This window comes from Coregonus clupeaformis, chromosome 11 (assembly GCF_020615455.1).
Source record: "Coregonus clupeaformis isolate EN_2021a chromosome 11, ASM2061545v1, whole genome shotgun sequence".
Classification (NCBI taxonomy): domain Eukaryota; kingdom Metazoa; phylum Chordata; class Actinopteri; order Salmoniformes; family Salmonidae; genus Coregonus; species Coregonus clupeaformis.
The window spans coordinates 40,912,483-40,984,571 of NC_059202.1; the positions used below are offsets into that span (position 1 = coordinate 40,912,483).

A 72,089-nucleotide genomic window follows, 5' to 3' on the forward strand; every position below is an offset into this window, starting at 1 on the left:
ACAGTATTTTTCTCAACTCAAATGGAATAACCAGGGTTCTTAGCATCCAGGCTGCTACATTGGAAACTGTGAATCAATCCAAAAGTACACAAAGATGAAGGTGACCCTGGTGGCAGAGCCAGAGTTGGAAGGAGGTAGGCCTCCTGTAGCTCAGTTGGTAGAGCATGGCGCTTGCAACGGCAGGGTTGTGGGTTCGAATCCCATGGGGGGCCAGTATGAAACATTTATGCACTCACTAACAGTAAGTCGCTCTGGATAAGAGCGTCTGCTAAATGACTAAAATGTAAATGTATGAAAATTGTGGCATCGAAAATCCTTGGACAGACCTATGATATCAAACCTGACTGCGACTTTAAGGTGAGTGTCCATGCGATGTTACCTCTCGTTGCAGAGGGAATGTAATAAAAACGTAAGTTGAATCTGAATGATAAGGGTTTTGTGGCTTTTCAATCAATGGCTTGAAAAGTTACACAAAGAGAATCCTAAAATGTACTCCCTTTTGGCCTGAACTTCTCCAATATGTAATAATGATGCATAAAATGTATAACAAATAACCCTTTAGGAATGTGGGAAAGGGCTACTAAATATCGATAATGTGATATAATGTGGTGCGCTGAAGTGGTATACCACATAACAAGATGGCATGAAGCCTTAATCTGCTCAAGAAAATACTTTCTATCTGGTTTCTAATATGTGACTGTGCGTGGTAAACAGTTGTATTTCACCAGTGGTAATGCTGTAATTGACAATGGATAATGGAGTAAAGAGTTTATATCACTGTAAGAGTCAAGGCATGTAATTACACAGCTCATAACATTTTAACCTGTTTTTTATTGTTTACAAAACACTTTTGTTGTGGCGTGCTTTCATAGAAGTTGATTATTATTATTTAGCAAGTTATCAGACACTGCTAAATGACTGATGTTAATTTAACACGTATTACTTCATATCAATGAGAACTGATCATTTGTAACTGAATTCACGTTTACTGTAATTTTCGTTCTTTTTCTTTACTCCAAGGAGTTTAGCCTTTCTACCTTAGTTTTTGCTTTCAGGGAGGAAGGCTTTGCCTTTTTTCAAGTATTCTAATGTCTTCCAAAATAAATTAAATAAAGTGGTTTCCCCTACAATTAACACAGAACAACAATTACTTAATATGGAAAGTATTCAGACAAAACACAACTCATTTTTGTTATACAAACAACAGTACAGTATTTTATTATTTTATACAAACCTTATGTTGCAATGCCAGTCATTTCTATAGTTCAAAAAATTCATTTAGCAGAGGAGTTCTATTATTCCATAGTATTCTAATATTTGTTTCCTGGATATAGACAGTACACATATCCACTTACAAAATCTATTCCTCTACAATCTTCTAAAATATGTATTTTTGAGCTTCTGGAACATGGTCAACAACACTCATGATCATTGAAGAAATATTATAATTTTGTTTGTAGTGTTGTTTGTTTTGATGTTTAATTTCGTACCTATAGCTTTATTACAACTATCTATAGAAGTTGAAATCTTGACATTTTCTGTTAAAAAAACATAGGATGGCCTATAAACTATGAAGACTGACTTATATGTCAAGTTGCCTATTGAAAAGAATGTAACGTTTTTTTAAAAACCCTTAAAACAAAAAAAAACACATAACAAGATTGTTTTCATGAAAAGACATGAACATGAGTATAGACAGAGATTGTTGGGTTGTTGTTTTGAGAAGGAAAAGCGCTCAGTGGCAGACAGATGCCGCATCCCAAATGGCACCCTATTCCTTATATAGTGCAATACTTTTGACCAGGGCCCTCTGGTTAAAAGTAGTGCACTATATAAGGAATATGGTGCCATTTGGGACGTAGTCAGAGACACTGGCTGAGTGTTTGGCGAAGGAGGGAGACGATTGTGCTGCTGAAGTAAGCCAGAAGTCACACCTGCTGTGTCTCAGTCAATCCTCAAGCTTCCCTCTTTAGTTGTCACTCTGTCCTCTTCCCTATAAAAAAAAAGAAGAAGAAAAAGACAGGGGTTTGGATTCAATTGGGCTATTTCAGTCAAAGGGCGAATTGCATTGTGATATGGTGGCTATGAAATTCCTTTCAGCATATGAAGTGCTTTATTTTCTGCAGTATTGGGTTTGTGTTTTCATGTTGTTTTGGAGAACCTGCTTTTCCAGTTTAGTGACAAATGCATACCTGCTAAGAAGTATGCCATCTGTATTCAACATCCCCTTAACAAACAGAGTTTCAACCAGTTTTGCCCACTGGGTTTGTCCTATGGTGGTCTATTAAATGAAATCCGACCCACCTTTTCCTCCCTTCCCCTTGGGCTTGGAGGAGCAGGGCTTGGTCACCTCGAGGGTGGCCTTGCAGTCTAACTTGAACATGTCTTTCTTCAGGGTTCCTGACCGGCTCTTGGTGCCGGTGGTCGTGTCACACTCGCCCCAGTTGGTGAACCTGTACTTGCAGTCAGCTAGAAATACATAGCATCTATTTTATCAGAAAAATATCCATAAAAATCAAAAAGTATCAGTTAATCTAATTCCGTTATGATTAGGGACCAGAGTTTTTCCTGACCACGATGAGACCTGACCAGTGACCACGAAAAACTATAGGCCCTAGTTACTTAATGATGATGGTACAGAATGCAGATACATGTAGTATATTCACATATATGTGAATATATGTATGTACTGTATGTGTGTGTCAGGACCACATCCATTTCCAACATTTGCCCTCTTACCACCAAAGGCCTTCTTCCAGTTGCAAGGGATATTGCACTTGTGTTTGGTGGTGTGCTCGCCGCAAGTGGCCTCACGGAACCCATCTCCACAGTCACCAGCGTTGGGCACACATTTGCCAAAGTGCTTCTCAGCACACTCTGCTTTGCCCCCCTCTTTGGCTTTCTGACCTGTGGCACCAAAAATAAAAGAAAGAAATCATTGTATTGGTTTTGCCTGACATTTGCTGAAACACAACATAACAAAAACATGAGCTCCTTCAAAGGGATATATATCTTTTTTAATCTGACGTTTTGTACACAATGTAGTTTGATCACATTTCTCACTTTTTTTGTCACCATGTTTGTGTGCTGCTTCTGCTGTGACCATCAAGACCACAAGCAGCACAAGTGTCATTGAGAGCACACCTCGCATTCTGTGGAGAGAAAATGTAATATCATTATCAACATACTATTGGAAAGTATATTAGCCACTGGGCTGAAAGAGATTATCAAAACACATTATGGTTCCATCTATGTCCTATATATGTTTATGCTTTTGGGAGTTTTATTTGCGCAGAGGCTTTGGACCTTTAGCTGTTGGGAAGAGAACTCGGATGCACAGCCACTCCGTTTATTTTACATGGCCACCCCATTTTAACAGCATTTTTGTGAGCCATCGTCATAATGTACTGGCTTACATTGTACAATATTGGATGTGCTTAAGTTACATCTTAAATCTGTCACACATCTGCAATGTAGCCGTTGGCGTTGATCCTACTATGATTACATAATGTTACAGCAACATTAATTAATCTCTTCAAGCCAGAGTATGAACTTTTTTTTCTAATAGACAGAGACACCTAGGCTGTAGCTTGTGATTGGATGGTTGGGATGGTTAGTAACTTGTGAGTGATCATGGTTGAGTTCCTGCCCGACTAGATGCGCAGGCGTTGCATTGCCTCAACCAATGGTTGCGTGCCACCTCATCGACTGTTCAGTTGGGCATCAGATTACTAATGCCGCGTTCACGTGCTAGTCAGAACTAGGAAACTTGCTAACTGGTTGAACGCTGCACGTGTATAACTACAACCAGTTAGCAAGTCTGACATTTCCAAGTTTCCTAGTTCTGACGAGTACATGAACGCGGCATATATCCTATGATTTGGTTAGCTGATAGTTAAACACCTATCCAATCATTTTGAGATCTGGCAGGCGTCTGCAATGTAGTCGGGCAGAAACTCAACCCAAGCAGGTCCAACCAGGTATTCGTGTCCTACTAACTAGACTGTCCTTCCTTCCAAGGACAACACTTCTGTTTCTGGGTTCCTTCCCAGCATCATATCATGAAATCAAGAGCAATGCCCAGTGACACATTCCACACCTTTCCGGAAAGTTGTCTGCAGTCCTTTCTATTGTTCCAAAACACCAGCAAGTCATGATAGGCCGCATACCTTGTGTTACTTAGCTCACTAAACTTCTGAAAAAGTGCATTGGCCAGGCTTTGTGGAATTCAAGTCCAACTACATCGATTCGCCCAAGATCAATACTTTAAAAAAATGTAAATTATGAAATGCTAACTTTGTACCTATGTTTGCCCATCAAATACAACCACCAACAGTTTTCTCATTGCTGTTGCTCTAAGATGGCAACTCAGCGCAAATGCGCATGTGCCATTTGAATCTCAACAAGTAAACAGTCGGTGGTTGTATTTGATTAACGTTTATTGACACCAAACAAAGAAAGACACATAAACTACAGAGGTCAAACATAGGTACAAGGTCAGCGTTTAATAATTAATATTTTTTAAAGTATTGACCTTGGGTGAATCAATTTAGTCGGACCTGAATTCCAAAAAGCCTGGTCTCTGCTCCACTCCGTTGGTGGAGTTCATCAGAAACTTCCTTCACCATGGAGTGGAGTTTAGTCAGCTACAGTGCCTTCAGAAAGTATTCAGACTTACTCCACATTTTGTTGTGTTACAGCCTGAATTCAAAATTGATTAAATATATATATTTATATTATTATATATATATATATATTATATATATACCCATCTACACGCAATACCCCATAATGACAAAGTGAAAACATGTTTTTAGAAATGTTTGCAAATGTATTGAAAACAGAACTATCTCATTCTATACATGTTAGAATCACCTTTGGCAGCGATTACAGCTGTGAGTCTTTCTGGGTAAGTCTCTAAGAGCTTTGCACACCTGGACTGTACAATATTTGCACATTATTCTTTTAAAAATTCTTCAAGTTCTGTCAAGTTGGTTATTGATCATTGCTAGACAGCAATTTTTAAGTCTTGCCATAGATTTTCAAGCCGATTTAAGTCAAAACTGTAACTAGGGCACTCGAACATTCATTGTCGTCTTGGTAAGCAACTCCAGTGTATAGATTATTGTCCTGCTGAAAGGTGAATGTGTCTCCCAGTGTCTGTTGGAAAGCAGACTGAACCAAGTTTTCCTCTAGGATTTTGCCTGTGCTTAGCTCTATTCCGTTTATTTTTATCCTAAAAAAAACTCCCTAGTCCTTGCAGATGACAATCATACCCATAACATGATGCAGCCACCACCATGCTTGAAAATATGAAGTGGTACTCAGTGATGTGTTGTGTTGGATTTGCCCCAAACATAACGCTTTGTATTCAGGACATAAAGTTAATTTCTTTGCAAATTTCTTTTGCAGTTTTACTTTAGTGCCTTATTGCAAACAGGATGCATGTTTTGGAATATTTGTTATTCTTTACAGGCTTCCTTCTCTTCACTCTGTCATTTAGGTTAGTATTGTGAAGTAACTACAATGTTGTTGATCCATCCTCAGTTTTCTCCTATTACAGCCATTCAATTCTTTAACTGTTTTAAAGTCACCATTGGCCTCATGGTGAAATCCCTGAGCGGTTTCCTTCCTCTCCGACAACTGAGTTAGGAATATTTGTCTATCTTTATAGTGACTGGGTGTCTTGCGACGCCATCCGAAGTGTAATAACTAACTTCACCATGCTCAAAGGGATAATCAATGTCTTTGCTTTTTTTTTTTACCTATCTACCAATAGGTGCCCTTCTTTGCAAGGCATTGGAACACCTACCTGGTCTTTGTGGATGAATCTGTGTTTAAAATTCACTGATCGACTGAGGGACCTTACGTGTGGGGTACAGAGATGAGGTAGTCATTCAAATAAAATAAAATAAAATTGTATTGGTCACATACACGTGTTTAGCAGATGTTATTGCGGGTGTAGCAAAATGCTTGTGCTTCTAGCTCCGACAGTGCAGTAATATCTAACAAGTAATATCTAACAATTTCACAACATATACCCAATACACACAAATCTAAGTAAGGAATGGATTAAGAATATATACACTACCGTTCAAAATTTTTATGTCACTTAGAAATGTCCTTGTTTTCGAAAGAAAAGCAATTTGTTTGTCCATTAAAATAACATCAAATTGATCAGAAATACAGTGTTAACATTGTTAATGTTGTAAATGGCTATTGTAGCTGGAAACGGCTGATTTTTATGGAATATCTACATAGGCGTACAGAGGCCCAATATCAGCAACCATCAGTCCTGTGTTCCAATGGCAAGTTGTGTTTGCTAATCCAAGTTTATCATTTTAAAAGGCTAATTGATCATTAGAAAACCCTTTTGCAATTATGTTAGCACAGCTGAAAAATGTTGTGCTCATTAAAAAAGCAATAAAACTGGCCTTATTGAGACTAGTTGAGTATCTGGAGCATCAGCAATTGTGGGTTTGATTACAGGCTCAAAATGGCCAGAAACAAATAACTTTCTTCTGAAATTCGTCAGTCTATTCTTGTTCTGAGAAATGAAGGCTATTCCATGCGAGAAATTGCCAAGAAACTGAAGATCTCGTACAACGCTGTGTACTACTTCCTTCACAGAACAGCGCAAACTGGCTCTAACCAGAATAGAAAGAGGAGTGGGAGGCCCCAGTGCACAACTGAGCAAGAGGACAAATACATTAGTGTCTAGTTTGAGAAACAGGCACTTCACAGGTCCTCAACTGGCAGCTTCAGTAATAGTACCCGCAAAACACCAGTCTCAACGTCAACAGTGAAGAGGCGACTCCGGGATGCTGACCTTCTAGGCAGAGTTGCAATGAAAAAGCCATATCTCAGACTCCCCATCTTAATCTTTTATTTTTATTGGCCAGTCTGAGATATGGCTTTTTCTTTGCAACTCTGCCTAGAAGGTCAGCATCCCGGAGTCGCCTCTTCACTGTTGACGTTGAGACTGGTGTTTTAATAGTCACAGTGGGTACGACATCTCCTATACACTTCCTTATATACTCAGTTACGGTATCAGTGTATTCGTCAAAATTATTTTCGCAAGCTACCCGGAACAAATCCCAGTCCGTGTGATCAAAACAATCTTGAAGCGTGGATTCCGATTGGTCAGACCAGCGTTGAATAGTCCTTAGCACGGGTACTTCCTGTTTGAATTTCTGCCTATAGGAAGGGAGAAGCAAAATGGAGTCGTGGTCAAATTTGCCGAAAGGAGGGCGGGGAAGGGCCTTGTAAGCATTGTGGAAGTTTGAATAACAGTGGTCCAGAGTTTTAGCAGCGTGAGTACTACAGCCGATATGTTGATAGATCTTCGGCAGCCTAGTCCTCAAATTTGCTTTGTTAAAATCCCCAGCTACAATAAATGCAGCCTCAGGATATGTGGTTTCCAGTTTGCATAAAGTCCAGTGAAGTTCTTTGAGGGCCGTCGTGGTATCGGCTTGAAGGGGAATATAAACGGCCGTGGCTATAACGGAGGAAAATTATCTTGGGAGATAATACGGTCGGCATTTGATTGTGAGGTATTCTAGGTCGGGTGAACAAAAGGACTTGAGTTCCTCTATGCTACTACAATTACACCATAAGTTGTTAATCATGAAACACACACCTCCGCCCTTCTGCTTCCCGGAGAGATATTTATTCCTATCTGCGCGATGAACTGAGAAGCCTTCTGGCTGGACCGATACCGACAGAGTATCCTGAGAGAGCCATGTTTCCGTGAAACAAAGTATGTTGCAGGCCCTGATGTCTTTCTGGAAAGAAATCCTTGCCCTGAGCTCATCAACTTTGTTATCCAAAGACTGAACATTAGTGAGTAATATACTTGGAAGCGGTGGGTGGTGTACGCGCCTCCTAAGTAGAAACAGCAGGCCGCCTGGAGTACCTCTCCTCTGCCGGCGATGTTTTGGGTCGGCCTCTGGAATCAGTTAAATTGCTCTGGGGAGAGCGAACAAAGGATCTGCTTCGGAGAAGTCATATTCCTGGTCGTAATGCTGGTAGTTCTGATGAGTTACCGCCGCTCTGATATCCAATAGTTATTCCCGGCTGTATGTAATGACACAAAATATTTCCTGAGCAAATAAAGTAAAAAATAATACCGCAAAGTTTCCTAAGAGCTAGTCGCGAGGCCGCCATCTCTGTCGGCACCATCTTAAACTCATGTTAAACACTATTATTGTACACAGAGTGAGTCCATGCAACTTATGTGACTTGTTAAGCAAATGTATACTCCTGAATTTATTTAGGCTTGCCATAAAGGGATGAAATACTAATTGACTCAAAACATTTCAGCTTTTCAATTTTAATTATTATTATTTTATTTTTTTATACAATAAACAAAAATATAAATGCAACATGGAAAGTGTTGATCCCATGTTTCATGAGCTGAAATAAAAGATCCCCGAAATGTTCCATATGCACAAAAAGCGTATTTCTCTCAAATGTTTTGCACTAATTTGTTTACGTCCCTGTTAGTGAGCATTTCGCCTTTGCCAAGATAATCTATTCACCTGACAGGTGTTGCATATCAAGAAGCTGATTAAACAGCATGATCATTACACAGGTACACCTTGTGCTGAGGACAATAAAAGGCCACTCTAAAATGTGCAGTTTTGTCACACAACACAATGCCACAGATGTTTCAAGTGTTGAAGGAGCATGCAATTGGCATGCTGACTGCAGGAATGTCCACCAGAGCTGTTGCCAGATAATTTAATTATAATAATTTAATATTAATTTCTTTACCATAAGCCGCCTCCAACATCATTTTAGAAAAATTGGCAGTACGTCCAACCGGCATCACAACCGCAGACCACGTGTAACCAAGCCAGCCCAGGACCTCAACATCTGGCTTCTTCACCTGAGGGATCGTCTGTACCTGGCAGATGGCAGACAGAGTCTATGGCGTTTGTGTGGGCGAGCGGTTTGCTGATGTCAACGACGTTGTGAACAGAGTGCCCCATGGTGACGGTGATGTTATGGTATGGGCAGGCATAAGCCACAGACAATGAACACAATTGCATTTTATCGATGGCAATTTGAATGCACAGAGATACTGTGACGAAATCCTGAGGCCCATTCTCGTGCCGTTCATCCGCCACCATCACCTCATGTTTCAGCATGATAATGCACAGCCCCATGTTGCAAGGATCTGTACACAAATCCTGGAAGCTGAAAATGTCCCAGTTTTTCCAAGGCCTGCATATTCACCAGACATGTCACCCATTGAGCATGTTTGGGATGCTCTGGATCGACGTGTACGACAGCGTGTTCCATTTCCCGCCAATATCCAGCAACTTCGCATAGCCATTGAAGAGGAGTGGGACAACATTCCACAGGCCACAATCAACAGCCTGATCAACTATTCGAAGGAGATGTGTCACGCTGCATGAGGCAAATGGTGGTCACACAAGATACTGACTGGTTTTCTGGTCCACACCCCTACCTTTTTTTTCAAGGGATCTGTGACCTACAGATGCATATCTGTATTCTCAGTCATGTGAAATCCATAGATCGGGGCCTAATGAATTTATTTCAATTGACTGACTTCCTTATATGAACTGTAACTCAGTAAAATCTTTGAAATTGTTGCATGTTTATATTTTTGTTCAGTGTAATTCCACTTTGACGTTACATTTACATTATGGGGTATTGTGTGTAGGCCAGTGACACAAAATCTCAATTTACTATATTCTAAATTCAGGCTGTAACACAACAAAAATGTGGAAAAAGTCAAGGGTGTGAATAATTTCTGAAGGCACTGTATGTGTTGCTCTGAGTTACTGCACCTCAATGCGGTACACTGTACTTATTATAACATACTTTGTTCTGTTCTCAGTCAGTTTATAGACAACTTTACTTAGAAGTTACTATGCAGTTAACTAACTTAATCTTAGTTGGTGGATCATTTTAGCCTATGAACATAGCCTACTAATATCTGTATCTTTGTTTCCATGATTACATGGAAAACCACGCTACTACAGCTATACACCACATACAGATACTTTCCTGTTGACAGTTTTGCATGATGAAAGTAGGCTAATGGATTCTTACATTGCTCTTATCCGATCATAATATTTTGTCTGGTTAACCTTTGTCTCACTGAATCAACTAATGCCTTCAAGCCTTCTGCCATTACTTGATGAGCGCTCAATCAACAAGCACGGCAGTGTATCCCCTTAATATGTGGGCCACAGGCATCCCCCTTTGAATACATTAAATGTGTCAATAACCCATACATCTCTCCCTGTCTCTCTCCTCCCCCTCCCTCCATTACTGGGCTGGGAAATTACAGTCTTCTTTGAGAGTTCAGTTTCAAGAGAAAGGCCTCCATTAAATGAGTCCGTTCTTTCACACGTCAGCCGGCCGAGCAAATCCCGTTCGTCTCCCGGCCCTAAATGTGGAGGGCTTCTCCGGGCTTTTGTGTGAACAGAACAGGCTCTCAGCAGGCTCCCTCTCCCTCTCTCTCGCTGTGCTCCAGCCATGCAGAGAGAGAGGCCAAGCGCTTGCTGAAAAGCCTTTAGAGTCCGCTCAAAGGAATACTGATTCATTGGGCCAAAACAAAAGGCCTTCTTGCCTGTTTTCATTTCTCTCAAAAGCCCTAACACAGATCCCATGCCACATCTTAGGAGCAAGGCCTCTCCACTGTCCAGCTGAATGTAAACCTATTTGCATAAGAAGACAATCAAGTCTTAAGATGAAGAAAAGAAGCGTGATGCTCCCTTTGGCAGATGCGAGGGCAGTACATTTTGAGAACTTCCTCATGAACCGGAGAGTTCACTCTCCCAAAAGGCAAACTTCATGAAAATCATTTAAATATGATCTTGAACGCAGATCTGTTGTGGATCTCTAGAACAAAATGATCATATCAACCAAACACTGTGTAAACAATGTGAATCAAGTTTTTACTAAGACATGACCTTGTTATAACCATGGAACCAATATGCGTAGACATACTGAACAAATAGACAACATGAGCTGATGATTCTCCCTCTTTCACAACTATTCACAATTACTTCACAACAACTGTCTCACAACTACGTACAAGACAAACAAAGCCTTACCTAAAAGTTTGGGAAAATACAATCTTTAAAAGTTGTTGTGTCACGGGAGGGAGCTACAAAAGAGTGATAGGGGTGCATTCCATTCCTCCAATCACTCTTCCTCAGTTCAACCATGACATAGTTATATAGTTGGATTACCTAACCATGCGATGCCCTATATCCTAAAACTAGACAATAGTGTGTGGAAAATCTCTGGCAGGGTTGACATCCTGCAAGTGCATGAAGAGTGTTGCTTTAATTGGGAGTAAAATAAACCCCCAAGGCAAACAATTAGCTAGCCATGGTAACTTCCTACAGGGTCAGATAAATCCCAACATTTTGATGGTTTTGAAAGGAGAACAAACACATTTAGAAACCACACTGTCGGATGATTGTCCCATAATTATTAGAAGCCACTTTTTCTATCATCAAAACTCAATTAATTGGATCACTTCCACTATCAAAAGCTTAATCTATTTTCCCCATATTTGAATTGAACAATTATATCTCATTGAACAATTACATCTGATTCTATGGTTTAGGTGGTAATACCTGTAGGCATAAACAAGTAACACCATAGGATACCCTTTCTAACACCCGATAGAGTTGGGCTACATCATAACACAAGGATGCTCCTGTAGGAATGTGAAAACCAAGTTAAAAAAATGTCCCTCCCATTGTAAGAAGTCTTAAAGCGGTATATACATTTTTTTGAGAATATAGAGTAAAAAACCCAGTCTGTACCGATATGCTACTTGATAGTACGTAAAACAAATTTGAGATTTGGTTTTTGCATAATGTGTAATACCCAGGCTACCAAGGCATGCACTTGTTCTGAACATCGACAGCAAATCAGTGAACAAAGAAAAAATGTAAATTACATATGGATATGCTATATTATTCTTAATAATTAATGCCTTAAACTGACAAAAAAATGCGGCATAAGAAAACAGTGCGTCAACTTACTTCATTCTCACAAGTAGGCAACTTCACAGTCAGTCAAGTCACTATACCGGTTGTGTAGTCGTTTGCTTTCCCGCACCCAGACTACAGCTTGCGTTTACTGTGTCGTCCTACTTTTTTTTCTCGAAACTAGTTTGAGCTGGTCACATATGAACAATGTTTAAATCTGCCACTCGGTGACATCACTTACCCATGTGGCATCACTTTAATCCATATAATGGTAGGCAAAACAAGCCCATCTCATTTGCACAATATACAGTGGTCATGATTTCTGAGAACTGCCTGCTTCATTAATTATTGTTCATTCAAACGTGTTTTACAGTGTTTATCACTTACAACTTTTTGTGACAGACCTTTTATTATTGTTAAATACACCTGTTGTCATCAAGTAACACTGTAGACTCCCAAATAGATTAATATTGCATTTAATATATCATTAAATGTAAATATTATGTCAGTGTTATGTTACAATCCAAAATGGTGAACCACATGTCTGTTATAAGAATGTAGAGAGGTATGGGGGAATCCTGCAGAATGGCAGGTGAATTGCAAGCCAAAGAGCTTTGTAGAATATACAGTTTCACTTTTCACTACTAGGACCAGTAATTCGCATCTTGATTCTCAGGTTTTCCATCCCAGTAATTAGCTTCACTTCATCCATCAATGATTCACTGCTTCCTTATTGCACAACAGACCCACAATGCACTCATATTTACCCATGGTCATAAACATCTCTCCTTTATCCCTCTCATCCCTTCTTTCCCAATGAAGTCCACATGACTTCTGTTATAGGGTGAGGAACACCTGTTTAGTCAGGGAATGATTCAGTTGGATAAATAATACCTGTATAAATGCTGTAAGGTTTTGTGTAAGGTTTGTCACTGGGTTATAGATCACCATTTGGCTCTTGTGTACACAGTAGCAACCTCTGTTTCTTTCATTAACAACATGTTTTGTTGAAGTAATGTATTTTCATAATGTGAATTCTTTAGTGCTTTTAAGTTGATTGGGGTGTCTGTATTGTTATATTAATATATCATTATACATTGAACAAAAATATAAATGCAACATATTGGTCACAAGTTTCATGAGCTGAAATAAAATGTTCCAGAAATTTTCCATACACACAAAAAGCATTTTTCTCTCAAGTTTTGTGCAAAAATGTGTTTACATCCCTGTTAGTAAGCATGTCTCCTTTGTCAAGATAATCCATCCACCTGACAGTTGTGGCATATCAAGAAGCTGATTAAAGAGCATGATCATGACACAGGTGAACCTTGTGCTGGGGACAATAAAAGACCACTCTAAAATTTGCAGTTTTTACACACAACACAATGCCACAGATGTCTAAAGTTTTGAGGGAGTGTGCAATTGACATGCTGACTGCAGGAATGTCCACCAGAGCTGTTTCCAGATAATTTAATGTTAATTTCTCTACCATAAGCCGACTCCAACGTCATTTGACAGAATTTGGCAGTACATCCAACTGGCTTTACAACCGCGGACCACGTATATGGCATCGTGTGGGCGAGCGGTTTGCTGATGTCAACGTTGTTTAAAGGCATCTGTGACCAACAGATGCATATCTGTATTCCCAGTCATGTGAAATCCGTAGATTAGGGCCTAATGAATTTATTTCAATTGTCTGATTTCCTCAAATGAACTGTAACTCAGTAAAATCTTTGAAAGTGTTGCGTGTTGCATTTATATTTTTGTTCAGTATAATTATGTTACATGGTTTAATCTAGACAAACCTGTCAATACACTTTAATAAAAACACAGTGACCCTTCCGCTATATAGCTTGAAAAAACATTCACATGCTTTTTTATGTATATTAAACATATATTAAAGCTGAAAAAAGCAGAAGCTTATACATTTCTCTCATGGCTTTGTTGACTGTTGCTTCTCAGGGCAGAGTTGAATGCCACCACCACCCAAGGTTGTCGGTTCCCTCCTCATGCTGAAATGGATCAGTCATGCGTGGGGGACATTGTTGGTCTGTTGCTATTGGAGCCTGCAGCTGGGAAGCTGGGAAAAGTCACATGAAGGCCAACTTGTGGAAGGAAGTCTTCCCCTGCTGAGTCCTATAAAGTTGTCCTCCCTTTTCCAACCCAAGAAAAAAACAGCCATCAAGTAAGGAACCAACCAATGAAATAATCTGTGAACGTTTTCTGATCCCAGGAATGTTCCCCCCAATCAATCCCAGGGCTGATCTGAGATGAGGTACCCCCTGTCCATGTAATCTTATTCATTATGATCAAAAAGGGAGACGCCCAGATGCCCTTCATTCTATTTACCCCAGAAAAGAAGAAGAGCCAATTGAACAAAGATCCCCATGCTTCAACTAACTTAAACATATCAAGTAACTGTAAATATATTTTTTAAAGTAAAGTAGTGACAGTCAAAAACTGCAACAATCATTGTTTAAAGGTTTATAAAAAATAAAAAAAACTGTAGTAAACAGGCTTGAAGAGCAAATATACAGCACAATACAACTATATTTAAAAATATATATATTTCATACAGGTCTGTCCATTACTCTGGTCGCTGTTCATAAGTACAAACATTATCTTTTGAAAGGGACTGCACATCGGACAGCAGCAGTAGTCATTCTGACATTTTCAATGGCTTGATGCTAATTCTCCAACCCTGAATTGCACAGCAACTCAAAACAAAGCATTGATAACACACCCAAATAAGTTTTATAACCCCGTAAAAGCAACACATAAATAGGCAGGTCTACAAAGATTTCTAAGTATTGATAAAAAGCGATCTATATTTCACAATAATCAAGCCATATTTCTGATAATACTTGTAAAAGTTGTAAAGTGATAAGTAAACTGATGTTTTAAGATACTTGACTGAGCAGTCAGGTTACACATACAATAGTTTAAATAAGTTTCATCGAGACAAAGGAATGCGAGACAAATTACTGAATAAGGCTAATAAAGTGAAATGATTAATGCTCATGTTAACTGGCTAATATATGAAAGATACAGTACAGTAGTAAAGAATTGACTTAAGTAGTAATGGTGTGCAATAAAAAAATATTTGGGAATCTGTTCACTGTTATGTGTTGAATTCTTACTAGACTTTTGTAGCATGTAAAACACATTTTAATCTAGCAAGTGTATCTTGTTCGCTGAAGTAAAGGGAGAAATACATTGTGAAGCATAGTTATTGCCAAACGTGGTGCTATTGCCATGTCTTTCAAAGCAAAGATTCCCTAAAGAACCAGAAATGTAAGAAGTATCAGAGTTAATAAATGACAATAAATGTAACAACAGAAACAGGTATGTAGAATTGAACACAAGTATCATGGTCTATAACATATAATGTACTTGCTTTGGCGGATATAGGGTTAACTTTCTGACGTCCTCATAACACACTCTTAATGTCCTCGTAATACACACTTAAGTCCACTCATCATCCAAAACACAAGACGGAGGCAGTTTTACATGGGCTAAAGATGCTTCCAATAAGTAAATAAGGATGTTTCACCTATTTACAGAAAAACTATACATCACAAAGTACACATTTGTAAAAATACATCAGATTTACATTTTATGTAACAAACATGGACAGAGAACAGAAAAATATCTCAAAGCTGTGGTATATAAATATCTAAGGACTGTACAAGGTAATGCAGCGAGAGCAAATTCAAGCCACAGAGAAATATAAAGTATTTCTTTAGCAATAAGAGTGGTAGTGCAAATACGGCTTTTAATAATGAGTTACTAGGATGCCAGTTTTTTTCATATTTGATCATAAGCAAAAATGCAGTTATTTCTAAATATAGTATAGCATTTCATAGATATAGTTGAAGTCGGAAGTTTACATACACCTTAGCCAAATACATTTAAACTCAGTTTTTCACAATTCCTGACATTTAATCCTAGTAAAGATTCCCTGTCTTAGGTCAGTTAGGATCACCACTTTATTTTAAGAATGTGAAATGTCAGAATAATAGTAGAGAGAAATGATTTTTTCAGCTTTTATTTCTTTCATCACATTCCCAGTGGGTCAGAAGTTTAAATACACTCAATTCCTGACTGATGTCTTGAGATGTTGCTTCAATATATCCACATAATTTTCCTTCCTCATGATGCCATCTATTTTGTGAAGCGCACCAGTCCCTCCTGCAGCAAAGCACCCCCACAGCATGATGCTGCCACCCCCTTGCTTCACGGTTGGGATGGTGTTCTTCGGCTTGCAAGCACCCCCTTTTTCCTCCAAACATAACAATGGTCATTATGGCCAAACAGTTATATTTTTGTTTCATCAGACCGGAGGACGTTTCTCCAAAAAGTACTATCTTTGTCCCCATGTGCAGTTGCAAACCGTAGTCTGGCTTTTTTATGGTGGTTTTGGAGCAGTGGCTTCTTCCTTGCTGAGCGGCCTTTCAGGTTATGTCAATATAGGACTCGTTTTACTGTGGATATAGATACTTTTGTACATGTTTCCTCCAGCATCTTCACAAGGTCCTTTGTTGTTGTTCTGGGATTGATTTGCACTTTTCGCACCAAAGTACGTTCATCCCTAGGAGACAGAACGCGTCTCCTTCCTGAGTGGTATGACGGCTGCGTGGTCCCATGCTGTTTATACGTGCGTACTATTGTTTGTACAGATGAACGTGGTACCTTCAGGCGTTTGGAAATTGCTCCCAAGGATGAACCATACTTGTGGAGGTCTACAATTTTTTTCTGAGGTCTTGGCTGATTTCTTTTGATTTTCCCATGATGTCAAGCAAAGAGGCACTGAGTTTGAAGGTAGTTCTTGAAATACATCCACAGGTACACCTCCAATTGACTCAAATGATGCCAATTAGCCTATCAGAAGCTTCTAAAGCCATGATATCATTTTCTGGAATTTTCCAAGCTGTTTAAAGGCACAGTCAACTTAGTGTATGTAAACTTCTGACCCACATGAATTGTGATACAGTGAATTATAAGGGAAATAATCTGTCTGTAAACAATTCTTGGAAAAATTACTTGTGTCATGCACAAAGTCCGACTTGCCAAAACAATAGTTTGTTAACAAGAAATGTGTGGAGTGGTTGAAAAACGAGTTTTAATGACGCCAACCTAAGTGTATGTAAACTTGCGACTTCAACTGTATACATTGGTTTATTAGTGGTAGACATAAGCTTTAAGTAAAATATCCAATGGCAGATCATTAGAGTAAACAAGAACATCCAGAGGTTTTAGATTTTCAAAAGGAAAGCCTTCATTCAATACGGCAAAGCATCTATCCTATCTAGTGTTGCAAAGGGAGGGTATATTACTGGAAACATTCGAAGTTTACCAGTAAACTACCAACATTTTAGTAACTTTCAAGGAATATATGGAATTTATCAGATGACATCTAGTGGCCTTATTGGGTACTTCAGAATATCACAGATGTCTGTAATTATCTCTGGCCTTCTGTATGGCCTTATCACATGTAAAATATATAACAAAAACAAATAAGATGATTTAAAACAAAAAAAATACAACGACAAAGCTGTAAAACATTATCCTAAATATTAACCATTCACTTAGTGTATACCATTGGTGTTTAATATGAGGGTTCCAGCATTAAATATCCTTTATTTATTTGTCTTTGTCGTAAATGTTTTCGGGCCAAACTGATGGTAGTTGTGAAAAAAGTCAATAGTTGGAAGAGTTGCAGAGTTAATTGAAAATAATGCCATTGTTGATTATATGCTTTTTTCATTCATTAGGCTATTTTCTATCCACTAGAAACTCATGGACAATATGGACCCAGATATAAAAATGAATACTATATATGGAATACGTTTTTTTAAAGTTATTCAAATATATACTGAACGAATATATAAACGCAACATGTAAAGTGTTGGTCCCATTTTTCATGAGCTGAAATAAAAGATTCCAGACATTTTCCATAAGCACAAAAAGCTTATTTCTCTCACATTTTGTGCACAAATGTGTTTACATCCCTGTAAGTGAGCATTTCTCCTTTGCCAAGATAATCCATCCACCTGACAGGTGTGTCATATCAAGATTAAACAGCATGATCATTACACAGGTGCAGCTTGTGCTGCGAACAATAAAAAGGCTACTCTAAAATGTGCAGTTTTGTCACACAACACAATGCCACAGATGTCTCAAGTTTTGAGGGAGCGTGCAATTGGCATGCTGACTGCAGGAATGTCCAACAGAGCTGTTGCCAGATAATTTAATGTTCATTTCTCTACCATAAGCCACCTCCAACGTCATTTTAGAGAATTTGGCAGTACATCCAACCGGCTTCACAAACACAGACCACGAGTAACCACGTCAGCCCAAGACCTTCACATCCGGCTTTTTCAACTGCGGGATCGTCTATGGACTGGGAGGGGGGCTGCTGAGGAGTATTGTAACAAAGCCCTTTTGTGAGGAAAAACGGATTCTGATTGGCTGGGCCTGGCTCCACAGTGGGTGGACCTGGCTCCCAAGTGGGTGGGCCTATGCCCTCCCAGGCCCACCCATGGCTGTGCCCCTGCCCAGTCATGGGAAATCCATAGATCAGGACCAAATTTATTTATTTAAATTGACTGATTTCCTTCTATGATTACCTTCTATTTCCTTCTTGAAATTGTTGCATGTTGCGTTTATATTTTTGATCAGTATAAATGACCAAAGTTACCATAGATTATCTGTTAATTACCCAAATTAACGAAGATTCCGGTAACTTTGGTAAATGACTGGTAGCTTTGCAACCCTAATGCTTTCTCAAGCCCACACTTACACAAACAGTATCCCTGGTTAATTCTATAGAGTCTAAGGGGGGGTTATACAGTGCCTTGCAAAAGTATTCATCCCCCTTTGCATTTTTCCTATTTTGTTGCATTGCAACCTGTCATTTAAATGGATTTTTATTTGGATTTCATGTAATGGACATACACAAAATAATCCAAATTGGTGAAGTGAAATGAAAAAAATTACTTGTTTAAAAAAATTCAAAAAAATAAATTACGGAAAAGTGGTGCGTGCATATGTATTCACCCCCTTTGCTATGAAGCCCATAAATAAGATCTGGTGCAACCAATTACCTTCAGAAGTCACATAATTAGATAAATAAAGTCCACCTGTGTGCAATCTAAGTGTCACATGATCTGTCACATGATCTCAGTATATATACACCTGTTCTGAAAGGCCCCAGAGTCTGCAACACCACTAAGCAAGGCGCACCATCAAGCAAGCGGCACCATGAAGACCAAGGAGCTCTCCAAACAGGTCAGGGACAAAGTGGTCCTCTGTAGCTCAATTGGTAGAGCATGGCGCTTGTAACGCCAGGGTAGTGGGTTTGATCCCCGGGACCACCCATACGTAAAAATTTATGCACACATGACTGTAAGTCACTTTGGATAAAAGCGTCTGCTAAATGGCATATTATAATATATTATTATAAGTACAGATCAGGGTTGGGTTATAAATAAAATATCCGGAACTTTGAACATCCCACGGGCACCATTAAATCCATTATTAAAAAATTGAAAGAATATGGCACCACAACAAACCTGCCAAGAGAGGGCCGCCCACCAAAACTCACGGACCAGGCAAGGACGGCATTAATCAGAGAGGCAACAAAGAGACCAAAGATAACCCTGAAGGAGCTGCAAAGCTCCACAGCAGAGATTGGAGTATCTGTCCATAGGACCACTTTAAGCCGTACACTCCACAGAGCTGGGCTTTACGGAAGAGTGGCCAGAAAAAAGCCATTGCTTAAAGAAAAAAATAAGCAAACACGTTTGGTGCTCGCCAAAAGGCATGTAGGAAACTCCCCAAACATATGGAAGAAGGTACTCTGGTCAGATGAGACAAAAATTGAGCTTTTTGGCCATCAAGGAAAACGCTATGTCTGGCGCAAACCCAACACCTCTCATCACCCCGAGAACACCATCCCAATGAAGCATTGTGGTGGCAGCATCATGCTGTGGGGATGTTTTTCATCGGCAGGGACTGGGAAACTGGTCAGAATTGAAGGAATGATGGATGGCGCTAAATACAGGGAAATTCTTGAGGGAAACCTGTTTCAGTCTTCCAGAGATTTGAGACTGGGACGGAGGTTCACCTTCCAGCAGGACAATGACCCTAAGCATACTGCTAAAGCAACACTCTAATGGTTTAAGGGGAAGCATTTTAATGTCTTGGAATGGCCTAGTCAAAGCCCAGACCTCAATCCAATTGTGAATCTGTGGTATGACTTAAAGATTGCTGTACACCAGCGGAACCCATCCAACTTGAAGGAGCTGGAGCGGGACCACCCATACGTAGAAATGTATGCACACATGACTGTAAGTTGCTTTGGATAAAAGCGTCTGCTAAATGGCATATTATATTATTATCATTTAGCTATTTGATTTAGAACTTTAAGACTGTTTATACCCTTTAGGTATAAAAAATTTAATATAAATGATTTGATAAAATATAGAATTTGGCCTTTACTACCAAATCCCATAGAAACCTATTGAATAACACATTCATAAAATGGCAAAAAAAACAGTCAAAAAATAAATCATAAGGAATATAGTTTTGAAGTATCTGTCCTATATCTAGGAGATATAAGAAAGCTCAGGAAATATTTAACCCCTTTTTTTGGGTAGGCACATATTTTTTTCTTTACCGGTACCGGTTACCTTCAGACAAGTCCCGTGACACTTGTGGAGTACACCATCGTGTTCGTGAGAGTCTCATCTTTCCATAGAGTGATCATATTAGTTTTTGTAGGTCAAACCGTTCGGATGCTACGATTTTTGGGATGTCTCATGGTCTTACAAACACCATTGTAGCTCGGCCACCTTCCACCGCAGATGCAGAAGGTCACCATAGGCGGATGCGGAGGATTAAGATGCAGCCCCAAAAATATCTCTAGCTTAAACAGCTGGATTTTGATGTTTAAAAAAAAAAAATATGTTACTTAGGTTGAGGGACCGGTGTGTCAATAAACTCTAGGGCGTTAAAACCAACCTTTTTCAATGACACACACTTTACACATTATCTATAGATACCTTGCCATTGCATATGGAGAAAGATACAAGGTTCATGAAGCCACATTCAGATACAGTTACTCCAGCCCTGAAAACCCCCCAAAAAGCTGTTATTTTTTTCATTTGCCCTTTTGTTTACATTTGCTTGCTGTGTAACGGACTTGGACCCATTCACAATAGAAGAAAAGCGGTTTACATACATGCACTCTTGACACATAGCACTCAACACTCCAGTCAAACTGAAGCATCACTAGCAAAAGGAAGAAAGGAAGACCTGCCTCCACTGGCTCACCCGTACACTTCGACCCATACTAGGAGTGTAGCCCATAGGAATAGTCATTTTATAGTAATTATATTTCTATGGTGTAGCCCGCCTGGTCTATTAGAGGGAAGACACCTCTCCTCCCCCGAACCCAGTACAGAGCTTTCTATTGTTAGGTTTGGCAAACAGAGAGGGAGAGAGAGAGAGAGCGTGGTGCGGTTGCGGTAAATAGCGGGATCATCATACAGCAGTCTCCTGGTCCTCTCACTGGATCATCTGGTAGTGCTGGCAGTTCTCCAAGTACTCAGCCAGCTCCTGGTCATTGGCCTTCTCCGCACGCCGCTTCGGCGTCTCACCCTGAGGAAGGGAGGGCGGGGGAGGGGGATGAGGGGGTGGAGAGAGAGTGGGGATTAGAGAGGACGGGGGAAGGGTGAAGAGAGAGAAAAGGAGGGGTGAGAGGGGTTGAGAGAAAGAAGGGGGGATGAGAGCGAGAGAGAGAGAAAGGGAGATGGGGGTTAAACAGATAAATGTATGTGTGTGTGTGTGTGTGTGTGTGTGTAACTGTGCTTTTTGGTAGATTCTGATGATAATGCAAAAAAAACACACTGAAATAAAATCTAGTTTTTATATTGGCAAGCAAACAGGAAAATATTCTCATATGATAGGCTTTTTCCTGTTGCCAGTGAGTTCACCATGGTGACTGTGTAGTGTACTAAGACCATTGTGGATCTATGGGACCAGCCAGGAATCCTGCAGGGCTACAATTCGCACTGACAGAGAAGAACATTAATCACAATTACAAAGTATAGACAGCAATATGCCCCTAAAATAGGCCTTTCCTGGACTATAGCTAGGCTTTATTATTAACCATCAGCCTGGTTTTGATAACCATCAGCCTGATTAATTGAGCCCTTTACCTGAAGGTCAAGTAAAAAAGGCCCCTTTACTGAACTTGAGCTAGGTAATTATGATAACCATCAGCCTGATTATGATAACCATCAGCCTGATTATGATAACCATCAGCCTGATTCAATTTAATTTACCTGAAGGTCAGTCTTCATGAGGGAAGCCCCGGCCTCCACCAGGTAGTGGCAGATGGTCCTCTGACGCGTGAACGCAGCTTTATGGAGAGCCGTCTCCCCTCTGTGTCATACATAGACACACACACGCACACACATACAGAGACAAAAAGACACACACACATACGTGCAGACACAGACGTGCGCACACACAAACAACATTTGTCAATCAGGTTGTGTTGTACCTGGGAGCTCTAGGTTTGACCCAGTTGACAGACTTTATCCAGGAACTGAGTATTTCATATAAATGAGGTGTATTTTAATTTGTATTATTTGAGGGCAGAGCTATGCTTTAATAGTAATCAGTAGAGAGTTGAACTGGTTGCATGATGTTCTGTGTCAAAAGATTTCATATAGAAAATCAATAAAAGGAAGTTGACAATATGACTCACGTCTCTTTTTCTGTGACATCCAGGAGAGTGGTAGGTGCTGTGTGTAAAGAAATTGACAGGATTCAGATATTGCATCCAGTATCCATGTGCACACAAGCGCCCCTACAGTATTTTACACATATCTATCATTCATGTTAGATGTGTTAGAATGCTTCTTTATGTTTGATCCACAACAGTGAGGGAAAATATTTACATGTTCATTGGGTTTATACACTGAGAATAACAAACATTAGGAACACCTTCCTAATATTGAGATGCAATCCCCCACCCCCACCCCCCTTTTTTTGCCCTCAGAACAGTCTCAATTCGTCGAGGCATGGACTCTACAAGGTGTCGAAAGCATTCTACAGGGATGCTGGCCCATGTTGACTACAAAGCTTCCCACAGTTGTGTCAAATTGTCCGGATGTGCTTTGGGTGGTGGACCATTCTTGATACACACAGGAAACTGTTGAGTGTGAAAAACCCAGCAGCGTTGCAGTTCTTGACACAAACCGGTACTACCATACCCTGTTGAAAGGTACTCCAATTTTTTGTCTTGCCCATTCACTCTCTGAATGGCACACATACACAATCCATGTCTCAATTGTCTCAAGGCTTAAAAATCCTTCTTTAACCTGTCTCCTCCCCTTCATTCACACTGATTGAAGTGGATTTAACAAGTGACATCTTTCACCTGGATTCACCTGGTCAGTCTATGTCATGGAAAGAGCAGGTGTTCTTAATGTTTTGTATACTCAGTGTATGTGATACTGCAGAGCGCTTCCATTATCGAGAAGTTAAAAATAAACAGTGTCATATCAGTACTTGAAATCACTTTCTAATTCTTAAAGTTATGGGAGTCAACTGCAGTGTTTGATGGGTTAGTCTCTTACCGTTGTCTATGATGTACTTGGCAATCTCCTTGCAGCCCACCTCCACTGCATAATGGAGTAAGGTGCAGCCCAAAGTATCCTGCGTGAAATTATCTGCCCCCTGTTTGTGGAGCTCTATGAGCTGTGAGGAAAAATTATGGTTAATGCTTCAACTTTACAGTTCTTCAACTTCACTGTTCTTCATCTTTACAGTGATTGAACTTTATAGTGCGTTAACTTGCTTTAACTTTATTGGTGATTTAACTTGTACACTCATACTTGCCTACTATCTTACACTTCTTAAAGTGAAGACATTAAATCAATGTAAGAAGACTTAAAGGAGGATGCATGGTAGGAATGAATGCTGTGTAACTAAACATGTTATTGAGTTACCCTTTTGAAATATTCTGTCTTCACACACTCAATTAACTCAGTTACTGTAAAAGCAGAGTTAGGCATCTTTACTTTTCACAATTTACTTGAGGCTTTTCATTACATTTTTTGAACAGTGGACCTTAAACAACGTGAGGCTGAAACTTTGCTCTGCGTAAATTCAATATTGTTCAAAATGGACAACTGCGGTTGTACCTGTTCTCAGATTACTGAGAACAAATCTGGGGATGTTTACCTGTTTCCGCATCACATGACAGAGCACTTCCAGAACTGTGAGGAAATGGCAAAAGACAGCTTTTACACAAAGCTAAATTACATTAGACTGAGGTTATGATCATCATCATCATCATCATCATCACCATGACAAGATGATGATCACAACAAGTAAAAGCATGGCAAGACAGTAAGTGTAACACAGACAGCATACCTAAGCATGGGTCTGAAATCAGCAATAGTTGTGTGGGACCGATGAACATTCACAATTTTAGCCCCTCTCATTCAAAGATAAAGACAGGGGGGTCGTTCCACCTCAAAAAGCACAACAAAGAGGATTTCGACACCCATCATCTCAGATTGTTCTGAAATCGTTTCTGTTGTTAGAAACAGATTGGGGCGCTAGTGAGCAAGCCATGGAGTAGGTGATGTTTTTCCGAGCTCCTGCTGAAATTGCATTTATTTAATACTTTCTTTGCGCTTTGACCCAAAAAGAGCTAGGAAACACAGCCTTTGAATGACGTGCTTTACGTTGTTCAACTTTTATTTTTGTTTTAATGCGTAAATGGCGCATAACCTGCAAAAGTTTAAGTTCAGCGGAGTTGAACTGGAGATACTGGAGAGACCTATAGAACCTTCTGCCTTTATTGCATTATTGGGAGTGGCACCACAGGAGGCCCCTCTAAACAGTTCAATAGGCAACATGCTGGCATTTACTACTCTTCTAGCTAGACGTCTTATACTATTTAAGTGGAAGGATCGGTTTCCTCCTAATTTTAACCATTGGATAAAGGAAGTTATGCAACATCTCAAGCTAGAGAAAATACACTACTCCGTTAGGGGATCTGCAATTACATTTTATAATATCTGCCAACCTTTCCTATCCTTTGTAGAAGACATGGACCCAGCTAATTTCACAACTCCATAAACCAACCTAAATTAGAATTTGTAGTGATGGGTTCTAAACTTGAAATATCCTTATTCATGTAACTGAGGGAGAGAGGGGATGTTGCGTTTACATTCTGTCAGAACATGTTATTGTTAGACATCATGTATTCTATGGAGAGGAGAAGGGCTACAGTCTGGTTTCAGTTGTTGGGTTGTAATTTGAAATACTTGATACACCAGAAGTTAATGGTTATATGTAGTAGGAATGTATATGGTGGGGTCAGATAAGGGTGGATAGCTGTGGATTAGTGAGGAATGGGGGCCGAGGTCAGGTCAGGTCACATGAAGGGGAAGGAACAATTTATTACCCACATCAGTTAACTTCCTGCCTAGCAACAAATATGTAATGTTTAGAGAAAAGGAGGAGACTCCACCTAAAATGGGGTATATATACAGTTGAAGTCGGAAGTTTACATACACTTATGTTGGACTCATTAAAACTCGTTTTTCAACCAATCCACAAATTTCTTGTTAACAAACTATAGTTTTGGCAAGTCGGTTAGGACATCTACTTTGTGCATGACACAAGTAATTTTTCCAACAATTGTTTACAGACAGATTATTTCACTTATAATTCACTTAATCACAATTCCAGTTGGTCAAAAGTTTACATACACTAAGTTGACTGTGCCTTTAAACAGCTTGGAAAATTCCAGAAAATGATGTCATGGCTTTAGAAGCTTCTGATAGGCTAATTGACATAATTTGAGTCAATTGGAGGTGTACCTGTGGATGTATTTCAAGGCCTACCTTCAAACTCAGTGCCTCTTTGCTTGACATCATGAGAAAATCAAAAGAAATCAGCCAAGACCTCAGAAAAAAAAGGCAAACCTCCACAAGTCTGGTTCATCCTTGGGAGCAATTTCCAAACGCCTGAAGGTACCACATTCATCTGTACAAACAATAGTACGCAAGTATAAACACCATGGGACCACGCATCCGTCATACCGCTCAAAAGGAGACGTGTTCTGTCTCCTAGAGATGAACGTACTTTGGTGCGAAAAGTGCAAATCAATCCCAGAACAACAGCAAAGGACCTTGTGAAGATGCTGGAGGAAACAGGTACAAAAGTATCTATATCCACAGTAAAACAAGTCATATATCGACATAACCTCAAAGGCCACTCAGCAAGGAAGAAGCCACTACTCCAAAACCACCATAAAAAAGCCAGACTACGGTTTGCAACTGCACATGGGGACAAAGATTGTACTTTTTGGAGAAATGTCCTCTGATCAGATGAAACAAAAATATAACTGTTTGGCCATAATGACCATCGTTACGTTTGGAGGAAAAAGGGGGTGCTTGCAAGCCGAAGAACACCATCCCAACCGTGAAGCACGGGGGTGGCAGCATCATGCTTTGGGGGTGTTTTGCTGCAGGAGGGACTGGTGCACTTCACAAAATAGATAGCATCATGAGGAAGGAAAAGTATGTGGTTATATTGAAGCAACATCTCAAGACATCAGTCAGGAAGTTAAAGCTTGGTCGCAAATGGGTCTTCCAAATGGACAATAACCCCAAGCATACTTCCAAAGTTGTGGCAAAATGGCTTAAGGACAACAAAGTCAAGGTATTGGAGTGGTCATCACAAAGCCCTGACTTCAATTCTATAGAACATTTGTGGGCAGAACTGAAAAAGCGTGTGCGAGCAAGGAGACCTACAAACCTGACAAAGTTACACCAGCTCTGTCAGGAGGAATGGGCCAAAATTCACCCAACTTATTGTGGGAAGCTTGTGGAAGGCTACCCGAAACGTTTGACCCAAGTTAAACAATTTAAAGGCAATGCTACCAAATATGAATTGAGTGTATGTAAACTTCTGACCCACTGGGAATGTGATGAAAAAAATGAAAAGCTGAAATAAATCATTCTCTACTATTATTCTAACATTTCACATTCTTAAAATAAAGTGGTGATCCTAACTGACCTAAAACAGGGAATTTTTACAAGGATTAAATGTCAGGAATTGTGAAAAACTGAGTTGAAATGTATTTGGCTAAGGTGTATGTAAACTTCCGACTTCAACTGTGCATATATACACACACACACACACACATATCTATATACACATACATACATATATATACACATACATACATATACAGTGAGAAAAAAAAGTATTTGATCCCCTGCTGATTTTGTACATTTGCCTACTGACAAAGAAATGATCCGTCTAGAATTTTAATGGTAGGTTTATTTGAACAGTGAGAGACAGAATAACAACAACAAAAATCCAGAAAAACGCATGTCAAAAATGTTAAGACAGTGAAGACAGTGACCTAAGACAGTGAATTGTTACTAGGATTAAATGTCAGGAATTGTGAAAAACTGAGTTTAAATGTATTTGGCTAAGGTGTATGTAAACTTCCGACTTCAACTGTACTTGTGCTGGTGGGAACATGTCTTTGTCTTTTCAGCTGTTTGACCCATTGGGTGATTAAACTTGGTTTGAGCTATACTAGTCGTCCGTTAGTTTTTTACTCTGCTGAATCTAACAGTATCATTATTTTTACTATTTTTTAACTTTTTGTTTTATAATATCTTTGTATTTTTTTTAACTATTTGATTATCTTAGTCATTGTATATCATGCCTGCTTTAAGTCTGGTTTTGGGGTGGGACTCCATTAGAGCATTGGGGGGTTGGGGTGGGTTTGATTTGATTTGGTAGAGGATCCGTGTGTGTTCTGCGCTCTACCTGTTCTGTCTGTTATCTGTATAATCATAAAAAATGACAAATAAAAAAACCTTTGAGAAAAAAAAAAAAAGAAACAGCTAAGATTAGCATTCCAGCAACATTATTTTGTTGAAATATAATTAGATCTCTGAAAAATTTAGCTAATTGATTGCACCCATATTGGCCTTTTTAATTTATAGGATTCATATAATATTCAATAAATATAGTACCTAACATCTGATTTGGACCAACTTTTTTCTAACAATGTTAGACATGAGGAATCCAAAGAAATTGTCAAAAGCCACCCACGGACCCCCACACCCCACGCCAATCCCACCCCAACAACGAGTATATGGGAATTAACATAAACCCAACAACTATATGGGAAATAAACCCAAGAACTTCAATGACTCATTTCTCTGAACAGAGGAAAAAAACATCCACAAATTCACTGAGAATACATTACATAGGTGAAGAAACAATCCTTAAAGCCGCAGCTCGGAGTATTGCATTTCAACAAAATATTGTTTCCGGAATGCTTATCTTAGCTGTTTCTAACTACAGAAACGATTTCAGAACAATCTGAGATGGTGGGTGTCATGGCTTGCTGAAATGACATGGAACGACCCATGACAAAGCATGGACGACACATCTTAAATATTAAGGGGTTTGTGAGAAAGTGTTTAGATATATTGTGGGGTTTCACTCACCACCTTCCGGAGACACTTGAAACCCCACCTCTTTAAGGAATACCTGGGATAGGATAAAGTAATCCTTCTACCCCCCCTTACCCCCAATTTTTTTTTAAATAAAAAATAAAAAAATACATATTGTAAAGTGGTTATCCCACTGGCTATAAGGTGAATGCACCAATTTGTAAGTCGCTCTGGATAAGAGCGTCTGCTAAATGACGTAAATGTAAATATATAAAATGCATTATTACTATTATTATTAAACAATAATATGGTGAGTGAGCTCAAATTAGCCACACCAATGCTGAATCAAGTTCTTTAGAAGTTTTTTCATACATGTGTAGAAATAACTTTTCTTCCATACTGAACCGGAGCGAGGTGGCATGGCTTTGTGACACTTAGCTATGTCAAATAGCAAGCCATAATGCTATACTGATAGCTGACCATGAAGATGAGAACACTGATCCACTATCATTAAAACAAACACTCACATACAGGTATGCTGTGGAGTAGCTATAATTATAACTACCCAATGGGCAACATTTTGAGATCTGATGTTCTATCAAGGTTGTTTTAAGGTCATTGGGTTATCGCTCCTGGCCATTGCTCATGACCAATATGCTACGATGCCACAAAATTAGAATGTAGACACTGAATGAACAGTCATCAAAAAGACACCACAGTTCACCAAGACCAATGTTAATTAGTCTGATAAATAACACTGGTGCAACCATAGAACAACATTAAATGGTCTGATGAATTGGTGAAACCATATTACAACTGAAAATGCTCACAAAGACGTATAGGAGTCAGGCTAAAGTCAGGGTCTGACCTGCACAGGCCGGTCTTGGAGGAGGTGTAGATGAGGTGCTCCTTGAAGTTATAACAGTTTATAACAGAGTTTATAAAAGAGTCATGACATTGTGTCATAACAACATGCCTCATTAAAACCCTAGACAGTGGGTGCTATAGATGGTGGCCTTGCATATTTATAAGCTTTCCCATAATGTCCAAATGTTTTTCCTAGTCAAGTCACGTGGTCAAGAAAAAACAATCTGTTGTAATTGAATGACACAATAACAAGTACATACCTGAGCACCATCTATTCTGTAGAATCGATCAGCAGTTGTGCCTGAAAATAAAGTTAACACCTTTCTGAATCTAAATGTCCCTGCCCAATACTGATATTACATACCTGGACAGAAACCTAATTTCAATTGTTTCCACAATGAGGAAGTTCGTTCTCTTACAAAATATGTTCTTTGTTCAGGTAGCAATACTTACAGTCAAGGAAGCACATTTTTGGGGGAAAGCTTTTGTGATGATAGCCTCTTTGATTTCACAGCATCACTTTCCTGTAAGAGAATAGGAGAACAGCTTAATTATGTCATCTCATTCCTACTTATTGGCCAACTATCATCTTTATCGCTCAGAAACAGGTACTTCAGTTTTTTCAGAGGAGCGTATGTAATGTGTATTATCCCTTTCAAACCAAGATGAAAACCCGGCAACAAAGCCTGTACTTTCATTTCCGCCAACCGACCTAGTCATGATCATTGCAATGTGTTTAAAAGTTCTGCAAACCCCTCAGTATAAATGTTCCCTTTTATCTTACGGTCTTTGGCATGCATTCAATCATGAACATTCTATTGTTGTTATAAGACCTCAAACTTGGCAGTCTGCATAGCCGTAATGATGAAGCGGCATTTGCACGCACTACACTGACAGGCATGTATCAAATTGTTGCTTACTGAAACTCCCGAAGTGATCCAATCGTTATAATACATTTGAAGCAATGCCCGCGTGCGGTCAACTAGATTATAATTTCACTACCGTTTTGATTGAGACAGCGCCATCGCGCTGCTTTGAGACAAGCGTGGGAACTCGTCTTGATAAATTAGTCAATGTCAGATTTTTTCCCCCACTAAATCTCTGTTTGGATATTTGGTTGCAATTAGGCTGGGGAAATGTTAGTTAAGTTGAGGTGATTGCTGCTCATGTTCATCCTTAGTCTAGTTGGCTCTATTCGCACTAATCATAACATTTTGCTAGAATGTAGTTTACAAGTGCATTATTTTTGCTATTCACTTGCTTAGTAGGCTACTCCCGACCAAAATTCTGTGACTTGTCTGATAATCAATCAATGTGATTTTGTTTCACTGAACCTCTGTCTGTATATTTGGTTACTTGGTCTCTGGCTGGGCAAATAAGTAGGTGGAGGTGATAGCTCATCTATTCATTTGCTCATCTATCACTGATCAGAAAAATGTAGCTTGTAATAATGTAGCCTAAATCAAGTGTAGGCCTATTATGTTGCTCGATTGTATATAGGCAACTACAAAAGCCCGCTGAGGTTGTGAAATTTGAACACGGTTCCACGTGTTCCTGTGACACTCAAGATGTGTGGGAAAAATGTTATTTCTATTTTGTTTTGTTATATTCCATTACATTGCTACTATAAAATATACACTGAGTATACCAAACATTAGGAACACCTTCCTAATATTGAGTTGCACCCCCCCCCTTTTGCCCTCAGAACAGACTCAATTCGTCAGGCATGGACTCTACAAGGTGTCGAAAGTGTTCCACAGGGATGCTGGCCCATGTTGACTCCAATGCTTCTCACAGTTGTGTCAAGTTGGCTGGATGTCCTTTGGGTGGTGGACCATTCTTGATACACACGGGAAACTGTTGAGCGTAAAAACCCCAGCAGCGTTGCAGTTCTTGACACAAACCGGTGGACCTGGCACCTACTACCATACCCCGTTCAAAGGCACTTAAGTATTTTGTCTTGCCCATTGTCCCTCTGAATGGCACATGTACACAATCCATGTCTCAATTGTCTCAAAGCTTAAGAATCCTTCTTTAACCTGTCTCCTCCCCTTCATCTACATTGATTGAAGTGGATTTAACAGGTGACATCAATAAGGGATCATAGCTTTCACCTGAATTCACCTGGTCAGTCAGTCTATGTCATGGAAATGTTTTGTATACTCAGTGTATGTGTGTTGGCTGTGATCATGGTGTCTTGTCTGTTTAATTAACAAAATATTGATTTAACTTGCATGCCGCAGCCATGTAGCCTATAGGCTGTACAGACCAGTAACATAATTAAACTCAAAATATGCTAATCTATTATTTTGAAAATACATGCTATTAGTCTTATAATGTTTCTTAGGACCTGCCTAAACTAATTGATAATGGATTTCTTGATGATGGTGTATATTCAATGGATTTATTCAAATAGACGCCCACCAACATCTGCACACCCAACATCTGCACACCCAACATCTGCACACCCCCACTGTGCACTCGTCACCGGCATGCTGGCATGCGCACGGAAGGTATAAAAGGCTTATGCCAGCAAGAATGTGGTAAAAATGGGCCTGTTTGAAAGGGGTCATACAAACATTGGACTTTTTTTTTTTTACATCCTACGTGAAAGGAGTAACTGGGAGAATCTCAATTGCATACTCCTCACGTCCTCTCTCCTCGCCTCCTTCTCAAAACCCATTGGAGGAGAAGGTCAGAGGGGAGGGACCTCCAGCTTTCTCATCCAATGGGTTTTGGGAAGGAGACGAGGAGAGAAGATGCGAGGAGTATGCAATTGAGATCTTCCCTATGTGTCTCATCTGAGCTCCACTAGCAGGCACAGCAGACAACATGAAGTCTATGGTCAGATTATTAAAAAGACACTCATCATACTCTCTTTCTCTCACGCTCTCACTCGTTCCTTTTTTCTTGATTTCACATATTCTGACACTCATTCATGCTTTCGCCCACACGCATTTTCACTCTCTATCTATTTCACTCTCTATTGCACTACCTATAAAAGGGACTTGGCTAATCTGTATTCCCACTCCTCCCTACAGTTGCGGGCACCAACATTTTAGGTTGCGTCAACGTATTGGATGAACAATTGCCGCAATGTGTGTGCAACAGGGTTTTAAAAACGTTTTAGTGCCCATAACTGTACATATCTCCTACATGCGCCTCCTGTACCTACCTCCTGTAGACTGTCCTGTAGACTCTCTATGTGTGAACGGCAGTTCTCCAGATCGCTGTCTCCTGGGACCGTGATGATGCCCAGTGGGATAGCTGAGACAGAGAAAAGACATTCAGTTACAGGTGTTTGCTAATGGGCTGGAGCAAAAGCCTGCATTTATGGATCTGCTATACCCCTGCCATAGTAGTCTCCCTAGTAAAGGAATGGTAGAGGTGTGGTGTGTAGAATATGTATGTTTTTACTTACAGGCCTCTTTGAGCTTGTCCTTGTTGTAGTACAGGCCCTCATAAGTGTGCATGCTGATCCTGTTCACTCTGATCTGCAGCTTCTCAGGAACTGGCTGCTGACTTAGACGACACAGACAGAAACATGATTTTTGTACATATTGTATAGGTTATTGTTGGCCACGAGTGAGTTACTAGAAATCCATATGGAATCATATGGGTAGCCTTAACTCTAGCCTCGACTACAGTCATTCTAGGTTCCTCATCAAGCCAATTGCCGAACGGGAATACAGTGTTGAGGTCTGGTATCACAAGGTTTAGGGCTACTAACTCATTGAGCTGGGGCATGGAGATCCTCCTCTTGGTCTTTTGCACCATCTTGGCCTGGTTCCTCAGGTTGATGTGGATGACGGAGGGGGCTAGCTTACAGGGCTCGCCGTCCACCTGCATGGGGATTGACTTGTACGTGGTCAGGGTCACTTCCTTACACTGGTTCAACCTTTCGCCGTGACCACCCGCTTGCAGAGTGGGATGAACAGGAAGACAGGACATTGAACTGAATTGAATACATTTTATTGATCCCCAGAGGGAAATTGAGAGATACTGATGAGAGTTGAATGACGATGTTGTAATGAAAATAACATTCAGACAACGCATCACAATCCAAGCCTGAATATTAGTTGAAAGAGTCCAATGGTGCTTAAAATAACAAAATAGATATACACATAGACTACAACGTGCATGTTAGGTACATATGGTAATGAATGTGTTCCATGAGATGTAGAGGACATCAGAGGAGGTTGAGAGCTCACCAGAGAGGTCATGGTGAATCCGATGACCTCGATGCAGCCGTCGTCGTGTCTCTGTGGCTCAAAGTCAAGGTGCTCACTGGGGTGACCCCATGGCTTGGTGCCGGCACAGTAACTGCAGTACACAGTCAAATACTTGATAATAAGTATAATGCAGGTTTAATGCTTTATAACTTGTTGCAAACATGTATGAGCCTTTATGATGTCTTTTAATAAGGCTTATAATATGGTATGTCTCTATGAAGGAAATGTTCTACCGTCTCAAAATGGCTGGTCATGCCATAGAGATTTACTAGAGAGCTCATCACCTGTCTTTCCAATGGCCTCTTCTGTGACAGCATGGGCAGAGCCATTGAGGGCCATCTCCATTTTAAAGTAGTCCATTCTTTTACTTCTATGAGTGTATCGGCATAAATAAACTGAAAAGGTGCATACCACCACCTACTGTGCTGGAGTGTGTATAGTCTGAATAGGTATAACGTTTATGTTGGTGATTTAATGCCACCTGCAGCAGTTATGGAATGTTTGCTTAGGAGTAGAATTCATTGGCTTACCTCTTCTGCTGACCTGGATGTAATTATGGGATCCTTCTTTAACCCATAGCAAGTCCCATGCGCTGTCCATGCTAAAAGGCTTTGGGCCAAGTGTGCCGTCTATTCAACTCTATGAGTCAGGCTCTTTATAAGATGAATATAACACATTATAGGGTGGTCATACATGCTCATGACAAGACTTACAATGCTGTATAACTGCATCATAATGCACATCTACAACACAGAGGAACAGGGGGGATACTGGTGCATTTATATCGTTCTGTGTGTCCATTATATTGACTTAATGTCTATAAATGAGAGTTTATCAGTGGCGGTCAGTGCCGTTTAAGATGAGGGAGGATTTTTTTTTAAATCATCAGCATGGCCTTATTTCTATTACAGCATATTGGATGACTGTCATTCATATTCCATTCACCCAGTTCAATGTAACAGCGATAGGTTTAGACTACTACATGATACTTGAATTTTCCCTGTACCATCATGAGGTTGCTACAACCTAGCCTATTTGAGGTGACAGACAGTGACACATGGACAGACAGTGACACATTCAATACATCTGCATCTAGCTGATATAGGGTGTAATCATTAGTCCAACAGTTGCAAGCGAGTGTTTCTATTAGACAAATTCAGGTATGTTTATCCACGTTTTTTTCCGTTTAAGAAACGTTTTTCAACAGAATCGGAAGAATGAATAAACCACTGATCACGCGTAAACACAGTTCACTTTCGTTGCAGCCATGTTGTATTCCATCTCACATCTATGCGCTCTCCTCCTCTCACCTTTTCCCTTCACTTGTGGACTTCATCACATCAGTTGTATGTGACCAGGCAAAAAAAACTTTCCAAGCCAAACCATATCATAACCGCTACACACAGCCTATATCCTTGTCACCATATTAGCTAAAGTAACGTCATAGTCAACATAGCTAATAGAACTAACGAGTAAGTAAACCCGCTACAATCATGCAGTAACGTTACAGTCAGTAAGCAGTTCAGCACTTACACTGGCGGGCCCCGGTGGCAATAAATTAGTATAACCAAAAGCTTACCTTGACTTGGAATAGTTCCAGTGTAGTATTGGATAGTCATAGCCAGGTAGCTAACATAGCATCCCTCTGTTTGAGCAGGGTGTTTGAGTAGACTAAACTTTGCTAGCTAAGTAAGTGAAACTGAAAGTTTACAAAAAAATGACGAAATCTCTCTCTCTCTATCTCTCTCTTGCTTCTCCTTCATTTTGGAAGAATTGTATTTCTGTTCAACTATTGTCTTTCTCTCTCTTTGAGTCAACTACTCACCACATTGTATGCACTGCAGTGCTAGCTAGCTGTAGTTTATGCTTTCAGTACTAGATTAATTATCTGATCCTTTGTTTGGGTGGACAACATGTCAGTTCATGCTGCAAGAGCTCTGATAGGTTGGAAGACGTCATCTGGAAGTTGTCATAATTACTGTGTAAGTCTATGGAAGGGGGTGAGAACCATGAGCCTCCTAGGTTTTGTATTGAAGTCAATGTACCCAGAGGAGGACGGAAGCTAGCTGTCCTCCTGCTACACCATGGTGCTACCCTACAGAGTGCTGTTGAGGCTGCTGTAGACATTCATTGCAAAATAGTGTGTTTTAATCAATAATTTGGTGACATGATTATATTTAGTATAGTTTTATCTAAGAAATAAAACTTTAATTTTTTTTTACAATTTTTATTTTTTATGAAATTCACTGAGGAGGATGGTCCTCCCCTTCCTCCTCTGAGGAACCTCCACTGGAGTGTATATACTGGTGGAGCGTCCCATCAGCGTCAAAAGATTCTAAATGCTTAACACCTGGGAATGTTGAAGAACATTGCTAGACACTGCAACTTCAGGTCCTGGACTTTGGAGGTAACGTCTGTGCCGTCACACTGATGCAAAGGGGTTTCAGAGAAACAGAGTACAGACCATAGAATTCAATATATAACTCTAGAATGGACATTGGGATCCTAGCAACATCCCTAAAAATCAACCATGTTGGTCAGGAAAACTTTAATTTTAGAAACTGATCAAATATGGTTTCAACACTAAGTCATGGGAACCATTCAGATTCTTTCTCGTTGTGCTCAGAGTCTTGGTCCAATTAAGGTCTAGAACAGGTTTAGAAGTCCACTCACCACAACTCTGATGTGTTTGGCCAGGTCTTTGGAGCTACCACTCAGGCAGTCAGAGAAGGCGTGTGCAGACGGCAAACAGTTTGAAACAAAGTGAAACTTTGTGAATGCTTGTTTTCCATTTCAAAATGTTTCGAAACATTTTGCCCTAATGAACATGACCCAGATATACAGTAAACCAGATCAGACACAGAGCAAACAATCCATAGTGAGAGAGGATCAAAGTGAGATATTTAATCGAAGCACTCACCCCTGCATAGAACATCTTATTCCGCAAACGGCTGTTGAATTTCTCCGGGTTGGCCTCTAAGAGAGAGAGAAGTATTGCTTTAGGCTGCAGTAACAATTATTATAGTGAAGTCATTTCAGCTAGTGAAAGTCATTTCAGCTAGCGAAAGTAATTTCAGCTAGCGAAATATGAAAATGTTTGACAAACCTCTGGACTCAGTGTGACGTGAGCGTCGAAGCCGAGGCTGAAGTAGTTGTTGAAGACATCAATGGGGAGCTAACAGACAAAGCAGACACATGAAAGATATAGATAGCCACCAGAAATAATGTATATAGATATACAGTGAGGGAAAAAAGTATTTGATCCCCTGCTGATTTTGTATTTTGTATTTCAGTCCTTTACGGCGTAGTGTGTTACCAATTGTTTTCTTGGTGACTATGGTCCCAGCTGCCTTGAGATCATTGACAAGATCCTCCCGTGTAGTTCTGGGCTGATTCCTCACCGTTCTCATGATCATTGCAACTCCACGAGGTGAGATCTTGCATGGAGCCCCAGGCCGAGGGAGATTGACAGTTCTTCCATTTGCGAATAATCGCACCAACTGTTGTCACCTTCTCACCAAGCTGCTTGGCGATGGTCTTGTAGCCCATTCCAGCCTTGTGTAGGTTTACAATCTTGTCCCTGACATCCTTGGAGAGCTCTTTGGTCTTGGCCATGGTGGAGAGTTTGGAATCTGATTGATTGATTGCTTCTGTGGACAGGTGTCTTTTATACAGGTAACAAGCTGAGATTAGGAGCACTCCCTTTAAGAGTGTGCTCCTAATCTCAGCTCATTACCTGTATAAAAGACACCTGGGAGCCAGAAATCTTTCTGATTGAGAGGGGGTCAAATACTTATTTCCCCTATTAAAATGCAAATCAATTTATAACATTTTTGACATGCATTTTTCTGGATTTTGTTGTTGTTATTCTGTCTCTCACTGTTCAAATAAACCTACCATAAAAATTATAGACTGATCATTTATTTGTCAGTGGGCAAACGTACAAAATCAGCAGGGGATCAAATACTTTTTTCCCTCACTGTAAGGGCTGATGCAAATACCGTAGATACAGTATGTCCACGAAAAAGTCCCTATCCCATATTATATAAATGTGAATATATCAAAAACTGCATCAATGAATCGCAAAAAAAGAATGTATGTGGTCAATCTTTATGTTGTTATCTTCATTTAATAAAACATTGATAAATACAAAAGTTATTGTCATATCACACATGGATAGTGACAGAATGATCACTCCAAACTTAATCTCGGTTAACCCAGAACTAAAGTCTCATGTAATTGGTCAGCTGCTTGATTGAGTTCTGGGTCCATACGTGTTAAGAGAAGGGATTAAGATATGCTAGAACGAGGAGCTCCACCCTCTCTCTTCGCATGTTACAGGCCGAATGTCCCCTCCCCTTCTGCAATTCGAAAGATGCTAACACCTGCAAAATCGTGATTTGTCCAAATAACAAGTGACGAAAAACCCAAACACCGGAACTACTGCTGGTCGTTATCCCATGCACCCCATTCCTTTCCGACAGATTCTACGGTGCCAGTTATGTTTATGTAGATCTGTCCACGAGCGATTACTCTAAACTAAATATGAACTTTAGTGAAGTTCTAATGAACTTTACTATGAACACAGGACTGGTGGTGTCAGTAGTGTCACCTTGCATGTCTGGTGCTCATCCTTCTCCTCTTGACCGGCCTCTGGGTTGGGCTCCATCAGCAGGTTCCAGCGGTCCATCTGCATCACGTTCCCATCCTCCACGTGAGACAGGATCTTAGACACACGCTCATCAGTGTAGCCCTGGGAGATGAAGAGAGAGGAATTTCATAGAGATATTCAAAACAAAAAACAGATTCCATCATAATTAGTATTCTATGTGGAAATGAAATTATCAAAACAATATTGAAAAATATAACATTTAAAGATATAATACTGTTGTAACTCACATTAATGTGATGATTCTACCTAGTCTGAGGGACATGACATCCCTCTCTACTGACCACCGTATAACATTTCTAAGCGAAATGTTTTGTTCATGACATGGTTCTCCAGCCAGCCAGTCACTCACCCCTCTCCAGTTGAGGGTCCTGGCCAGGTCGTTTCCCGTCCCCAGGGGCAGGACCGCCATGGCAGGCGCTGGGTTCAACTGGAGCTGGTCTAGAACAGACAGGATCCAACCCACCTGCAGAACCAGGGTAGTGTACGTTAGGCACCAAACTGATTGTTTTACTGAAACTGTGAAGTAATCCTCTCCATACAGTCCTTATATGTCCATCAATATGTTTCAGGAATACAAAATATGTTAAGCATATTACTTATGATATCACTACTGTGAATGTACGTGCTGATGTAGACTAAAGCATGCTTTCTTTCAACTGTCCCATAGCTGCTCACCGTTCCATCCCCTCCACATGTCGAAATCCGCAGATTGGGCACTTTGGAATACATTTCTAACCTTAAAAAATAAACACAAACCAGGCACACCAATTAAAAACTCAATCACTACTTATGTTGTTATACCATTCAAAACATGATCAAAGGTTTGTGATTGTGAAGGCAGCATCAGTGTGTGGTCTCTTACCCTTACTTGGGCCCTCCCTGGGTGAGGTCAAACACTTGTCGGGGGTTGAGGTACCACATGAACGACTGGATGATCTTGGCTCCCTGGGTTTTATTTATGAATGCACTGTCTTCCCCATGAAGTGACTGAACACATTTCACTTTTAAGAAGGCGTGTAAGTAGATGAAAGTGGGCGGCAGGTGGCTTAGTGGTTAAGAGCGTTGTGCCAGTAACTGAAAGGTCGCTGGTTCTAATCCCTGAGCCGACTAGGTGAAAAATCTGTCGATGTGCCCTTGAGCAAGGCACTTAACCCTAATTGCTTCTGTAAGTCGCTCTGGATAAGAGCGTCTGCTAAATGACAAAAATGTAAAAATGTAAATACATCATTTATTCAACAGGGAAGATCACATTGAGATTTACATCTCTTTTACAACTGAGCCCATAGACAAGAACAGCAGCCGCAATTAATGAACATCATCAGTAATTCATTCGTACACTAAGGGACACAGACAGTGTTTACTCCCACTTCAGCATAAATCTCTCATTGACATCAATGCATGTTTGAGTTGTGTGCACAAATCTAAAGGATTCAACCCCATACACACGGGTTTCAAGGGTGCTGTGGACATTGAGCAAACTCACCTGATTGCCTCCACTCTTAGGGTTGACAAACACCAGCAGAGGTTTCATGAGTTGAGAGGGGACAGGCTTCACTATGAAGGGCTTCCTGGAGCAGAAAAACACTTGAGACAACAAGATGGCATCCTGTGTCTTCTCAACGTTTTCATCATCATATGCGACAACATAAGAGGACATGATCATAATCACAAGATTGCTTTATGTTAACATGATTTTCCTTACCTCTACTACCTTCTTACTGGGCTTGATGCACATTTCTTCTTTTTACTTGATTTTAATTATGTCTGAGGAGACAAAAACAAATACATCCTTTGAATCAACATATCTGTGTTTGTTGCCTCTGTAGCACCTCTAGTGCTCACTGCTCACCAACAGCTGTCCTGTGTGTGTGTGTGTGTGTGTGTGTGTGTGTGTGTGTGTGTGTGTGTGTGTGTGTGTGTTGAACATTACGACATTACAGTACCTGTGGTTTGCGGACCTGTATGATCCAGGTGGGCGGCACTATGACAGTGGCGTGAGCTCTGAAAACTTCTGTTGGAAACCCTGTGGAGGAATAAGTAACATACGTTTCAAAGCTGCGTCAAGACAGCTCTTAATGGTTTGCAGTACTTCAGTATCTGTAGTGTCTATGTGAATCTAATGTTGTTGAATAATTTTAACTGACCTTCCCACACTGTCGACACTTCCCAGTCTGGCTCCTCCTGTGGACCCAATGGTGACGCACAACATTGGGCTGAAATCAGGAAACGTTGTTGAGTCAACAACGCATTATAAATCATAATGCACACCAGAGAAGACTTCTGTGTCAATGCACACCAGAGAAGACTTCTGTGTCACTCAAAACTGCTTAGAAATGATTGAAACTAAAATGTACTAAAGTAGACTAAATCGGTCCGAAATACAGTCAACAAACAAATAACTTGGGAGAGAAACAAAGATAGCGTGGTGCAGGTAGCATAAATACTGACCTCTGAAATGTTTCGAGATCCCGGTTCCCTAAACGATACCTTACATCTCAAATTAACCTGTGGAGTGAAAATACAACAACATTGGTCAATGACCCATTGACCCCCTCCAAAAAAGTGAAAACTCCAGACATGAACATTCGTGGTTATCTTGTAGAAGTATAATCTAATAATTGATGAAGTTCACGCAGTCACTTACCCTTTCTAGCTGCTCGGTACACATGGTGTGGACTGATATTCTGCAGCCAGCACATTTCTTCCTCGCCACTGACTTTTGCTAGAATCACAGAGAGAACATTTGTCTTTATTTAGCCAATATTAATAATAAACAATTAAATAACAACTATTTTATTTAAAATGTACCCAAAATAATACTTGAATAATGTACTACTGTAACAGTCTCAATAATAACAGTACCAGTGTCTTTGCGATGCAGTACTGCTCTCCAACGTAACAGACGTCTCCTGAGAGACTGGTTTCAAACCAGATATGGTCCCCAAACTGGGCATTACCCTGGGAGGACAGAGAAGAGAATATGGAGGTAATCTATCCACATTATAGAGGTTGGAGAGAGTCACTAGTTTTTGCTTCTGTATGTTTGCTTAGGCAACTATCCCCATTTCACCTCTTTTTGTCTCCCGATTTAGGTCTAAAACCTGTGTGAACACATTGAAAAAGTTCTAGCAACTAAGCAAAGAATCTTGTTTTAGAGGTTCTATGAGGACAATGTAACAAGAAAAAGCCTCAACTGTGGATATAGCCTCAATATCTGAAATCTCTGCTGTGGCGGCCTTGAATGGGACCTTTCTAAACCGTTATACGCTGTAGGCCAGAGTTTCCCAACCCTGGTCATCGAGTACCCCCAATAGTACACATTTTTATTGTAACCCTGGACAAGCACACCTGATTCAACTTGTCAACTAATCATCAAGCCCTCAATGAGTTGAATGAGGTGTGTTTGTCAAGGGCTACAACGAAACTGTGTAATGTTGGGGGTACTCGAGGACCAGGGTTGGGAAACACTGCTGTAGGCTATACTCACACTCCAGTCTATGGTGCTGCAGTTCTCTCGAAGCGGGTCGATTTTGCCTTGGGCTGAGGCGCTGGGCAGTGCTGCCAAGTGCTGGAGGCCTGACTTAGCAATGGCTTTCCTGAAACAAAACAAGAGAGAAATAACCAGGCCTTTTAAAAATATCAACAGGACAGTACAACACCCAAGGCTGCGCTCCCAAACCAAAACTGCAGCAGAGAAATGTGTTATGTATTTTGCTTGAGGTTTTGCTATTACACCATACTGTACATTGAATGGACTTCATCAATTGACCCTCTGTAGCTCAATTGGTAGAGCATGCCGCTTGTAATGCCAGGTTAGTGGGTTCGATCCCCGGGACCACCCATATGTAAAAATGTATGCTCACGTGACTGTAAGTCGCTTTGGATAAAAGCGTCTGCTAAATGGCATATTATTATTAGAAATCCAATCGAGTATTGATCAACATCATGTCTGTATATATTTGATCAAACCACTGAAACACAGCGCACGCCTGTGTGATTACAATACTTTGAAAAACTAGATGATTACTTATTGGATTACTTGTCAATTCAGAAAGGAGGGTTGCGTAAAAATACATTATGACAACTTTCTGTTTTCTCAATGACATTCAATTCAGCATTGAAAAAACGTGTGTGTATGTATGCCGCTTCGTGTGTGTTCAGGAGCAGCAGAGACACACCAGATTTACTTCCTCAGCTATCATACAAACATTTTCAAACAACACTAGTGATAGTCAGTCCTTAAGTCACTATCGAGACCTTTGTCTCAGGCCTCCCTGCCTTTGAGACTGTTAGAGAGTTAGCCATGCTAACTGGGAGATCAATGCTGTAGCAGCGTGTTACTCAGCTCCAACCAGCTAGCGGTCTTTGTTAGCGGTGTCGCTAATGAGGTAGCTCTATGGAGGTGGTCTCTATTTTTTTTTATTTATTTTTTTCCCCCACCTTTATTTAACCAGGTAAACCAGTTGAGAACAAGTTCTCATTTACAACTGCGACCTGGCCAAGATAAAGCAAAGCAGTGCGATAAAAACAACAACACAGAGTTACATATGGGGTAAAACAAAACAAAGTCAAAAAATACAACAGAAATACATATATATACAGTGTGTGCAAATTTAGCAAGTTATGGAGGTAAGGCAATAAAATAGGCTATAGTGCAAAATAATTACAATTAGTATTAACACTGGAATGATAGATGTGCAAGAGATTATGTGCAAATAGAGATACTGGGGTACAAATGAGCAAAATAAATAACAATATAGGGATGAGGTAGTTGGGCGGGCTAATTTCAGATGGGCTGTGTACAGGTGCAGTGATCGGTAAGGTGCTCTGACAACTGATGCTTAAAGTTAGTGAGGGAGATAAGTGTCTCCAGCTTCAGAGATTTTTGCAATTTGTTCCAGTCATTGGCAGCAGAGAACTGGAAGGAATTGCGGCCAAAGGAGGTGTTGGCTTTGGGGATGACCAGTGAGATATACCCGCTGGAGCGCAGACTACGGGTGGGTGTTGCTATGGTGACCAATGAGCTAAGATAAGGCGGGGATTTGCCTAGCAGTGATTTATAGATGGCCTGGAGCCAGTGGGTTTGGCGACGAATATGTAGTGAGGACCAGCCAACAAGAGCGTACAGGTCACAGTGGTGGGTATTATATGGGGCTTTGGAGACAAAACGGATGGCACTGTGATAGACTACATCCAATTTGCTGAGTAGAGTGTTGGAGGCTATTTTGTAAATGACATCGCCGAAGTCAAGGATCGGTAGGATAGTCAGTTTTACGAGGGCATGTTTGGCAGCATGAGTGAAGGAGGCTTTGTTGCGAAATAGGAAACCGATTCTAGATTTAACTTTGGATTGGAGATTCTTAATGTGAGTCTGGAAGGAGAGTTTACAGTCTAACCAGACACCTAGATATTTGTAGTTGTCCACATACTCTAGGTGAGACCCGTCGAGTGTAGTGATTCTAGTCGGGTGGGTGGGTGCAAGCAGCGTTCGGTTGAAGAGCATGTATTTAGTTTTACTAGTGTTTAAGAGCAGTTGGAGGCTACTGAAGGAGTGTTGTATGGAATTGAAGCTCGTTTGGAGGTTTGTTAACACAGTGTCCAATGAAGGGCCAGATGTATACAAAATGGTGTCGTCTGCGTAGAGGTGGATCTGAGAGTCACCAGCAGCAAGAGCGACGTCATTGATATACACAGAGAAAAGAGTCGGCCCAAGAATTGAACCCTGTGGCACCCCCATAGAGACTGCCATAGGTCCAGACAACAGGCCCTCCGATTTGACACATTGAACTCTATCTGAGAAGTAGTTGGTGAACCAGGCGAGGCAGTCATTTGAGAAACCAAGGCTATTTAGTCTGCCAATAAGAATGCGGTGGTTGACAGAGTCGAAAGCCTTGGCCAGGTCAATGAAAACGGCTGCACAGTACTGTCTATTATCGATCGCGGTTATAATATCGTTTAGGATGCTCGAGAATGAGAAGGAAAGGACAGCTCATATGAGGAGTACATCTGATCTGGGGCAGGTTCATTAGGGCAGGGATTCTCAAACTTTTTGGGTCCGGGGACCCCTTTTGTGATTTCAAATTCATCAGGGACCCCCTCATTATCAAAACACAACTCGGAACATCTGGCCACGGAACCTCTGCAGTACCTTAAGGACCCCACTTTGAGAACCCCTACATTAGGACATAGACTACGTTAGCATAAAACATTATTTTTTTTGATAGACCTAACCTGTGTGACAATGATTGCCTTCGAAAATTTCACCTCAGGAGTTATGAGCATTGTCCCTCACAAAGATCAACACACATGTTCCTCAACAACTGGTCACAAAAAAACACACATTCCTCAAATTAAAATTACAGCGGGATAGTACTAGTCACTCACAAAACAAAACAAAGCAGCTAGCTACCACAGATTCACACAGGCGTTACGATGGAAGAACACTAACAAAGATGGGACCCTGTCCGATGGAGGTATTGGACTACATACAGAAGGATTTTTTTTTACACGCTCTTATCCAGAGCGACTTACAGTTAGTGAGTGCATACATTTTCCATACTGGCCCCCCGTGGGAATCGAACCCACAACCCTGGCGTTGCAAGCACCATGCTCTACCAACTGAGCTACAGGAGGCCTAGCCAGGGGACGTAGTAGGCACCCAGGGCAGGGCTGAGTGAGCCTGCTGAGTGGCTCCCGGGACTTCTGCAGAATGCGGGGTGGCGGAGGTAGACGGTTGAGCTCCAGTGGTTTGGCAGCGGAGGCTCCCTACCCGGCCAGGGGCTGCCCACCTTGGAGATGGTGGAGATTGGCCGGCGCTGTATTTGACTGGAGCGGCAGTAGCCACTGTACGACGTGGCGTCACCCGAGAGACATGACAAGTTCCTCCGCAGGCAGCAGGGGGCACATATGAGGGGCCGAGACGAGGAGACTCTCTCGGCCACCAACCTCAGTGGCAAGGGGGAATGCTGGGTAAGCCACCAGGAAGTGTCCTCGATTTCCCATTTGGAAACATCCAACTTCTCCACCATCTCGGCTGGGTGCTGCAGCTCATTGTCGGGCTCTGAGAGCTGGCTATCCTCTGAGAGGCTGTGGTGGTCATCGGTACTGTCGCCATCCGAGTGGAGGGTGCTGGAGTGGGACAGGGCCCTCTGCCACCTCCGCTGCCCCGCATCTCCACCTGCTGCTCCCCCGCAGCAGGCAGGCCCAGGTTCCACAGGCTCTCCCCTTCCCCGCCCTCCACCTCAGTCACCTGGATGAGGCTGGCCAGCAACATGGAGGGCCCCAGCAGGTGGGTGTCAATGGTGCGCAGCTTTGGCAAAGCGTGGGTTCATGCTGGGCGTTGTGGTGCTGGAGCGTCTCCGGACATTGGCGCCAGAGGATGACTTGGCGCATGATGATTTGCCGTAACCTGCCGCTTTGGCCAGCCGGTCGCCTCCTGCGCAGTGACCCCCCGCCAGCGGGAGTGGGAGCCCCTGTAGCTGCACACTGGAGCGGTGGCGTTGTGCCAGAGCAACCGAGGGGAGGCCCACGCTAGAGCGCCGGCAAGCCTTGCTGGTCAGCACAGCGATGCTGGGGCGGCGGTTACCGCAGCAATAGTCCAGCTCCGCCTTTTCGGCCAGCGAGCCTGTCTTCTTTCTCTTAAAGTGGCGGCGGAAAAAGGTAACCCGAGGGAGGGACTGTCCTTTTTAAATACTCCTCTGTGGCTGTTGGCGCAGAAATGAGTCCATGAGCTTGGGTTACAGAATTATCTTAAGAAAGCAACACTATGTGCAAGGGTTGCAAAGGGAGTGTATTTTACTGGAAACTTTTAAAGTTTACCAGTAAACTGCCAGATTTTTTTATCTTTCAAGGATTTTATGTAATCTAATGCAAGACATCTAGTGACCATTTTGGGTACTTCTGATTTTTACAGGCGTCTGTAGTTATCTCTGGCCTTATCAAATAATTAAATATGATTTTCAACAAAAAAATAGAACGACAAAGCTGTAAAACATTATCCTAAATATAAACCATCAACTTAGTGAATACTATTGTTTAATGAGGGTTTCAGCATGAAATATCCTTTATATATATTTTTACACACTTATTTATTTTACTATGTCACAATGTCGTTGTTGTCAATGTTTTGGCGTCAAACTGGTGGCAGTTGAAAATAGTGCCATTGTTGATTAGAGGCTTTTAAAATTAATTAGCCTATTGTGTCTTGAACCATATGGTCTATCTACTAAAACCTCATGGACAATATGGACACATCAAAAATGTGGATTATTTATTAATACATTTTGTGAAAGTCATTCAAGTTTAGTTACCAAAGTTACGATAGATTGCCATAGATTTTCTGTTAATTACCAAGATTACTGAAGATTCTGGTAACTTTGGTAAACTACCGGTAGCTTTTCAACCCTAACAAAAAGACAGTCATATGAACTGGAGGAAGTTAAGCCATAATGGCCTGGTTATGAAGTAGATCATGACTTTTCAGTGTGATACAAGATTCTCTGTTATGTTCTGGGATTTTAAGTAATCGTAGAAATACATATGGACCTCAATTGAACCGGCTATATCTAGGGCTATCTACCAAACAAGCTGTTATGTCACGCCAGTCTAACAGTCCACCGGCCTCCTATCATACATCTAGTGAAAGCCACAGGAGACCAACATAACACTCACTCCATATTCAACACTGAGCAAAGTACAACCAAATCAATAGGCCTACATCCTACCTCCTACGGACGTAGCTCACACATCCTCAGTAATAAAAAGACTATCAGACACACATAGATAACCAATCTGGGCCAATCATGTCCTAGCCTACGCCCACATTCATCTCCATATCGGTCCAAATCAAATGCTAAACACTCACTTTGATCCACCTCATTGCTTGCTCCATTGAAAAAGTACACAGATTAAATTAAATATGTCTCCCCTGCACAAAGGACGAGGGCAGAACGGGGTGGGATGAGCCACAGGAGACCAACATAACACTCACTCCATATTCAACACTGAGCAAAGTACAACCAAATCAATAGGCCTACATCCTACCTCCTACGGACGTAGCTCACACATCCTCAGTAATAAAAAGACTATCAGACACACATAGATAACCAATCTGGGCCAATCATGTCCTAGCCTACGCCCACATTCATCTCCATATCGGTCCAAATCAAATGCTAAACACTCACTTTGATCCACCTCATTGCTTGCTCCATTGAAAAAGTACACAGATTAAATTAAATATGTCTCCCCTGCACAAAGGACGAGGGCAGAACGGGGTGGGATGAGGATGAGGCACGACAAGAACCATGAATAATGTTAAAGAAAAGGGGGGAGAGGATGGACCAAAGCCATTTCGCTGCGCCCGGCGAGGGTGAATGGACTGGTAATGAGGATAGAGGAGAAGAGAGAACAGGGTAGGAGGATGAAGGGAGAAAAAAAAACATGAAAGGAATAAATCAGCTGCAAATAGAAAGGAAGTTGAATGCGGTGTAAAGTAACACTGTCAGAATAGAGACCCAGAGGCTTCGTGTATATCGGTCCACTGTATTACCAAAAAGGTCAGCTGGTGGGCTCAGTCCCCTCCTGTACTCCCTGTTCACCCATGACTGCATGGCCATGCATGACTCCAACACCATCATTAAGTTTGCCGATGACACAACAGTGGTAGGCCTGATCACTGACAACGATGAGACAGCCTATAGGGAGGAGGTCAGAGACCTGACCGTGTGGTGCCAGGATAACTACCTCTCCCTCAACATGATCAAGACAAAGGAGATGATTGTGGACTACAGGAAAAAAAAGAGGACTGAGCACGCCCCCATTCTCATCGACGGGGCTGTAGTGGAACAGGTTGAGAGCTTCAAGTTCCTTGGTGTCCACATCACCAACGAACTATCATGGTCCAAACACACCAAGACAGTCGTGAAGAGGGCACGGCAAAGCCTATTCCCCCTCAGGAGACATTTGGCATGGGTCCTCAGATCCTCAAAAAGTTCTACAGCTGCACCATCGAGAGCATCCTGACTGGTTGCATCACCGCCTGGTATGGCAACTGCTCTGCCTCCGACCGCAAGGCACTACAGAGGGTAGTGCGTACGGCCCAGTACATCACTGGGGCCAAGCTTCCTGCCATCCAGGACCTCTATACCAGGCGGTGTTAGAGTAAGGCCCTCAAAATTGTCAAAGACTGCAGCCACCCTAGTCATAGACTGTTCTCTCTGCTACCGCACGCTAAGCGGTACCAAAAGGCTTCTCAACAGCTTCTACCCCCAAGCCATAAGACTCCTGAACAGCTAATCATGGCTACCCGGACAATTTGCACTGCCCCCCCACCCCCACCCCGTCCCCCTTTTTTATTCTGCTGCTACTCTGTTTATTATTTATGCATAGTCACTTTAACGCTACCCACATGTAAATATTACCTCAATTACCTCGACCAGCCGGTGCCCCTGCACATTGACTCTGCACCGGTACCCCCCTGTATATATATCCTCCCTACTGTTATTTTATTTTACTGCTGCTCTTTAGTTATTTGCTTAATTTTTTTTTGCTTAACACTTGTTTTATTTGTTTTACTTTGCATTGTTGGTTAAGGGCTTGTAAGTAAGCATTTCACTGTAATGTCTACACCTGTTGTATTCGGCGCACGTGGCAAATACAATTTGATTTGATTTGATTTGATTTGTCCAGATGGGATAGGGCAGTGTGCAGTGTGATGGCAATTGCATTGTCTGTGGATCTATTGGGGCGGTAAGCAAATTCAAGTGGGTCTAGGGTGACAGGTAAGGTAGAGGTGATATGATCCTTGACTAGTCTCTCAAAGCACTTCATATGATGACAGAGGTGAGTGCTACAGGGCGATAGTCGTTTAGTTAAGTTACCTTTGCTTTCTTGGGTACAGGAACAATGGTGGCCCTCTTGAAGCATGTGGGAACAGCAGACTGGGATAGGGAGAGATTGAATATGTCCATGAACACACCAGCCAGCTGGTCTGCGCATTCTCTGAGGACGCGGCTAGGGATGCCGTCTGGGCTGGCAGCCTTGCGGGGGTTAACATGTTTAAATGTCTTAATCACGTCGTCCATGGAGAAGGAGAGGCCACAGTCCTTGGTAGTGGGCCTCGTCAGTGGCACTGTGTTATCCTCGATGCGGGCGAAGAAGGTGTTTAGCTTGTCTGGAAGCAAAGACGTCAGTGTCGGCGACGTGGCTGGTTTTCTTTTTGTAGTCCGTGATTGTCTGTAGACCCTGCCACATACGTCTCGTGTCTGAGCCGTTGAATTGCGATTCCACTTTGTCTCTATACTGATGTTTTGTCAGTTTAATTGCCTTGCGGAGTGAGTAGCTACACTGTTTGTATTCTGCCATATTCCCAGTCACCTTGCCATGGTTGGATGCGATGGTTCGCACTTTCAGATTTGCGCGAATGCTGCCGTCTATCCACGGTTTCTGGTTAGGTATTAATAGTCACAGTGGGCACAACATCACCTATAGACTTCCTGATAAACTCAGTCACTGTTTCAGTGTATATGTCTAAATTATTTTCGGAAGCTACCCGGAACATATCCCAGTCCGCGTGATCAAAACAATCTTGAAGCGTGGATTCCGATTGGTCAGACCAGCGTTGAATAGTCCTTAGCACGGGTACTCCTGTTTGAGTTTCTGCCTATAGGAAGGGAGAAGCAAAATGGAGTCGTGGTCAGATTTGCCGAAAGGAGGGCGGGGGAGGGCCTTATAACCATCCCGGAAGTTTGAATAGCAATGGTCGAGGATTTTTTCAGCGCGAGTACAACAGTCAATATGTTGATAGAACTTTGGCAGCCTAGTCCTCAAATTTGCTTTGTTAAAATCCCCGGGTACAATAAATGCAGCCTCAGGATATGTGGTTTCCAGTTTGCATAAGGTCCAGTGAAGTTCTTTGAGGGCCGTCGTGGTATCGGCTTGAGTGGGGATATACACGGCCGTGACTATAACCGAAGAAAATCTTCGGAGATAATACGGTCGGCATTTGATTGTGAGATATTCTAGGTCGGGTGAACAGAAGGACTTGAGTTCCTCTATATTACTACAATTGCACCACGAGTCATTAATCAAGAAACACACCACCTCCGCCCTTCTGCTTCCCGGAGAGATATTTATTCCTGTCTGCGCGATGAACTGAGAACCCATCTGGCTGGACCGATTCCGACAGAATATCCCAAAAGAGCCATGTTTCCGTGAAACAGAGTATGTTACAGGCCTTGATGTCTCTCTGGAAAGAAATCCTTGCCCGTAGTTCGTAGATTGAACATTAGCGAGTAGAATACTTGGAAGTGGTGGGTGGTGTGCGCGCCTCCTAAGTCGGACCAGCAGGCCGCTCCGAGTGCCTCTCCTCCGCTGGCGATGTTTTGGGTCAGCCGCTGGAATCAGTTCAGTTGCCCTGGGGAGAGCAAACAAAGGATCTGCTTCGGGAAAGTTGTATTCCTGGTCATAATGCTGGTGAGTTACCACCGCTCTGATATCCAATAGTTTTTCCCGGCTGTATGTAATGATGCAAAACACTTTCTGAGCTAATAATGTAAAATAATAATACATAAAAAAACAAAATACTGCAAAGTTTCCTAAGAGCTAGTCGCGAGACCGCCATCTTCGTCGGCGCCAGTGGTCTGCGTTTTCTACTGGTTCTCCTCAGTGTGAGTGGCTTGGAACTGTGTTGTCATAGGGGCCTGTAGGGTACTAAAGGCCAAACACCCACTGGCTTCTCAGTGGTTGAACTACCACCAGCTGTCACCACCACTGTGAGAGAAGCATTGGTGTGACTATCGACAACAGTAGTAGGCTAATTAATAAGGGTCACAACAACACCATAATGCTCATAAGGGATTAGAAGTGGATTCTCTCACCTGTAAAACCCTATTAACAAACACAAAACAAATGTATCTAGGCCCAATTCAATTTAATTTACTCTCTTCTGCTTTGCTTACATTCTTCAATGCGTTGTCTGTAACTGATACTTTTTTTGGTTTTCATAAGAATAGATTAAGGAAGCATTTGCACTCTATCAAGGAATGTTGATTGGAGGAATGTTGAAACAGGTTGCCATTATGGTTTTCCCAGGATCTCTTCCAAACTAACCAGAGAACATCACAACCACATAGGTCAAAGCATAACTCATAGGTCGAAGTTATCTTAAAGGCCCACTCTGTGATATTTCAAATTCAAATGAATTATATTTACCCATTCATTCTTGAAGAATATCACTTATTAATGCGTCATGAGCTTAGTTCAACTGACTAACTGTCAGGGCGACGTGTATGCTGTGAGTGAAGTCAAGTGCAGGACACCGAGCTACTGGCAGACAAACTTTACTTTACTTACTACAGTAATCAAAGTACAAACAAAACCTCCAAACAGGGAGGAACAAAACACGCATACACCCGAACACTGCCGACCTCACGGAAAACAATCACACACAATAACCAATGTGTGTTTTTCCGCGTTATTTGTAATTTATTTTGTACATAATGTTTCTGCCATCGTCTCTTATAACCAAAAAGAGCTTCTGGATATCAGGACAGCGATTACTCACCTCGCATTGGACGAAGATTTTTTCTTCAACGAGGCGGCCGCGAAGGATATCATACAGACACCCGACAAGGCCCAAATCCCCGTCATTCGCGTGAGGAAGAGACGGAGATATCGCAGACGCAGATCCGGGTGCCTTGTAAGGATCCGACGGCGAGCGAGTAAACTGCCTCTTCCATCAATCCTATCAGCCAACGTTCAAGCTTTTGAGAATAAAATGGACGATTTAAGATTACGGTTATCCTACCAACGGGACATTAAAAACTGTAATATCTTATGTTTCACGGAGTCGTGGCTGAACGACAACAATGATAACATTCAGCTAGCAGGCTATACGCTACATCGGCAGGACAGAACGGCTGACTCTGGTAAGACAAGGGGTGGCGGTCTGTGTATATTTGTAAACAACAGCTGGTGCACAAAATCAAATACTAAGGAAGTCTCGAGGTTTTGCTCGCCTGAGGTAGAGTATCTTATGATAAGCTGTAGACCACACTATTTACCAAGAGAGTTTTCATCTATATTTTTCATAGCTGTCTATTTACCACCACAAACTAATGCTGGCATTAAGATTGCACTGAATGAGTTGTACAAGGCCATTAATCAACAGGAAAACGCTCATCCAGATGCAGCGCTCCTAGTGGCCGGGGACTTTAATGCAGGGAAACTTAAATCCGTTCTACCTAATTTCTACCAGCATGTTAAATGTGCAACCAGAGGGAAAAAAACTCTAGACCACCTTTACTCCACACACAGAGACGCATACAAAGCTCTCCCTCGCCCTCCATTTGGCAAATCTGACCATAACTCGATCCTCCTGATTCCTGCTTATAAGCAAAAACTGAAGCAGGAAGCACCAGTGATTCGGTTAATAAAAAAGTGGTCAGATGACGCAGATGCTAAGCTACAGGACTGTTTTGCTAGCACAGACTGGAACATGTTCCGGGATTCTTCAGACAGCATTGAGGAGTACACCACATCAGTCACTGGCTTCATCAATAAGTGCATCGATGATGTCGTCCCCACAGTGACCGTACGTACATACCCCAACCAGAAGCCATGGATTACAGGAAACATCCGCACTGAGCTAAAGGGTAGAGCTGCCGCTTTCAAGGAACGGGACTCTAACCCGGACGCTTATAAGAAATCCCGCTATGACCTCCGACGAACCATCAAACAGGCAAAGAGTCAATACAGGTCTAAGATTGAATCATACTACACTGGCTCTGACGCTCGTCAGATGTGGCAGGGCTTGAAAACTATTACAGACTACAAAGGGAAGCACAGCCGCGAGCTGCCCAGTGACACAAGCCTACCAGACGAGCTAAACCACTTCTATGCTCGCCTCGAGGCAAGCAACACTGAAGCATGCATGAGAGCACCAGCTGTTCCGGATGACTATGTGATCACGCTCTCCGTAGCCGATGTGAGTAAGACTTTTAAGCAGGTCAACATTCACAAGGCCGCAGGGCCAGACGGATTACCAGGACGTGTACTCCGAGCATGTGCTGACCAACTGGCAAGTGTCTTCACTGACATTTTCAACATGTCCCTGACTGAGTCTGTAATACCAACATGTTTCAAGCAGACCACCATAGTCCCCGTGCCCAAGAACTCTAAGATAACCTGCCTAAATGACTACCGACCCGTAGCACTGACGTCTGTAGCCATGAAGTGCTTTGAAAGACTGGTCATGGCTCACATCAACAGCATAATCCCAGAAACCCTAGACCCACTCCAATTTGCATACCGCCCCAACAGATCCACAGATGATGCAATCTCTATCGCACTCCACACTGCCCTTTCCCACCTGGACAAGAGGAACACCTACGTGAGAATGCTATTCATTGACTACAGCTCAGCATTCAACACCATAGTGCCCTCTAAGCTCATCACTAAGCTAAGGATCCTGGGACTAAACACCTCCCTCTGCAACTGGATCCTGGACTTCCTGACGGGCCGCCCCCAGGTGGTAAGGGTAGGTAACAACACATCTGCCACACTGATCCTCAACACGGGGGCCCCTCAGGGGTGCGTGCTCAGTCCCCTCCTGTACTCTCTGTTCACCCATGACTGCATGGCCAGGCACGACTCCAACACCATCATTAAGTTTGCCGACGACACAACAGTGGTAGGCCTGATCACCGACAACGATGAGACAGCCTATAGGGAGGAGGTCAGAGATCTGGCCGTGTGGTGCCAGGACAACAACCTCTCCCTCAACGTGACCAAGACAAAGGAGATGATTGTGGACTACAGGAAAAAAAAGAGGACTGAGCACGCCCCCATTCTCATCGACGGGGCTGTAGTGGAACAGGTTGAGAGCTTCAAGTTCCTTGGTGTCCACATCACCAACGAACTATCATGGTCCAAACACACCAAGACAGTCGTGAAGAGGGCACGACAAAGCCTATTCCCCCTCAGGAGACTAAAAAGATTTGGCATGGGTCCTCAGATCCTCAAAAAATTCTACAGCTGCACCATCGAGAGCATCCTGACTGGTTGCATCACCGCCTGGTATGGCAACTGCTTGGCCTCTGACCGCAAGGCACTACAGAGGGTAGTGCGTACGGCCCAGTACATCACTGGGGCAAAGCTTCCTGCCATCCAGGACCTCTATACCAGGCGGTGTCAGAGGAAGGCCCTCAAAATTGTCAAAGACTCCAGCCACCCTAGTCATAGACTGTTCTCTCTGCTACCGCACGGCAAGCGGTACCGGAGTGCCAAGTCTAGGTCCAAAAGACTTCTCAACAGCTTCTACCCCCAAGCCATAAGACTCCTGAACAGCTAATCATGGCTACCCGGACTATTTGCACTGCCCCCCACCCCATCCTTTTTACGCTGCTGCTACTCTGTTAAGTATTTATGCATAGTCACTTTAACTCTACCCACATGTACATATTACCTCAACTACCTCAACTAGCCGGTGCCCCCCGCACATTGACTCTGCAACGGTAACCCCCCTGTATATATAGCCTCCCTACTGTCACTTTATTTTACTTCTGCTCTTTTTTTCTCAACATTTTTTTGTTGTTGTTGTTTTATTCTTACTTTTTTTGTTTAAAATAAATGCACTGTTGGTTAAGGGCTGTAAGTAAGCATTTCACTGTAATGTCTGCACCTGTTGTATTCGGCGCATGTGACCAATAAAATTTGATTTGATTTGATTTTATTTGATTTGAGACAGGGGGTTATAAAGGGAATACAATGTAACATAATGGGAAACAGGTGAAAACAATCAAGACAAACTAGACAAACACCGAAACATCGATCGGTGGCAGCTAGTACTCCGGGGACGACGAACGCCGAAGCCTGCCTGAGCAAGGAGGAGGAGCAGCCTCGGCTGATTCCGTGACAGTACCCCCCTTGACGCGCGGCTCCAGCCGTGCGCCGACCCCGGCCTCGGGGACGGCCAGGAGGACGCGGAGCAGTGCGAGTCGGATGACTCCGGTGGAAGTCCCTCAACATGGAGGGATCTAGGATGTCCCTCCTAGGGACCCAGCACCGTTCCTCCGGACCGTACCCATCCCACTCCATGAGATACTGCAGGCCCCTCATCCGACGCCTCAAATCCAAGATGGAACAGACTGAGTATGCCGGAGCCCCCTCGATGTCCAACGGGGGCGGAGGAGCCTCTCGTACCTCACTCTCTTGGAGTGGACCAGCCACCACCGGCCTGAGGAGAGACACATGGAACGAGGGGTTAATGCGGTAATTAATGGGCAGTTGTAACCTATAACATACCTCGTTCAATCTCCTCAGGACTTTAAATGGCCCCACAAACCACCGACCCAGCTTCCGGCAGGGCAGGCGAAGGGGCAGGTTTCTGGTCGAGAGCCAGACCCGATCTCCCGGTGCATACACCGGAGCCTCACTGCGGTGGCGATCGGCGCTCGCCTTTTGCCGCCTGATAGCCCGCTGCAGATGGACATGCGCAGCGATCCAGGTCTCTTCCGAGCGCCGAAACCACTCGTCCATCGCAGGGGCTTCAATCTGGCTCTGATGCCAAGGTGCCAGGACCGGCTGATAACCCAGCACACACTGAAAAGGCTTAAGGTTAGTGGAGGAGTGGCGGAGTGAGTTTTGGGCTATTTCTGCCCAGGGAATATATCCCGACCACTCCTCCTGCCGGTCCTGGCAATAGGACCTCAGAAACCTACCCACATCCTGGTTCACTCTCTCCATCTGCCCATTACTCTTGGGGTGAAAACCTGAGGCAAGGCTAATCGAGACCCCCAGACGTTCCATAAATGCCCTCCAGACTCTAGAGGTGAACTGGGGACCCCGATCAGACACTATATCCTCAGGCACCCCGTAGTGCCGGAAGACGTGAGTGAACAGGGCGTCAGCAGTTTGTAGGGCAGTAGGGTGACCTGGCATAGGAATGAGACGGCAGGCCTTCAAAAACCGATCCACAACGACCAAGATCGTCGTGTTCCCCTGGGAGGGGGGAAGGTCCGTGACAAAATCCACCGATAGGTGAGACCACGGCCGTTGTGGAACGGGTAGGGGTTGTAACTTCCCTCTGGGCAGGTGTCTAGGCGCCTTACACTGGGCGCACACCGAGCAGGAGGAAACATAAACCCTCACGTCCTTAGCTAAAGTGGGCCACCAGTACTTCCCACTAAGGCAGTGCACTGTCCGACCAATACCAGGATGGCCAGAGGAGGGTGACATGTGAGCCCAATATATCAATCGATCGCGAACCTCGAGCGGCACGTACTTCCGACCCTCTGGACACTGTGGGGGAGTAGGATCGGTACGTAACGCCCGCTTGATGTCCGCATCAACCTCCCACACCACCGGTGCCACCAGACAAGACTCCGGAAGTATGGGAGTGGGCTCAATGGTCCTCTCCTCTGTGTCATATAGTCGGGACAGGGCATCTGCCTTAGCGTTCTGTGACCCTGGTCTATAGGTGAGCTTAAATACAAATCGGGAAAAAAACATAGCCCACCTTGCCTGGTGAGGGTTCAGCCTCCTCGCTGCCCGGATGTACTCCAGGTTACGATGGTCAGTCAGAATGAGAAAAGGGTGTTTAGCCCCCGCAAGCCAATGCCTCCACACCTTCAGGGCTTGAACCACAGCTAACAGCTCCCTGTCCCCCACGTCATAATTGCGCTCCGCCGGACTGAGCTTCTTAGAATAGAAAGCACAGGGGCAGAGTTTTGGTGGCGTACCCGAGCGCTGAGACAGCACAGCGCCGATCCCAGCCTCGGACGCATCCACCTCAACTTGGAACGCCAAAGAGGGATCCGGATGTGCCAGCACCGGAGCCGAGGTAAACAGGTCCTTCAGATGTCTAAACGCCCTGTCCGCCTCAGCCGACCACTGCAGACGCACCGGACCCCCCTTTAGCAGGGAGGTAATGGGAGCTGCTACCTGTCCAAAGCCCCGGATAAACCTCCGGTAGTAATTTGCAAAACCCAAGAACCGCTGCACTTCCTTCACCGTGGTGGGAGTCTGCCAATTACGCACGGCAGAAACGCGGTCAATCTCCATCTCCACCCCTGACGCGGACAACCAATGTCCCAGGAAGGAGATAGACTCCTGGAAGAACAGACATTTCTCCACTTTTGCATACAGGTCATGCTCTAACAGTCTACCAAGCACTCGACGCACCAGGGACACATGCTCGGCTCGTGTAGCGGAGTATGTTAGAATGTCATCAATATACACCACTACACCCTGTCCATGCAAGTCCCGGAAAATCTCGTCCACAAATGATTGGAAGACTGAAGGAGCATTCATTAAACCGTATGGCATGACGAGGTACTCATAGTGACCCGAGGTGGTACTGAATGCTGTCTTCCACTCATCTCCCTCCCTAATGCGCACCAGGTTGTATGCGCTCCTGAGATCCAATTTTGTGAAGAATCGCGCCCCGTGTAATGACTCCGTCATACTAGCAATCAGAGGGGGAGGATAGCTGTATTTGATTGTGATCTGATTGAGACCACGGTAATCAATACATGGGCGTAAACCCCCATCCTTCTTCTTCACAAAAAAAAACTTGAGGACGCAGGGGAAGTGGACGGCCGTATGTATCCCTGTCTCAGAGATTCGGTGACGTATGTCTCCATAGCCGCCGTCTCCTCCTGAGACAGATGATACACATGACTATGCGGAAGCGCAGCGCCTACTTGGAGGTCTATTGCACAATCCCCCTGTCGATGAGGTGGTAATTGAGTCGCCTTCTTTTTACAGAAGGCGAGTGCCAAATCGGCATACTCAGGTGGAATGTGCATGGTGGGAACTTGGTTCGGGCTTTCCACCATCGTTGCCCCTACGGAAACACCTACACACCGCCCGAAACACTGATCAGACCATCCCTTGAGAGCCCTCTGTTGCCATGAAATGTTGGGGTCATGAGATGTTAACCAGGGAAGCACCAACACCACGGGAAACGCAGGAGAATCAATCAAATACAAACGTAGTATCTCCTCATGGCCCTCCTGCGTTTTCATCCTGAGAGGCGCTGTGACTTCCCTAATCAATCCTGACCCCAAAGGGCGGCTATCTAGGGCATGGATGAGGAAGGGCACATCAACTGGTACAAAAGGAATCCCTAACTTATAGGTGAATTGGCGATCGATAAAATTCCCAGCTGCGCCTGAATCTACTAGCGCCTTATGCTGGGAGTGAGGAGAAACCTCGGGAAACACAACTTTAATACACATATGCGCAACAGAGAGCTCTGGGTGAGTTGGGTGCCTACTCACCTGGAATGACTCATCAGTGCGCTGCCTACTACCTCGATTCCTAGGAGCCTCCCCAGCACCGACCAGCAGTGTGTCCTCTGCGGCCACAGTTGGTGCAGGGGACGGCCTCCATCCTAGTCTCCCTAGCACCAGCTCCTCCGAGCTCCATAGGGGTAGGCTCGGAAGTGCTGGGGGATGGAATGGACGGCCCTGAATCCGGACGTCCGCGGGTAGCCAACAGGGTATCCAGGCGAATGGACATGTCCACCAGTTGGTCGAAGCTGAGGTTGGTGTCCCTGCAGGCCAATTCCCGACGCATGTCCTCCCTCAGGCTACATCTGTAGTAGTCGATGAGGGCCCTCTCATTCCATCCCGCGTTGGCAGCCAGCGTCCGGAAGTCCAGTGCGAACTCCCGTGCGCTCCTCCTCCCCTATCTAAGGTGGAATAGATGCTCACGCCGCTTTACCCTCTGGTGGATGATCGAATACTGCCCTGAAGCGGCGGGTGAACTCCGCATAGTTGACAGTAGCGGCGTCTATTCCCCCCCACTCGGCGTTGGCCCACTCCAGCGCCTTGCCGGACAGACAGGAGATGAGGGCGGACACGCTCTCGTATCCCGAGGGCACCGGGTGGATGGTTGCTAGGTAGAGTTCAACCTGGAGCAGGAAACCCTGACACCCGGCCGCTGTGCCATCATAACCCCTCGGGAGCAAGAGCCGAATCCCACTGGACCCCGGAGGTGAAGCGATGGGCATCGCCGATGGTGGTGGTATCGTTGGAGGAGGCGTAGGCAGACCCCCTCTTTCCCATCGCTCAATAGTGCTCACCACCCGTTCCATGGCGGTGCCGAGAGCCTGGATCATGGCCGCTTGGTGTTCGACGCGTTCCTCCATTGATCCAGCTGGCACCGCCGCTCCTGCTGACTCCATGAGTGGTGTGTGATTCTGTCAGGGCGACGTGTATGCTGTGAGTGAAGTCAAGCGCAGGACACCGAGCTACTGGCAGACGAACTTTACTTGCACAGTAATCAAAGTACAAACAAAACCTCCAAACAGGGAGGAACAAAATACGCATACACCCGAACACTGCCGACCTCACGGAAAACAATCACACACAATAACCAATGAGAGACAGGGGGTTATAAAGGGAATACAATGTAACATAATGGGAAACAGGTGAAAACAATCAAGACAAACTAGACAAACACCGAAACATCGATCGGCAGCAGCTAGTACTCCGGGGACGACGAACGCCGAAGCCTGCCCGAGCAAGGAGGAGGAGCAGCCTCGGCTGATTCCGTGACACTAACCCCATCATAACCCAAATGGTGTTGTTTTACTCCATTTGTTGTGTTGTTTTGTGAACTAAGGAGTGGGCCTTTAATGCCTCGTTTACTTTTTTATTTATTTATTTAACCTTTATTGAACTAGGAAAGTCAGTTCAGAACAAATTCTTATTTACAATGACGGCCTACCAAAAGACGAAAGGCCTCCTGCGGGGATGGGGGCTGGGATTAAAAATAAAAATGTAGGAAAAAACACCCATCACGATAAGAGAGACACCACAACACTACATAAAGAGAGACCTAAGACAACAACACAGCATGGCAGCAACAAACCATGACAACAACACAGTAGCAACACAACATGCCAGCAGCACAACATGGTAGCAGCACAAAACATGGTACAAACATTATTGGGCACAGACAACAGCACAAGGGCAAGAAGGTAGAGACAACAATACATCACGCAAAGCCATACATCACGCAAAGCCAAATGCCATTTAATAAACTGAGTAACCATTCCCATGGGGACCATGACAACAGTGGCTGCAACAGTTATTTTGGGCACTGTGCCAGTGTCCCGGGAAGCTACGGATTCAAAGTGGATAAAGACCCAGTATAATACGCTATCATTCTGAGGCACCATTTGCACTCATTTGACTCAAATTTGTCTGAGTAAGTGGACCAGTTCAGAGGTAATCTATCTATCCGAATAGGCTATGAGAACACACACGCACACACACTGAAAAATATTTTTCTGGCAATTCTCACATAGGAACTTAATTGGGAGGAAGTATGCTTGACATGCTTTTTACAGTTGTATAAAATATGATGATGATGATGATGATGATGATGATGAAAGTGGCCATTTTAAGTCCTTTTTAGACCTATACATGCCTGCTGTAAGACATGATCCGTACATCATAGACAACATCTTGGTGTCACAAATTTCTACATACATTTATTTAACATACAAAATATGAATATGAAAACTACCCTTTTTAATTTTGTTCATTTTAAGACATATTGTTTGGAACAATATACTCTACAAGTACATCACATTTCCAGAGTGGGCTCTCTGCTAATTCTGAAGTTATGATACCTTTTATGAGTGAATGGTAAATGGATTCAAAGCAACCTCAGTGGAAACATCGGAAACATCTGTTTATTAGGGATACAGTATCTTACATTTACGTTTACATTTACGTCATTTAGCAGACGCTCTTATCCAGAGCGACTTACAAATTGGTGCATTCACCTCATAGCCAGTGGGATAACCACTTAACAATATGTTTTATTTTTATTTTATTTTTAATTTTATTTTTTGGGGTGGGGTGGGGTAAGGGGGGGTAGAAGAATTACTTTATCCTATCCCAGGTATTCCTTAAAGAGGTGGGGTTTCAAGTGTCTCCGGAAGGTGGTGAGTGACTCCGCTGTCCTGGCGTTGTGAGGGAGCTTGTTCCACCATTGGGGTGCCAGAGCAGCGAACAGTTTTGACTGGGCTGAGCGGGAACTGTGCTTCCGCAGAGGTAGGGGGGCCAGCAGGCCAGAGGTGGATGAACGCAATGCCCTCGTTTGGGTGTAGGGACTGATCAGAGCCTGAAGGTACGGAGGTGCCGTTCCCCTCACAGCTCCGTAGGCAAGCACCATGGTTTTGTAGCAGATGCGAGCTTCAACTGGAAGCCAGTGGAATGTGCGGAGGAGCGGGGTGACGTAAGAGAACTTGGGAAGGTTGAACACCAGACGGGCTGCAGCGTTCTGGATGAGTTGTAAGGGTTTAATGGCACAGGCAGGGAGCCCAGCCAACAGCGAGTTGCAGTAATCCAGACGGGAGATGACAAGTGCCTGGATTAGGACCTGTGCCGCTTCCTGTGTAAGGTAGGGTCGTACTCTGCGAATGTTGTATAGCATGAACCTACAGGATCGGGTCACCGCTTTGATGTTAGCGGAGAACGACAGGGTGTTGTCTAGGGTCACGCCAAGGTTCTTTGCACTCTGGGAGGAGGACACAATGGAGTTGTCAACCGTGATGGCGACATCATGGAGCGGGCAGTCCATCCCCGGGAGGAAGAGCAGCTCCGTCTTGCCGAGGTTCAGCTTGAGGTGGTGATCCGTCATCCACACTGATATGTCTGCCAGACATGCAGAGATGCGATTCGCCACCTGGTTATCAGAAGGGGGAAAGGAGAAGATTAATTGTGTGTCGTCTGCGTAGCAATGATAGGAGCCAAGTGACTTGGTGTATAGAGAGAATAGGAGAGGGCCTAGAACTGAGCCCTGGGGGACACCAGTGGTGAGAGCACGTGGTGCGGAGACAGATTCTCGCCACGCCACCTGGTAGGAGCGACCTGTGAGGTAGGATGCAATCCAAGAGTGAGCCGCGCCGGAGATGCCCAACTCGGAGAGGGTGGAGAGGAGGATCTGATGGTTCACAGTATCAAAGGCAGCGGATAGGTCTAGAAGGATGAGAGCAGAGGAGAGAGAGTTAGCTTTAGCAGTGCGGAGAGCCTCCGTGACACAGAGAAGAGCAGACTCAGTTGAATGACCAGTCTTGAAACCTGACTGGTTTGGATCAAGAAGGTCATTCTGAGAGAGATAACAAGAGAGTTGGCTAAAGACGGCATGCTCAAGAGTTTTGGAGAGAAAAGAAAGAAGGGATACTGGTCTGTAGTTGTTGACATCGGAGGGATCGAGTGTAGGTTTTTTGAGAACCTACACTCTCGCTCTCTTGAAGACGGAAGGGACATAGCCAGTGGTCAAGGATGAGTTGATGAGCGAGGTGAGGTAAGGGAGAAGGTCTCCGGAAATGGTCTGGAGAAGAGAGGAGGGGATAGGGTCAACCGGGCAGGTTGTTGGGCGGCCGGCCGTCACAAGTCGCAAGATTTCACCTGGAGAGAGAGGGGAGAAAGAAGTCAAAGCATAGGGTAGGGCAGTGTGAGCAGGACCAGCGGTGTCATTTGACTTAATAAATGAGGATCGGATGTTGTCAACCTTCTTTTCAAAATGGTTGACGAAGTCATCCACAGAAAGGGAGGAGGGAGGGGGGGGAGGAGTAGGATTCAGCAGGGAGGAGAAGGTGGCAAAGAGCTTCCTAGGGTTAGAGGCAGAGGCTTGTCAATATAGTCTATCCATGACAAAATATTATTCTCAATCCTACATGCACAGTCTTATGTAAACAGTAGGAGACTGAGCCTTTGTGACACTTACTGGTTTCACTGGAAACTAAACCACAACAGAGTTAAAGCCTTTTACTTGACACTAATTAGATGGAACCCTACGGTCATAAGGTCAGTCACCTTAGGTGATTAGAAGAAGAGACACACAGTAGGTTAATGGACAGTCTTGAGTTGAAAAGAGCCCAAACCCAATATCTCTTCTGTATCCATCCACAAACTTTGGCCAGTAAACACCAGTTCACTATGAACCAGAAATATCATAAATATGTATCTGTAATGACACCATTATGATTTAAATATGCCACTCAGGAAAAATCGTCAACTTGGTATAAGAAAGCTTGTAATCTTTTGGCATCTTGGTCCTGGATTGGCTTATCAAGTTTTCACTATAACTTTAAGCACACAAACCAACATGTTGGTGTAACTAAAGCCTCCTGAGTCTTAGTTGAAGAAGAGAAATTACAAAACAGACCCTCTCAATTATTAGCAATGCATGCTAATTACAGCCAGACACCAAATCTTGTCTCCAGCGACTAGGCGAGATGCATCCACCACAACCCAAAAAAGTGCTGTCACACTTAAGGCTTCAATTTGGAGGGGAGCACAGTTGAATGTTTCACTACGTCTATATTCTGAAAAACAAGACAATAAAGCTAGAATCCTAAAAGGGATACTTCGGGATTTTGGCAACGAGGCCCATTATCTACTTCTCCATGGTCAGATGCACTTGTGGATACCATTTTATGGCCATTTTTATTATGACCTGGCCAAGGATTTCAACTCTGTCAATCACCACATTCTTATTGGCAGACTAAATATCCTTGGTTTCTCAAATGACTGCCTCGCCTGGTTCACCAACTACTTCTCAGATAGAGTTCAATGTGTCAAATCGGAGGGCCTGTTGTCTGGACCTCTGGCAGTCTCTATGGGGGTGCCACAGGGTTCAATTCTCGGGCCGACTCTATTCTCTGTGTATATCAATGATGTCGCTCTTGCTGCTGGTGACTCTCAGATCCACCTCTATGCAGATGACACCATTTTGTATACATCTGGCCCTTCATTGGACACTGTGTTAACAAACCTCTAAACGAGCTTCAATGCCATACAACACTCCTTCCGTAGCCTCCAACTGCTCTTAAACGCTAGTAAAACTAAATACATGCTCTTCAATCGAACGCTGCTTGCACCCGCCCGCCCGACTAGAATCACTACTCTCGGCGGGTCTGACTTAGAATTTGTGGACAACTACAAATACCTAGGTGTCTGGTTAGACCGTAAACTCTCCTTCCAGACTCACATTAAGCATCTCCAATCCAAAGTTAAATCTAGAATCAGTTTCCTATTTTGCAACAAAGCCTCCTTCACTCATGCTGCCAAACATGCCCTCGTAAAACTGACTATCCTACCGATCCTTGACTTTGGCGATGTCATTTACAAATTAGCCTCCAACACTCTATTCAGCAAATTGGATGTAGTCTATCACAGTGCCATCCGTTTTGTCACCAAAGCCCCATATACTACCCACAATTGTGACCTGTACGCTCTCGTTGGCTGGCCCTCACTACATATTCGTCGCCAAACCCACTGGCTCCAGGTCATCTGTAAATCACTGCTAGGCATATCCCTGCCTTATCTTAGCTCATTGGTCACCATAGCAACACCCACCCGTAGTATGCGCTCCAGCAGGTATATATCACTGGTCATCCCCAAAGCCAACACCTCCTTTGGCCGCCATTCCTTCCAGTTCTCTGCTGCCAATGACTGGAACGAACTGCAAAAATCTCTGAAGCTGGAGACACTTATCTCCCTCACTAACTTTAAGCATCAGTTGTCAGAGCAGCTTACCGATCACTGCACCTGTACACAGCCCATCTGTAATTAGCCCACCCAACTACCTCATCCCCATATTGTTATTTATTTTGCTCATTTGCACCCCAGTATCTCTATTTGCACATCATCTTCTGCACATCTATCACTCCAGTGTTAATACTAAATTGTAATTATTTTGCACTATGGCCTATTTATTGCCTTACCTCCATAACTTACTACATTTGCACACACTGTGTATAGATGTTCTATTGTGTTATTGACTGTATGGTTTTGTTTATCCCATGTGTAACTCTGTGTTGTTGTTGTTTTTATCGCACTGTTTTGCTTTATCTTGGCCAGGTCGCAGCTGTAATGAGAACTTGTTCTCAACTGGCCTACCTGGTTAAATAAAGGTGAAATAAATAAAATAAAATAAATAAAAACAACGAGAAAACATGGCCCACTGGAAAAACGCACTGAGCATCATTCACTATACTTTGATGTACTATTAAAAAAACTAAACCATTCTAGTCCAATATTCTATGCACAGTCACTAGCTCAAGTCAAATAAAATGTATATATCCTGTATGAGCTAAGCTTAAATCAACCCAATTGAAGATAAACCAAATATTACAATCCTACATTTGAAACACAGCTACAAAAACACTGAAAACTCTACACTGACTTCTCTTCCAAGGGTTAGGAAAAAGTGATAGTATACGACCTGAGATGGAGACGCTCAATCATTCAAGCTTCTCTGTCAGACGCGTCATTAGCAATACAAACACATTAAATCAGGAAGAAAGAGGGAGAGGAGGGAAAGAGAGGGAGAGAGAGAGGAGGAAGACCTTAGAAGGAGGGCTGATCTAGGAGTGGAGGGTGTGATCGATTGGCCAAACCTGTTAGTCTGAGATGGGAGGGAGAGGGAATCAGGGAGAGTAAGCTGACATTTTAAAATAACTCTTAGAGAGATGACTGGATAAACTAACTCTGTAAACTTCTGAGCTGCACAAACTCTCACTCACACACACATGAGAACGAACACACGTGCACATACAGTGCCTTCAGAAAGTATTCCCACCCCTTGACTTTTTCCACATTTTGCTGTGTTACAGCCTGAATTTAAAATGTATTAAATTGAGATTTTTTGGGTCACTGGCCTACACACAATGCCCCATCATGTCAAAGTGTAATTATGTTTTTCAAAATGTTTGCAAATTAATAAAAAATGAAAAGCTGAAATGTCTTGAGTCAATAAGTATTCAACCCCTTTGTTAGGGCAAGCCTAAATAAGTTCAGGAGTAAAACATTTGCTTAACACGTTACATAATAAGTTGCATGGATTCATCTTGTGTGCAATAATAGTGTTTAACATGATTTTTGAATGACTGCCTCATCTCTGTACCCCACACATACAATTATCTGTAAGGTCCCTCAGTCGAGCAGTGAATTTCAAACACAGATTCAACCACAAAGACCAGGGAGGTTTTTCAATGGCTCACAAAGAGGGGAACCTATTGGCAAATGGGTCAAAATAAGAAAAGCAGACATTGAATATCTCTTTGAGAAGGTGAAGTTATTAATTACACTTTGGATGGTGTATCAATACACCCAGTCACTACAAAGATACAGGCGTCCCTCCTAACTCAGTTGCCAGAGAAGAAGGAAACCGCTCAGGGATTTCACCATGAGGCCAATGGTGACTTTAAAACAGTTACAGAGTTTTAATGGCTGTGATAGGAGAAAACTGAGGATGGATCAACAACATTGTCGTTACTCCACAATACTAACCTAATTGACAGAGTGAAATGAAGGAAGCCTGTACAGAATAAAAACTATTCCAAAACATGCATCCTGTTTGCAACAAGCCCTAAAGTAATACTGCAAAAAATGTGGCAAAACAATTAACTCTTTGTCTTGAAACAAAGTGTTATGTTTGGGGCAAATCCAATACAACACATTACTGAGTACCACTCTTCATATTTCCAAGCATAGTGGTGGCTGCATCATGTTATGGGTATGCTTGTAATCATTAAGGACTGGGGAGTTTTTCAGGATAAAAAAAGAAATGGAATGGAGCTAAGCACAGGCAATATCCTATAAAAAAAAAACTGGTTCAGTCTGCTTTCCACCAGACACTGGGAAATGAATTAACCTTTCAGCAGGACAATAACCTAACACAAGGCCAAATCTACACTGGAGTTGCTTACCAAGAAGACAGTGAATGTTCCTGAGTGGCCGAGTTACAGTTATGACTTACATCTGCTTGAAAATCTATGGCAAGATCTGAAAATGGTTATCTAGCAATAATCAACAACCAATTTGACAGAGCATGAATATTTTTTAAAAGAATAATCAGCAAATGTGGCACTATCCAGTTGTGGACAGCTCTTAGAGACGTACCCTGAAAGACTCACAGCTATAATTGCTGCAAAAGGTGCTTCTACAAAGTATTGACTCAAGGGTGTGAACACTTACAGTACCAGTCAAAAGTTTGGACACACCTACTCATTCAAGGGTTTTTCTTTATTACTCTACCTTGTAGAATAATAGTGAAGACATCAAAACTATGAAATAACACATATGGAATCATGTAGTAACCAAATAAATGTTAAAAAAATCTAAATATATTTCAGATTTTAGATTCTTCAAAGTAGCCACTGTTTGCCTTGATGACAGCTTTGCACACTCTTGGCATTCTCTCAACCAGCTTCACCTGGAATGCTTTTCCAACAGTCTTAAAGGAGTTCCCACATATGCTGAGCACTTGTTGGCTGCTTTTCCTTTATACTGAGGTCCAACTCATCCCAAAACATTTCAATTGGTTAGAGGTCGGGTGATTGTGGAGGCCAGGTCATCTGATACTCCATCACTCTCCTTCTTGGTAAAATAGCCCTTGCACAGCTTGGAGGTGTGTTGGGTCATTGTCCTGTTGAAAAACAAATGATAATCCCACTAATTCCAAACCAGATGGGATGGTGTATCGCTGCAGAATGCTGTGGTAGCCATGCTGGTTAAGTGTGCCTTGAATTCTAAATGAATCATAGACAGTGTCACCAGCAAAGCACCCCCACACCATCACACCTCCTCCTCCATGCTTCACGGTGGGAACTACACATGCGGAGATCATCCGTTCACCTACACTGCGTCTCACAAAGACACGGCGGTTGGAACCAAAAATCTCCAATTTGGACTCCAGACCAAAGGACAGATTTCCACCGGTCTAATGTCCATTGCTCGTGTTTCTTGGCCCAAGCAAGTCTATTCTTCTTATTGTTGTCCTTTAGTATTGGTTTCTTTGCAGCAATTCGACCATGAAGGCCTGATTCACGCAGTCTCCTCTGGGCAGTTGATGTTGAGATGTGTCTTTTACTTGAACTCCGTGAAGCATTTATTTGGGCTGCAATGTCTGAGGCTGGTAACTCTAATGAACTTATCCTCTGCAGCAGAGGTAACTCTGGGTCTTCCTTTACTACATTATTCCATATGTGTTATTTCATAGTTATGATGCCTTCACTACTACTCTACAATGTAGAAAGTAGTAAAAAGTTAAGAAAAACCCTTGAATGAGTAGGTGTGTCCAAACTTTTGACTGGTACTGTAAGTAAATTAAATATTTCTGTATTTCATTTTCAAAAAAATTGCAACAATTTCTAAAAACATGTTTTCACTTTGTCACTATGGGATATTGTGTGTAGATGGGTGAGAAAAAACATATGTTTAATCCATTTTGAATTCAGGCTGTAACACAACTAAATGTGGAATAAGTAAAAGGGTATGAATACTTTCTGAAGGCACTGTACACACGGCATACTTTGATTTTGGAGTGAACTATCACTTTACTTCAATGTTAATGGGCAATGTACTGTTAATGCAAGCTTGGCACACCTGTAACGCTACAAGCTTGGCACACCTGTATTTGGGTGGTTCTCAATCAGAGGCAACGAGAATCAGCTGTTGCTTGTTGTCTCTGATTGGGATCCATACTTAGGCAGCCTTTTGTGCACTTGTGATTCGTGGGATCTTGTTCCGTGTAGGTTTGTGTATGACCGAGGACTTCACGTATCGTTTTGTTGTTTTTGATGTATTTGAAAAGTACCTATTAAAGTATGTACTCATATCACGCTGCGCCTTGGTCCACTTTTCATGACGAGCGTGACAGGGAGTTTCTCCCATTCTCTGCAGATCCTCTCAAGCTCTGTCAGGTTGGATGGGAAGTGTCGCTACACAGCTATTTTCAGGTCTCTCCAGAGATGTTAGATCGGGTTCAAGTCCGGACTCTGGCTGGGCCACTCAAGGACATTCAGACTCTTGTCCTGAAGCCACTCCTGCATTGTCTTGGCTGTGTGCTTAAGGTCATTGCCCTGTTGGAAGGTGAACCTTCACCCCAGTCTGAGGTCCTGAGCGCTCTGGAGCAGGTTTTCATCAAGGATCGCTCTGTACTTTGCTCTGTTAATCTTTCCTTCGATCTTGACTAGTCTCCCAGTCCCTGCCGCTGAAAAACATCCCCACAGCATGATACTGCCACCACCATGCTTCACCGTAGGGATGGTGCCAGGTTTCCTTCAGACCTGTCGCTTGGCATTCAGGCCAAAGAGTTCAATCTTGGTTTCATCAGACCAGAGAATCTTGTTTCTCATGGTCTGAGAGTCCTTTAGGTGCCTTTTGGCAAACTCCAAGCGGGCTGTCATGTGCCTTTTACTGAGGAGTAGCTTCCTTCTTGCCACTCTACCATAAAGGCCTGATTGGTGGAGTGCTGCAGAGATGGTTGTCCTTCTGGAAGGTTCTCCCATCTCCACAGAGGAACTCTGGAGCTCTGTCAGAGTGACCATTGGGTTCTTGGTCACCTCCCTGACCAAGGCCCTTCTCCCCCAATTGTTCAGTTTGGCCGGGCAGCCAACCCTAGGAAGAGTCTTGGTGGTTCCAAACTTCTTCCATTTAAGAATGATGGAGGCCACTGTGTTCTTGGGGACCTTCAATGCTGCAGACAGTTTTTGGTACCCTTCCCCAGATCTGTGCCTTGACACAATCTTGTCTCGGAGCTCTACGGACAATTCCTTCGACCTCATGGCTTGGTTTTTGCTCCGACATGCACTGTCAACTGTGGGACCTTATATAAACAGGTGTGTGCCTTTCCAAATCATGTCCAATCAATTGATCCCATTTTAGAATACGGCTGTAACGTAACAAAATGTGGAAAATGTCAAGGGGTCTGAATACTTTCCGAATGCACTGTATGCACATTTTCGTGGAACAGTTTCATTTCAATAACGTTTTCATTTCTCAAAATCATTGTCATGTGGTTAATCATAATAATCTGAAGTAAAATAATAAAAATCGGAAAGTTAAAATTCAACTATGGCGAGAGCACTAGCTTCTACCATATGGACACATCAAATCAAAATCAAATCAAATTGTATTGGTCACATACACATATTTAGCAGATGTTATTGCGAGTGTAGCGAAATGCTTGTGTTCCTAGCTCCAACAGTGCAGTAGTATTTCACAACAATACACAGAAATCTAAAAGTAAAAGAATTGAACTAAGAAATATATAAATATTAGGACCAGCAATGTCAGAGTGGCATTGACTAAAATACAGTAGAATATAATACAGTATATACATAAGAAATGAGTAAAGCAGTATGTAAACATTATTCAAGTGAGTAGTTTTCCGTTATTAAAGTGGCCAGTGATTCCATGTCAATGTAAATAATATAGGGCAGCAGCCTCTAAGGTGCAGGGTTGAGTAACCGGGTGGTAGCCGGCTAGTGATGGCTATTTAACAGTCTGATGGCCTTGAGATAGAAGCTGTTTTTCAGTCTCTCTGTCTCAGCTTTGATGCACTTGTACTGACCTTGCCTTCTGGATGGTAACGGGGTGAACAGGCCGTGGCTCGGGTGGTTGATGTCCTTGATGATCATTTTGGCCTTCCTGTGACATCGGGTGCTGTAGGTGTCCTGGAGGGGAGGCAGTGTGCCCCCGGTGATGCGTTTGGCAGACCGCACCACCCTCTGGAGAGCCCTGCAGTTGCGGGCAGTGCAGTTGCTGTACCAGGCAGTGATACAGCCCAACAGGATGCTCTAAATTGTGCATCTGTAAAAGTTTGTGAGGGTCTTAGGGGCCAAGCCGAATTTCTTCAGCCTCCTGAGGTTGAAGAGGCGCTGTTGCGCCTTCTTCACCACACTGTCTGTGTGGGTGGACCATTTCAGATTGTCAGTGATGTGTACGCCGAGGAACTTTAAGCTTTTCACCTTCTCCACTGCGGTCCTGTCGATGTGGATAGGGGCGTGCTCCCTCTGCTCTTTCCTGAAGTCCACGATCAGCTCCTTCGTTTTGTTGACGTTGAGAGAGAGGTTATTTCCCTGGCACCACTCCACCTGGGCCCTCACCTCCTCCCTGTAGGCCGTCTCGTCATTGTTGGTAATCAGGCCTACTACTGTTGTGTCGTCTGCAAACTTGACGATTGAGTTGGAGGCGTGCGTGGCCACGCAGTCATGGGTGAGCAGGGAGTCCAGGAGGGGGCTGAGCACGCACCCTTGTGGGGCCCCTGTGTTGAGGATCAGCGAAGTGGAGGTGATGTTTCCTACCTTCACCACCTGGGGGAGGCCCGTCAGGAAGTCCAGGACTTCCCAGTTGCACAGGGCGGGGTTCAGACCCAGGGCCCTGAGCTCTCATTGATACACTCTGATACACTCTGATCCATTGGCGGCTAAAGAAATGAGAGCATAGAACTCAGAGATAGCCTATAGTCCATTGCAGCAGAAGGTCTATAACTTTCATCATCAACTAAGTAAAATACATAGGCCTAAAGGCGACAAATAAAAACAGTAGAAAATATCCTGATGAAAATTCCAGTTCGTTCAATCACATTCATCTCTCTTCTCCTCCTGTCTACCTCCCTTTCTATCTGTCTTGACTTGAGCTACTGCTAATGAAGTTCAACATTGTATCAAATCATCACAGGGTCTGTCGCTAACTAAGCTGTCGCTAACGAAGCTGTCGCTAACGAACTTGTAACATTGTATCAACTAGCCTATTCCGGACCATCAAAGTTTCCTGTGCCAGTGAGCTCGGGACAGACGTTTCCACTGGATATATGGTATCATTAGATCATTATATTTTGCTGTTTCACACCGAGGCATGGTGATTATCGAGGCCGGGAGTGTTCAAATACTGAGGAACTACCATTCGTAATGGATGTTAAAAAAACAGACTTTGTTGACTTGTGTGAGGCGATGAAAACATTTGTGGTGTACGTGGTGAGTTAAGACTATCAGAAATAAGACATTGCC

The 72,089-nt window shown here is 43.0% G+C and overlaps 1 protein-coding gene and 1 pseudogene across 2 annotated transcripts; both read right to left on the reverse strand.

Annotated features, from left to right (window-relative positions):
• Nucleotides 1-1,183: 1,183 nt before the first annotated feature.
• LOC121555293 (midkine-A) lies at nt 1,184-12,175 on the reverse strand. 2 transcript variants are annotated; one of them, XM_041869111.2, is made up of 5 exons: nt 12,039-12,175; nt 3,064-3,152; nt 2,740-2,916; nt 2,305-2,469; nt 1,184-1,993 (listed from the first exon to the last, which is right to left on the reverse strand). In XM_041869111.2, exons 1-5 carry the CDS (start codon nt 12,041-12,043, stop codon nt 1,977-1,979), a joined length of 453 nt encoding a protein of 150 aa, XP_041725045.1. In that variant the 5' UTR covers nt 12,044-12,175; the 3' UTR covers nt 1,184-1,976. The 2 variants fall into 2 exon arrangements, with proteins under 2 accessions (XP_041725045.1, XP_041725047.1); XM_041869113.2 differs by having other exon boundaries at nt 2,740-2,907; nt 12,039-12,170.
• Nucleotides 12,176-21,530: 9,355 nt separating this feature from the next.
• LOC121555279 lies at nt 21,531-45,542 on the reverse strand (annotated as a pseudogene).
• Between the last annotated feature and the right edge of the window lie 26,547 nt (nt 45,543-72,089).

What these genes read in the sequence shown, in the direction of transcription:
- LOC121555293 (XM_041869111.2), bottom strand. An exon ending in CAAACATGGTGACAAAAAAA is followed by an intron (nt 2,917 to 3,063) that starts GTGAGAAATGTG and finishes CTTTTATTTTTG; the next exon opens with GTGCCACAGGTCAGAAAGCC. An exon ending in CTGGAAGAAGGCCTTTGGTG is followed by an intron (nt 2,470 to 2,739) that starts GTAAGAGGGCAA and finishes ATGTATTTCTAG; the next exon opens with CTGACTGCAAGTACAGGTTC.